General features: G+C 44.8%; 1 protein-coding gene across 6 annotated transcripts; it reads right to left on the minus strand.

The window, feature by feature from the left end:
- Positions 1-11002: 11002 nt before the first annotated feature.
- Positions 11003-58512, minus strand: LOC138663624 (oocyte zinc finger protein XlCOF8.4-like). 6 transcript variants are annotated; one of them, XM_069749902.1, is made up of 8 exons: positions 58461-58507; positions 37319-37429; positions 25123-25250; positions 24836-25015; positions 24639-24762; positions 24458-24555; positions 23932-24022; positions 11003-11975 (listed from the first exon to the last, which is right to left on the minus strand). In XM_069749902.1, the coding sequence occupies exons 3-8, from the start codon at positions 25192-25194 to the stop codon at positions 11056-11058; spliced, it is 1485 nt and encodes a 494-aa protein (XP_069606003.1). In that variant the 5' UTR covers positions 25195-25250; positions 37319-37429; positions 58461-58507; the 3' UTR covers positions 11003-11055. The 6 variants fall into 6 exon arrangements, with proteins under 6 accessions (XP_069606003.1, XP_069606005.1, XP_069606001.1 ...); XM_069749904.1 differs by having other exon boundaries at positions 11003-11972; positions 35394-37429; XM_069749900.1 differs by having other exon boundaries at positions 35394-37429.
- Positions 58513-67578: the final 9066 nt, after the last annotated feature.

Below are 67578 nucleotides of genomic sequence, written 5' to 3' on the forward strand. Positions count from 1 at the left end.
TACAAATATCTCGCTGAGGATCTGTTTATACCAAGGAAGGTGACGGGCACAAGGGGGCATTCTTTGCGTCTGGAGGAGAGAAGGTTTTTCCACCAACATAGAAGAGGATTCTTTACTGTTAGGGCAGTGAGAATCTGGAATTGCTTGCCTGAGGAGGTGGTGATGGCGAACTCAGTCGAGGGGTTCAAGAGAGGCCTGGATGTCTTCCTGGAGCAGAACAATATTGTATCATACAATTATTAGGTTCTGTAGAAGGACGTAGATCTGGGTATTTATTATGATGGAATATAGGCTGAACTGGATGGACAAATGTCTTTTTTCGGCCTTACTAACTATGTTACTATGTTACTATGCGTTTTTATTAAAAAAGCAGAACACACACTGATATGCCACCCCCCACCATAAAGGTGATAAAGGGATCCTAACCCTAAAGGGATCCTAACCCTAACCCTAAAGGGATCCTAATCCTAACCCTAAAGGGATCCTAACCCTATCCCTAACCCTAAAGGGATCCTAACCCTACCCCTAACCCTAAAGGGATCCTAACCCTAACCCTACCCCTAAAGGGATCCTAACCCTAACCCTACCCCTAACCCTAAAGGGATCCTAACCCTAACCTTTTAGGGTTAGGATCCCTTTAGGGTTAAGGGTAGGGTTAGAATCCCTTTAGGGTTAGGGGTAGGGTTAGGATCCCTTTAGGGTTAGGGTTATGATCCCTACCCCTAACTATTTCTGCTGATAGTGGGTTTTTTACTTTATTTTGATGATTGGCAGCTGTCACACATTTCTCAGCATGCGTTTAAAAAACGCAAACGCATGAAAAAACGCATGTAGACGCGTCAAAACACTGCTTTTTTTCACCACATGCAAAAACGCATGCGTCAAAAAAACACAGCGTTTGCACGCGTTTACATGCGTTTTTTCACCATGCATTTTTTTTTAAAAAAACGCATGCGTTTTGAAACGCAAGTGTGAAACCAGCCTAATTTCCCTTCCCCTATTAATTTTTCACATTCTAAATATTATAACTTCTCTTTGTGTGGGAATTTTGATGTTTAAAGGGATTGTCCACAACTTGGCCAGACCCTTCTCATTCCACATGTTTGGTACTGTTAAAATAAAAACACTTGTATGGAGGGGGCGTGGCCTGACTGAGGAAGGGAACAGTCGCATTAGCAAAGAGCTCCTGCACTCAGGATGAAATTCCTTTGATTTCTACCCCACCAGAAGCAATATACCACACAGTGTGGATCTACCTTCAGCAGCTGATCCTGGGAGAAGTGGGGAGCCCTTCATTTACATCACGGGACTTGATCTTCAGCCTGGTGGAAGAAGAAGCGACGTGGAGAGGCTCCATCTTTCAGCCTGCATACAACTGCACTTTGCGGCTGATGTGAGGTACCGCCCGCTATCTATTTGGCCACAATCCCCCAACCCTCCATACCACTCACTGCTCGCTCGAACCGGCACCCTGCCGCTACGACAGACTTTAGTGCGGCAGTCGCTGTAGCACCTTGCCGCTGCGGCGTGAGGTCGCTTCTTCCACCGGCCTGAAGCGTGCATGATGTGGGTCCAGAAAAGGACAGAGGATCGCTCACAAGTGCATGGCAGACTCTGGTGATCCAGCCACTTCGGCGCTCTGTGCCTCATCTGGCCTGGTGGTGCCCCCTCATTTTACCAAGAACTGCAGGGGATATAATGTCTACGAAAATTTTCCCGACAATTCTGGCGCCATTTTTAGCTCCTGCCTGTCAGCAGAGGGATAGATTTACTCCTGGCTACTGAAGGGATACAGCTCAGACCCTAGCCTCCCTTACTGCATACCTACTCCACACCCGGATCTCTTGGGCATAAAGATCATAAATTTGCTCCTCCGGAGATAGCATTTACGGGCCCACATTAAGAACTAACAAACTGCTCAGCATCCGGCTGTATTCTGTCTATAGACTGACCTTTACAAATTTCATAAAAGTATAAGGTTTTCTCATTGTATTGTGGCTATTTTTCAGATCTGTGGTTAAATTGTGCCACCTGTTGGCCATTTCAAACATATACTGTATTTCGTCTAACGAACAGTTTTGTGGCTACTATTGTTTTTTGAGAACGGTGCGTCACCTGCTGGACATCTTTAGTATCTTAAATAAATAACAGCTACTCCACAAATATGCCTATTTAAACATATTTGCTAACCCAATCGGCGATCTCAGCACGCCCGTATTTTCTTGATATCAAAATGGTACGCTCCAGCAAAGAACGGGCAAAAAGTTTAACCAGAAGTTCCTCTGCAAGCCTGAAGTCTACCCCACGTGGGGAACTAGATAAATTTCTAATGAAAAAAATCAGAGGACAGACGGTCGGTAGACAAATCACAAGGACGGGACTATGACTATCCTGTATTGCCTGAACATTCAGTCGTCAGCCCAGATGAGTCAGAATGTGAATCTACAACAGATGACCAGGTCCCTATTTCACGAAACTTCATGAAAAAACTGTTAGCCACCAGTATGAAACCCCTAATTGATGAGGTTGCGGGTTTAAGGTCTGACGTGAAGCATATCGGCCACAGAGTCGAAGCTCTGGAAAACTCCCAATCTGATATAACTGAATCCTCTAATGCGATGAGAGAACACTTACTGGCCCACCAGCAACATATTTAATCTTGTATCTCTGGCCATAGAAGATCAAGAGAACAGAAGTAGGAGGAAAAATATTACTTAGGGGTATTCCAGAGTCCTTTGCTCCAGAAACTCTTAATAAAATCAGTAAAGAGATCTTCTCCACCATCTTGAGCCAGGACCGAGCGGATACTATAATAATTGAAAGAGTCCATAGAGTACTCAGACCGAACCTAAAGTCTCTGAACCACCCAGGGACATAATCTGCGGTCTCTTTAGTTATCTTGACTGTTGTGAATTCTGTGGCAGAGCTCCCTCCTGTGGTCACAAGTGGTACTTCGGCTGATTCTCTCTGTGAGCTTCTGTTGGTGGAGGGAAGTGGTACTGCGGCTTCTGAGTTTCCTCCCTCAGGTGATCTGGTGAGGTCGTTAGGTGCTTCTCTACTTAACTCCACCTAATGCTTTGATCCTGACTTCCTGTCAATGTTCCAGTGTTGGACTTGCTTTTCCCTGGATCATTCCTGTGGCCTGCTGCTCTGCATAGCTAAGTTCTTCTTTGCTATTTTTTCTGTCCAGCTTGTCTAATTTGTTGCTGGAAGCTCTGGGACGCAAAGGGTGTACCTCCGTGCCGTTAGTTCGGTACGGAGGGTCTTTTTGCCCCCTTTGCGTGGTTTTCTTTAGGGTTTTGTGTAGACCGCAAAGTTACCTTTTCTATCCTCGCTCTGTTAAGAAAGTCGGGCCTCACTTTGCTGAATCTATTTCATCTCTACGTTTGTCTTTTCATCTTAACTCACAGTCATTATATGTGGGGGGCTGCCTTTTCCTTTGGGGTATTTCTCTGAGGCAAGGTAGGCTTATTTTCTATCTTCAGGCTAGTTAGTTTCTCAGGCTGTGCCGAGTTGCATAGGCAGAGTTAGGCGCAATCCACGGCTGCCTCTAGTGTTGTTTGGAGAGGATTAGGGATTGCGGTCTGCAGAGTTCCCACGTCTCAGAGCTCGTTCTATGATTTTGGGTTATTGTCAGATCACTGTATGTGCTCTGACCGCTATGTCCATTGTGGTACTGAATTGCCTTTCATAACACTTGACACTGCAGCAATCTTGGCAGGAGCCAGAGAAAAATCTCCTCTGACGTATGGGGACACGAACTTTCAAATCTTTCAAGACATTTCTCCCTCTACTCTATCCAAGAGAAGAATCCTGAAACCGCTGACAGAGCTATTGGTAGCTAAGGGCTTAAGATTTAAATGGCTCTTTCCATTTGGTATAGGAATTACCAAAGATGGCCGCCAGATTACCATTCGAACCCCGGAAGATTTGGAAAACTCTTGGGACTTAATGCATATTGACCCGATTCCTGTCCCTTCCTGGATGCTTATGGATATTGGGCTCGACATTCCGAAACTTGACAAGCAACAAGACTGGTCCACACTCCTTCCCCAAGGGTCAAGAAGAACTCCATCAAAAGACATCTAACTTCGAGTTGCTCAATGTTTTTTTCTTTCTATTTAGTCAGATCTGAACTCGTCATAGAGTTCTACTGGTAGTAGAGCAATTATTGTAGTTCCTTGGATCTAAACAGGGCTCCTGGGTCCTTTCATCTTTATATTCACCCCATTAACTCTTGTATTGCTTATTAATGTTGATATCTTTCGTGGGTGTAGGTGGAAAAGTTCAAGCTTTATTGAGTCCAAATTTTCGTGAGAAGTTTCTTCTTTCAGGTTATTTACCCTGTTTCATCTTATTTGATCACTGACTGGGTCAATTATGTCTCATCTTTAATGATGGGGTTTTTAATCCCCCCCTGCCAAAGATGAGAATGTTCTTGTATATAGTTCCATGTTATTTAATTTGTTTTTATTTCTCCAGGTGTACACTTCTGGCGATAAGACCATCTGTTTCTTATACCAATGGCTGAGTTGAATCAGCGAGACTCTGTCACTGTGGCTTCATTCAATGTAAAAGGTATTAACATTCCTGCAAAGCATAGCCAAATACTCACAATACTTCGGAAAAGTGGTGCCCAGATCCTTCTCCTCCTAGAAACACATTTTAAGTCAGGCAGAGCCCCAAGCACCTCATTTTCTCACTACCCTATCTGGTTCAACAGCTGCTCCTCCTCAACAATGAAGGGAGTTAGTATCGCATTCAAAAAAAGAGTTACCCTTCACTTTAAAAGACTCCCTAGCAGATGCAGAGGGAAGATACATTTTTGTGAAAGGTTTTCTAGTCAATACAATGATCACATTTGGGAATCTATATGCCCCCAACAAGGGATAGGCGCGTTGGTTTTCGGCAACCTTAGACACTCTAAAAAAAAAAACTCTTGGTTTTGGGGAGAGATCTTAAATTAACATTAAATCCACATCTTGATTCATCAAACGGCAAGTCCTCCATACCATTAAACAAAAGGAAAAATATTTCACATAACCTACCTAAACTCATTAAATCTGATTGATCCATGGAGACTTCTGCACCCTACTACAAAGGACTTAACCTTTTACTCAAAGCCACATAATTCCTACCAAAGACTAAACTACTTATTGATACAATCCTCTTGAATTTCACTAATTGAAGACACATCAATAGGTTCTATCACAATATCAGACCATGCACCTATCTTTCTCAAATTGCATATTTCCTCCCTTTCACGAACGGTCCCAATGTGGAGACTAAACGACTCCCTTTTGGACAATAGGAACCATGTATCCCAACTAAAAGCCTCTATTACTAGATTCTTTAGAGAAAATATATTAGAAAATGGCACCACTCCCATTATTTGGGAAACTCCCAAGGCAGTCCTTAGGGGGGAACTAATAGCATTGAGCGCCCACACTAAACGAGAGAGAGATAAGGAAATCTCTTCTCTATTACATCAAATCAGTCTCATGGAAAGGCTTCATAGAAAAAGATAGATCTGAACGTTCTTTAGCTGAACTTAGTTCTCTGCCCTGCTGACTTAAGGATCTACTAAACATCTCTACTGGTAAAATGTTCGCTCGTTTTTAACAAAAAATTTATATGCATGGCAACAAAGGTAGTAAATTTACTTCTAGGTTGCTCAAGAAACAAAAGGAAACATACTTTATAAAACAGATTCTCTTAAACGGTATCGTTAGAACTAATGACTCAAAGGATATAGCTCAAGCCTTTCAAAATTACTACCACTCGCTGTATAACTTAGACACACCCGCTTCCATGTTAGATCCCCTCCAGGCTTCACAGAACATACATAACTTCCTTACTGCACTCTCTCTACCTGGGATTTCCCCTTTGGGTTAAGCTTTATTCATGAAAGAAGTCACAACCCAAGAGGTGTCAGATATATTAGCGGCTAACCCGAACGGGAAATCCCCTGGTCAAGACGGCTTTCCTATAGTTTACTACTAAAAATTTGCAGATGTTTTAATCCCACGCATGGTTGAACTCTTTAACTCCTTTCTACGAGGCATGACACCTCCCCCCAGACCCTAGAAGCTTATATCACAATAATTCCTAAAGAGGGGAGAGATGACACCCTGTGTAGTAGTTATCGCCCTGTATCATTGCTTAATATAGATGTCAAATTATGGGCCAAACTCTTGGCAACTAGGATCAATTTGTTTCTGGCAGACTTGATCCACCCCGATCAAGCCGGGTTTGTAAGAAGCAGAGAAGGTAAAGACAATTCCACCAGGATTCTGCAAGCCATCTCATACGCTAAACATACTCACCAGCCACTCGCGATTCTTTCTATTGACGGTGAGAAGGCTTTTGATCGTATTAGTTAGCGCTTTCTGGTGTGTTTTGCAGAAATTTGCCTTCCCCGCTCCCCTCATAGATGCTATAATGTTTTTGTATGCTCAACCTTTGGCTAAAGTCAAAGTTAATGGAATCCTATCAGATTCCTTTAAGATAAGCAATGGTACCAGGCTGGGCTGTCCCCTCTCCCCTTCCGTATTTATTCTGGTGATGGAGACACTTATACAACATATTAGACAAGATATGGAAATAAAAGGAGTAAGAATAAACCGATTAGAAGTAAAAGCCTTTGCAGATGATCTCTTACTTCTGATTTCCAACCCGAAAACCGCTTTTCCAAAGCTGTTAGAAACCTTCTCATTATTCGGGGATCTTTCTAACTTTAAGATCAACCTCGATAAATCTGAAGCCCCTATTATCTCAGCAAATAAGTCAGATATTTACTTTCTGGAAAATACTTTGCCCTTTAAATGGCCTAAGGATAAAATTAAATATCTAGGCATCTTTACCTCCACTCATCCAAAATCCCTTTTCCGTCATAACTTTTCTCCTATCCTAGAGAATACTGGAAGACTTCTCTCCTCAATGACTTAGCCTACCTGTCCTGGATAGGTAGAGTTAACATTTTTAAGTCATACATTCACCCAAAATTCTCTATGTCATGAACATGCTCCCCAGCCAATTTGTATGTTATGCTCTCTGCGGTATTTGCGTATGTATATATTTTTTCATTTATAGACCCTTGCTTTCATATGTGGGGGGTTGAGGGTAGGTCTGTCTAGTTTTTAGATGTTTTTAAATGTATGTTCCTTCCTGTTTTGCCTTTATGTGTGGTGAGGTGTTATTCTAAAATAAAATTTATTATATCAGGTTGATCCCACTGTGTGCATATTCTTTTCTTTTGTGTTGAGTGGGTATATTATATATGCACGTGGCTGATCCCTGTAGCTTACATATCTTTTTGCGGTGCCCGCCTTTCTTTGCTTTTTAGCTCCCCATATCACTCCCGAGTTCTTTCTTCAACACACTATATAAAATTATCTCAAAATTTATCTGGAAAGCTAAAAAAGCTAGACTACCTTTTAAGACACTTATCTTACCGAAAACATCTGGGGGTCTGCGTCTTACGGATCTCCTATCGTACTATCACACCATTCATATAGCCAGATGGTTGAAATTAATACATTCGGTAGATAGAGATGCACAAGCAAACTTTGAAAAGCATTTATTAGGTCAGGATTTGGGAAAATTGCTATGGACCAATTACCCTACTTCAAACATTAGCTTTAATGAAATTCTTTCTACGACCATCCTAATTAAATGTTCCCTGATACCAAATCATCCACCTACTGGTCTTTTCCTGGACAAAATTCTAATTGGTTTGATACCATACGTCTTCGATCCGGAATTGACAGACCCTTATAATTTATGGCCCTCCCTCCCGAACAGTCCAATCTCCCACTTATTAAACAACAAGATTCCATGTCATAACTCATGGCCCTTAGAGGCCTCAAAGCGTCCACATAATTTCATACAACAAGCTCATGTGACATATTTTATGACACAAGTCAAAACATTATCCACTTCATCCTCTGAATGGCTCTGGTTGGACTTACTGACCAAATTTAAACCACCTCTCCCGAGAGTATTATCTAAAGTCTACGCTAACCTCTTGAACTCCAAAATCAATACTAAACCCATGTTCCTTCATTCCTGGGAGGTTTAACTAGGCATCTCACTATCATCTCAGAACATACAGAATATTTGTTAGAATTCCCATGGCTTTTCTAGATGCGTCCTACTTCAAGAATCTGCTTATAAAATACTATCACGATGGTATTATACCCCTGAGAGGCTCTTTCACCTAGGCCTTACTGACTCTCCAATGTGTTGGAGATGTAAGTCTTCTAGGGGTACATTAACCCACATTTTTTGGTCTTGTCAGAAACTTCAACTCTTCTGGCATCAAGTCAATCTATGAAGGCCATGGGAGTTTTGAAATCAGACCTCACTGCCCCAGAAGTCTTTTTGTTTCTTCCCACACCAAATTTTAAACCCAAGAAACACGGCCTTCCACCTCTACTGTTGGGAGCAGCAAAACATCTGATTGCCTTGAAATGGAAGCAAACAACCCTGTCATCCTTGGGGAATTGGATTGAGAAGGTCAGGGATATTTTTAGGTTGGAAGAATTGACAAGGTGGGAAATGCTTTCTCATGACCGTTTCCAAAAGATATGGTCCCCTTGGTCCAACTGGACTGGAAAAACTTAGTTCACTATCTGTCTTATATTTTTCTCTTGTATTCTTCGGTGTACCAGAGTGCCTTAGATACAATACTTATCTTTGCTAATGTGACAGAGTCTCCTCTCCCATATTTCAGCCTTAGTAAACAAACTCATTATTTCTATTTTGATGTTCAAAAGGCTTCTTTTATTTTGAAGCTGTTAATTGGTACGCATATGCTGGTCTTCTGTCAACATGTGACACCTGTTCGGTCGTTCCATTTCGTTTGGTTTTTCTTGTTATATGTTTTCTATAATCGAATAACCTCATTTGCTTCTTTTAAGACATTTTGTGACGAGTGTTATTTGTTTCTTTTGTTAAAATTATAAATAAAGAATTGAAAAAAAAAAAAAACACTTACCGTATATACTCGAGTATAAGCCAACCCGAGTATAAGCCGACCCCCCCTAATTTTGCCACAAAAAACTGGGAAAACTTATTGACTCGAGTATAAGCCTAGGGTGGAAATGCAGCATTTACCGGTGAATTTCAAAAATAAAAATAGATCATTATTTCCCCATAGCTGTGCCATATAGTGCTCTGCACCGTTCATATTTCCCCATAGGTGTGAACCATATAGTGCTCTGCACCGTTCATTGTGCCCCCTAGCTATGCCATATACGGTGCTCTGCACCGTTCATTGTGCCCCATAGATGTGCCATATACGGTGCTCTGCACCGTTCACTGTGCCCCATAGCTGTGCCATATACGGTGCTCTGCACCGTTCACTGTGCCCCATAGCTGTGCTGTGCCATATACGGTGCTCTGCACCGTTCACTGTGCCCCATAGCTGTGCTGTGCCATATACGGTGCTCTGCACCGTTCACTGTGCCCCATAGCTGTGCTGTGCCATATACGGTGCTCTGCACCGTTCACTGTGCCCCATAGCTGTGCTGTGCCATATACGGTGCTCTGCACCGTTCACTGTGCCCCATAGCTGTGCTGTGCCATATACGGTGCTCTGCACCGTTCACTGTGCCCCATAGCTGTGCCATATACGGTGCTCTGCACCGTTCACTGTGCCCCATAGATGTTCCACATAAATTTGTGACGCCGCTGCCGCAATAAAGAAAAAAAAACACATACTCACCTCCCTTGATTGCAGCTCCCGGCGTCTCGTTCCGGCGCCTCCATCTTCCCGGCGTCTCTGCTCTGACTGATCAGGCAGAGGGCGCCGCGCACACTATATGCGTCATCGCGCCCTCTGCCTGAACAGTCAGAGAGCAGAGACGCCGGGAAGATGGAGGCGCCGGCCGGGAAGATGGATCGGCGCCCGGCGGCTGGAACGAGGACAGGTGAATATGCTATACTCACCTAGTCCTGGCGATCCTCGCGCTGTCCCCTCCTGTCTTCGGTGCCGCAGCTTCTTTCTCTATCAGCGGTCACCGGCACCGCTGATTAGAGAAATGAATAAGCGGCTCCGCCCCTATGGGAGGTGGAGCCGCTTATTCATTTCTGTAATGAGCGGTCCCACGTGACCGCTGAAGAGAGGAAGAAACTGCAGCGCCGAAGCCCGTGGGACGGCAGGGACAGCGCGAGGATCGCTGGGACTAGGTAAGTATACCTCAGCGCCCTCACCCCCTCACCCGCCGACCCCACCGCTACCGTGACTCGAGTATAAGCCGAGGGGGGCACTTTCAGCCCAAAAATTTGGGCTGAAAATCTCGGCTTATACTCGAGTATATACGGTATATGACCGGTCCATGCTGATGCCGTTCCAGCGGTATCAGCACTTGCGTTCCTGGGGCTCATCTGAGATTGTTAGTATTGATGAGAGAATGTGCTCGCATAAGAAGTTATCCAACTATGCTTGTGTGCTAACCGAGTGTTTTTGGCATCTTTGAAAAATAGCTTTCAGTCGCAGTGTATGCATGTCTTGCAGCAGTTTGACAACTGCAACACATGCATAGAGTGTCTGTTTCTTAGTCAATCCATACAAGTGTTGCGGCTGTTAAGCCTATTTTTTAAGCATTATCGCCTTATCCGAGCACCCTTGCTCATCATTAGTTGCCTAATCAGCTCTGGCGTAAACCTTCGGACAAATTGAACAATAAGAAGTCATAGAGCCGTCGCAGCACCCTGTCTTCCTGATCATGTTAAATACATCTGAAAGCGGGAAGAGTGAAGCTGGGGCTAATTGGGCTCAGTGCTCGTTTTATGTAACAACCTCACATGAGCGTGAGTGCAGACACAGCTAGAACATTGCTGGCATGGCAGGAGAGTATGAGTGTTTTTATTTTAACGATGCCAAACATGAGGAATGACACGGGGTTGCCCTAGTAATGGGCAAACCCTTTAAGTAAATACAATTTTTTCGGTTAAAACATTCCAACATTTTAAACATGAAAAAGGCTTCTCCCCTGTGTGAGTTCTATGATGTTTATTAAGAGTTGATTTCTGTGTAAAACATTTCCCACATTAATAACATGAAAAAGGCTTCTCTCCTTTGTGGTTTCTCTGATGGCTATTAAGCTGCGATTTCTGGTTAAAACATTTCCCACATTCTGAACAAAAAAAAGGCTTCTCCCCTGTGTGAGTTCTCTGGTGACTAAGAAGATATGATTTTTTCACAAAACATTTCTCACATTCTGAACATGAAAAAGGCTTCTCCCCTGTGTGAGTTCTCTGATGTATAACAAAATCTGATTTATGCTTAAAACATTTCCCACATTCTGAACAGGAAAAAGGCTTCTCCCCTGTGTGGGTTCTCTGGTGGACATAAAGATGCTCTTTCCGGTTAAAACATTTCCCACATTCTGAACATGAAGCAGGCTTCTCCCCTGTGTGAGTTCTTTGGTGTATAACAAGATTCCATTTCTGGCTAAAACATTTCCCACATTCCGAACAGGAAAAAGGCTTCTCCCCTGTGTGAGTTCTCTGATGCTTAACAAAATGTGATTTCCGTGTAAAATATTTACCACATTCTGAACATGAAAATGGTTTCTCTGTGTGACTACTCTGATGACGAAGAAAAGATGATTTCTGATTAAAACATTTCCCACACTTGGAACAAGAAAATCTATTCTCTTCTGAGGGAATTTTTTGCTGTTTAAGAAAAATATTTCCATATTCTGAGAGTGAAAATGGCTTCTTTTCTTCAGGAACAGTTAGTTTTTTAATGCATATTTTGTGACTTTGATTTTCCTTAGTAGTTGGTAATGAATCATAAGAAACAACCTGTTTCAAAAGATCAAATGATAGGTCTTTCCTGTAAAGGGATGATGGCATATCAGGAGTTATGGCATTCATTTCAATTGCATCCCATGAGCTCTCAAGATCATCTGATTTAAAGATTGAAGATCTCAGCTGTCCCTCTGATCTCCGGATACAGTCTTCTGCTGAGAGAAAAAAATATTTTTGAATAAAATATCTTTCAATTTTATTTTTTTTAACATTTCTACTTAAATTGTCTGCAAAAATATTATGTAAAAATATTGAATTATTCACCAAGACAATGACAGTTCAAAGTCTAGTAGAAAACCTCATAGCATGAACCAGTAGTGTAGTGTTGAACTGTTTGTTCATTCTGCCTCGCAAATATGGAATAAAAAGCTGCCAAACAATGTTATGTAGGTGAAAATGATACCAATAAATACATATACTCATCTCACAAAAAATACAGTCTCCACTCAGGTCCATCATTTGCCAATGGAAAAACAGAGGTTTCCACATTATTAGTGGATCAAAGGCTCTTGAAAAGCAACATGGTATCCATAAACCAATCCAGCAATATCCACATTCCCAAAGTCAAATCTACCCTCACTTCTGAGCCTTGCAATGTGCCCAAACTACACGTGGCATCCATGTATTTGGCATTAGTATAGTGAGAAGAACCCACTTAATTTACGATGTGTGTGTTTCCTGGGGAACACTCTATACACTATGTGTTGGACAATAAAATGGCAAATGTGCAATTTTCACTCTCCAACATTCAATGTGTGCAAATGTCCGAAAAGCACCATTGGAGTAAAAATATTCACTACTCTTAATAGATCTAATAGTGATCAAAATAAATAAACAGTAAATCAAACCCCCCTTTATCACCCCCTTAGTTAGGTATAAATAATAAAATAAAAAAAAGTATTTATTTCCATTAGGGTTAGGGTTGGGCTTACAGTTAGGATTGGGGCTAGGGTTAGGGTTGTAGCCAGGGTTAGGGTTGGGGTTATGGTTAGGGTTGGGGCTAGGGTTAGAGTTGGAGCTAGAGTTAGGGATGGGGCTAGAGTTAGGGTTGGGGCTGGAGTTAGGGTTGGGGCTGGAGTTAGGGTTGGGATTAGGTTTAGTGGTGTGTTATGGTTAGGTTTGTGATTAGAGTTAAGGGTGTGTTGGGGTTAGGGTCAAGGTTAGAGTTGAGATTAGGGTTAGGACTGAGTTGTGGTTAGGGTTCGACTTAGAATTGAGGGGTTTCCACTGTTTAGGTACATCAGGGGGTCTCCAAACGCGACGTTGCACTATCATTGATTCTAGCTAATTTTAGGTTCAAAAAGTCAAAACGGTGCTCCCTCCCTTCTGAGCTCAAACAGTGCATTTCCCCCACATAGGGGGTATTGGCGTACTCAGGCGAAATTGCACAACAAGTTTTGTGGTCCATTTTCTCCTGATACCCTTGTAAAAATAAAAAAAAAATTGGTTCCAAAGTAACTGTTTTGTGAAAAAAGTGTTCATTTTTTCCTTCCACATTGCTTTAGTTCTCATGAAGCACCTGAAGGGTTAATAAACTTCTTGAATGTAACATAGTAACATAGTAAGGCCGAAAAAAGACATTTGTCCATCCAGTTCAGCCTATATTTCATAATAAATCCCCAGATCTACGTCCTTCTACAGAACCTAATAATTGTATGATACAATATTGTTCTGCTCCAGGAAGACATCCAGGCCTCTCTTGAACCCCTCGACTGAGTTCGCCATCGATAGCCAGATGGATCCGATCTGCTATCCAGGAGTCCTATCGGGTCAGGGGCAGTCCTATCCGGGCGGGGATTAGAGCACACTCCACTCAGTCGATGGAAGACATCCAGGCCTCTCTTGAACCCCTCGACTGAGTTCGCCATCACCACCTCCTCAGGCAAGCAATTCCAGATTCTCACTGCCCTAACAGTAAAGAATCCTCTTCTATGTTGGTGGAAAAACCTTCTCTCCTCCAGACGCAAAGAATGCCCCCTTGTGCCCGTCACCTTCCTTGGTATAAATGGATCCTCAGCGAGATATTTGTATTGTCCCCTTATATACTTATACATGGTTATTAGATCACCCCTCAGTCGTCTTTTTTCTAGACTAAATAATCCTAATTTCGCTAATCTATCTAGGTATTGAAGTTCTCGCATCCCCTTTATTAATTTTGTTGCCCTCCTTTGTACTCTCTCTGGTTCCATTATATCCTTCCTGAGCACCGGTGCCCAAAACTGGACACAGTACTCCATGTGCGGTCTAACTAGGGATTTGTACAGAGGCAGTATAATGCTCTCATCATGTGTATCCAGACCTCTTTTAATGCACCCCATGATCCTGTTTGCCTTGGCAGCTGCTGCCTGGCACTGGCTGCTCCAGGTAAGTTTATCTTTAACTAGGATCCCCAAGTCCTTCTCCCTGTCAGATTTACCCAGTGGTTTCCCGTTCAGTGTGTAATGGTGATATTGATTCCTTCTTCCCATGTGTATAACCTTACATTTATCATTGTTAAACCTCATCTGCCACCTTTCAGCCCAAGTTTCCAACTTATCCAGATCCATCTGTAGCAGAATACTATCTTCTCTTGTATTAACTGCTTTACATAGTTTTGTATCATCTGCAAATATCGATATTTTACTGTGTAAACCTTCTACCAGATCATTAATGAATATGTTGAAGAGAACAGGTCCCAATACCGACCCCTGCGGTACCCCACTGGTCACAGCGACCCAGTTAGAGACTATACCGTTTATAACCACCCTCTGCTTTCTATCACTAAGCCATTTACTAACCCATTTACACACATTTTCCCCCAGACCAAGCATTCTCATTTTGTGTACCAACCTCTTGTGCGGCACGGTATCAAACGCTTTGGAAAAATCGAGATATACCACGTCCAATGACTCACTGTGGTCCAGCCTATAGCTTACCTCTTCATAAAAACTGATTAGATTGGTTTGACAGGAGCGATTTCTCATAAATCCATGCTGATATGGAGTTAAACAGTTATTCTCATTGAGATAATCCAGAATAACATCCCTCAGAAACCCTTCAAATATTTTACCAACAATAGAGGTTAGACTTACTGGCCTAAAATTTCCAGGTTAACTTTTAGAGCCCTTTTTGAATATTGGTACCACATTTGCTATGCGCCAGTCCTGCGGAACAGACCCCGTCGCTATAGAATCCCTAAAAATAAGAAATAATGGTTTATCTATTACATTACTTAGTTCTCTTAGTACTCGTGGGTGTATGCCATCCGGACCCGGAGATTTATCTATTTTAATCTTATTTAGCCGGTTTCGCACCTCTTCTTGGGTTAGATTGGTGATCCTTAATATAGGGTTTTCATCGTTTCTTGGGATTTCACCTAGCATTTCATTTTCCACCGTCAATACCGTGGAGAAGAAGGTGTTTAATATGTTAGCTTTTTCCTCGTCATCTACAACCATTCTTTCCTCACTATTTTTTAAGGGGCCTACATTTTCAGTTTTTATTCTTTTACTATTGATATAGTTGAAGAACAGTTTGGGATTAGTTTTACTCTCCTCTCCAAGGTTTTGTGCACCTTGAAGGGTGCAGTTATTAACCCTCTGTCACATACAACTGATCTGACAGGCGCTTCTCTTTTACTTTCATTTCTCCTTCCTCACCAGATTGTGAGGAAACCCCCTCCCTCCAGGTAGTCTCCTGTCTCTTGAAGGTCTGTGAAACCTGATATCACAGTTGGATTTCAGAGCTTCAGGGGAGAGGATATAGCTGCACAGATCTCTCAGGCTCATTGTATGTGAATACGTCACATTCAGTAAGGTTGGTATTTTATGTTTTTATTCATCACAATAGTTTATTTAGCTTGTTTTATGAATGTATAGCACAAAATGTGAGGATATTTCATAGAAATAAGGGAGATTTTATAAAAGAAAGTGTGCTGCTCAGGCATATACAGTAGTTCCCTAACATATTCCTTCTCTTGCTTCAGATTATCTGCTGAAATGGAGAGGAAAATGTACAATTTATCCAAACAACTTGATGTTGAGGAAGTAACAAACATGCTGTTAGATGATAGAGACCTCACACTGAATGAGGATTTAGGAGAGGAAAGTGAGATTGATTCTCATGATGAGGTGGAAGAATGTGTCCTGGATTCTGAAACAGAGCAAGATGGTGACAGTGGTGAGGATGAAGAAGTTGGATCATATTATATTGGAAAATATAAAAATACTAAATGGAACAAGAAGCCATTCCAGAAAAAACGTAGGGAACCTTTAAACATTATTACTCACCTTCCTGCAGTAATAGGAACTGCACGTAATGCAAAAACTGCAGTTGAATGCTGGAACAGTATATTTACAGATGACATTCTGGACTCTATTGTCACATATACCAACCAATATATAGACATTATAAAGGACAAGTACATCTGCAACAGAACCATCAAGCCCACAGATGAAATAGAACTGCGTGCTTTTTTTGGATTACTGTACCTTGCAGGAGCTTATAGGGCAAATAGACAAAGTTTGGAGGAACTTTGGGGTAAAGATGGGGATGGAGTTGAAAAATTTAGCCTTGTTATGTCCATAAACAGATTCAAGATTCTAATTCGCTGCCTTCGGTTTGACGACAGAACTACCCGAACCGAACGCAAAACACATGACCGACTTGCTCCAATTCGTGATATATTTCAAAGATTTGTTGTAAACTGTAAACAAAGTTATTACCCTGGAGAGAATCTCACTATTGACGAAATGCTCCCTGGTTTTCGTGGTAGATGTGCCTTTCGTCAATATATTCCATCAAAGCCAAACAAATATGGAATAAAAATGTATGCCCTTGTTGATGCCAGTAAGACCTACACTTACAACCTGGAAGTTTATGCAGGAAAACAATCAGAAGGTCCTTACTGTGTGAGCAACAAACCCATTGATGTTGTAAAAAGACTGGCTGAACCCTTATTTGGATCGGGTCGCAATATTACAGCTGACAATTGGTTTACAAGTTGTGATCTGATTATCTGAAAATTCAGAAGCTGTCATATGTGGGAACTGTAAGAAAAAACAAAAGGGAATTGCCGCCACAGTTTGTAAGTGTGAAAGAGAGACAACAGTACAGCAGTATGTTTGCATTCCATAATGGAAAGGCTTTAGTTTCCTATGTACCACATGCCAAAAAAATCGTACTTCTTCTATCAACACTTCATGATGATGCTGCCATCGATCCTGGGACTGGGGCAGAAAAAAACCCGGAGATAATTACATTTTACAATGCCACCAAAGGGGGTGTGGATACAGCAGATCAGATGTGCTCCACTTTCAACGTCAGCAGAAACATCAAACGCTGGCCAATGGTCATATTTTTTGCTATGTTGAATTTGGGTGGTATAAATTCACAAGTAATTTTTCTTGAAAACAAGCTTGAACCACTCCGTAGACGATTGTATCTGAAAAAATTGGCCCATGAACTAGTACTTGGAGAGCTACGCAGGAGAAGCGTGAAAACAATCGGTATCCCCTCTCGCCTTCAAGTTCAGCTCAAAAGGTTCCGCCCAGAAGATGATGGTGAAAAGTCACCATCTGCACCACCTCACAAAAGAAGGAGATGCACCACCTGCCAAACGGAAAGCGGAACCAGAAGGCTTTCAAATTATGAATGTCTCAAATGTCATAAAGCAATTTGCCTGACACATGCAAAAATGGTGTGTAATTCTTGCTATTTGCTCTGCAAGTGTGACTTTTCTGGGGAAACCTCAGCATCTACTTCTGATTGAATATGTTTTTAATAGTACTTAAGGTACCTTAAAATTAAGTTTGTGTTCAAAAATTTTCTTTGTACATTTTTTTGAGAGAGTCGAACTGGGGACTATTTGTCGGGAGTTTTGAAAAGTTTGTATTTCATAGTTATTAGTTTTATGTTAAGTAAATGTTTTTTTTTGCAACTGATTATGTGTAGTCTCTTTTATTACATCCCTATGAAGGTCACTGATCACTTTTAGAGCACTGAAATTGCAAACATTAGATATTATAGGTATTTTTCCAGCAGGCGCCTGACAGGCACATTGTATGTGAACTCGTTAGTCCGAATATTGTATGTGACGGAGGGTTAAAACAGTGTCACTTTTGGGTATTTTCTGTTAAATTGACCCCCCAAACTCACTTCAAATGTGAGGTGGTTCCTAAAAAATGGTTTTGTAAGTTTTGTTGGAAAAATGAGAAATCGCTAGTCAACTTTTAACCCTGATAACATCCTAACGAAAAAATATGTTTCCAAAATTGTGCCGCTGTAAGGTTGACATGTGGGAAATGTTATTTATTAACTATTTTGTGTGACACCACTCTCTGATTTAAGGGTATAAAAATTAAAAGTCTGAAAATTGCAAATTTTTTTACATTTTTGCCAAATTTCCGTTTTTTTCATTAAAAAAAAAAAACGTAAGTCATATCAAAGAAATTTTACCACTAACATGAAGTACAATATGTCACAAAAAACAGTCTCAGAATCAGTGGGATACATTGAAGCGTCCAGAGTTATTACTTCATAAAGTGACAGTGGTCAGAATGGTAAAAATTGGCCCGATCATTAAGTACCAAATTGTCTCTGTCTCTAAGGGGTTAGGGCTTCTGCAAATGGCGTGTCCTATCTCCTCTGGAACATGCTCCTACAACACCTGCTTCTATCACCCGTGTATTGATTCTGCAGGCGGCACTGGTAATGGCGGAGATGTCGGAACCAGAAGCTCTGGGCAGCATAGGCTCTGTCCAGCCACTAAGATTAGGGTACCTGGGACCAGTAGTACTATCCAGTGTGGTTGGATGTGCAGTTCAGCTGCAGTAATCTACTCCCTGCTTCAGCCAATTGCAAAGCACCACACCCTACTAAAGCTCGAAGCATATTGCCGGAAGCTTTCAGATACAGCCATGTTCTCCTCTGGTTCAATCCTCTGTGTATTTGTTTCCTGTTGTGACCCTGGCCCGTTTACTGACTACTCTTGTGTTTTCTAATTTTGTATTTTCTCTGCCCTCCTGGTTCTGGCCTAGCTACCTGACTATTTTTCCATCTCACTACACAGGATAGAAGTCCAGATCCATGTTGTTGGGTTAAATAACTGTTATTATATAGATAATAACACATCTACTGAAATAATCAAGCTGAACAGTCTTCTTAAGTAAGAAAAAAAAGTGAGGTGAATAAAAAGTGGTGAAACCTCTCTGGAGTAAATAGATTGCCAAGAGCCACAAACTCTAAATTATCGTAAAGGCCAATATTTACGTCAGATGCACTTCAAAAAGAAATATTAGACATATAAAGATAACTTTTTACATTAGTGCATGTGTCTTAAGTTTAGATCTCAGGCATTTGGAAGAGGCAATAGAGACCTTTTTTTAAAGTGAGGCAGGCCGATCCCACAACAAATCAAACAAAATTAAAAACTGTAAACCAGTAGACAGTGTTACATCCCCACCCAACAAGAACGTATGTATGAGAGGAGACTGCAAACAATAAACTGGACTTGCACTCCATGGGCGGACATACCGCCTGTTCAACCTGTGCAACCGCACAGGGGCCCAGTGCGGAAGGGGGCCCCCGACGGGCGTACAAAGCAATGAATGTGAATGACAGCCGGCGGTAGTATTACTGCTAACAGGAAAAGCAGAGGGGCCCGCTCTGCTGCATGCATGTGATATGACAGATAAACGGGCCCCCCTCCTCACCTGCTAGCATATATTATGCTGCTGTCACTGCTGCGGTCTGCGGTGAGGTGACGGGTAGCAGACACTGGACCAGGAAGAGAGGAGGGAGGGGGAGGGCCTCTGTCACAGTGAGTCACTGAAGCTTGCTCAGAGCTGCATCCCTCCACCCGCAGAGAGACGCACATCACATGTATGGCTGCCGCTGCTCTGTGCGCACAGGACCTGTGATGAGGTCACAGGAGGGGAGGAGTCAGGAGTCACATGATCAGGGGCTTACTAGCTTATGTGTGGGGTCAGGAGTTGTTTACAATGTGGATGTAGCTGAGCCATGTGTGTGCGTATGAGGTGTACAGAGCGGAGCCGTGTGTGTGTATGAGGTGTATGGAGCGGAGCCGTGTGTGTATGAGGTGTACAGAGCGAAGCCGTGTGTGTGTATGAGGTGTACGAAGCGGAGCCGTGTGTGTGTATGAGGTGTACGGAGCAGAGCCGTGTGTGTGTATGAGGTGTACGGAGCGGAACCGTGTGTGTATGAGGTGTACAGAGTGGAGCCGTGTATGCAAGGTGTACGGAGCGGAGCCCCGTGTGTAGGAGTAACTATGCGTGGCCATTATACTGTACGCAGTATCATGTGTGGCCATTATACAGTATGTAGTATCATGTGGGGCCATTATACAGTATGGAGCACTGTGTGGCCATCATACAGTATGTAGCATCATGTGTGGCCATTATACAGTATGGAGCATCATGTGTGGTCATTATACAGTATGGAGCACTGTGTGGCCATCATACAGTATGTAGCATCATGTGTGGCCATTATACAGTATGGAGTACTATGTGGCCATCACACAGTATGTAGCATTATGTGTGGCTATTATATAGTATGTAGCATTATGTGTGGCCATTATACAGTATGGAGCATCATGTGTGGCAATTATACAGTATGGAGCATCATGTGTGGCCATTATACAGTATGGAGCACTGTGTGGCAATTATACAGTATGGAGCATCATGTGTGGCCATTATACAGTATGGAGCATCATGTGTGGCCATTATACAGTATGGAGCACTGTGTGGCCATATTTTATTGTTTATGAAACAGTGTGATCAGCAATGCTAAATGGCTGTGGTTGGGATGTGGATATGGGTGTGACTAATTGTGAAATGGGTGTGGTCAGAGGCGTGGCTTAAAATGTGCCACGGCACGCTGCGCGCACCTCAAACTTTATCCCTCTTTCCCCTCTTCAAAAGTTGGGAGGTATGGTTTAACTGCACCCTACTTGTATATGTTTGAGGAAAAGGTGTGTGTAAATGGGTGTGGCTTAAAAAATGTGTGTGGTTTTCCGACAAACACAGAACCTGTTGTTAAAAATTTGAATCCCACCTCTGCCTATATGTTTACATAACTTTGTTGCACTATGGAGGGGGGGGCCGGGAAGATTTCTTGCACACGGGCCCTCTGCAGTCTGTGTCCGCCCCTGTTGCACTCATTTATGATCGACCACTGGAGCTACTATGAGTCCTGACCAGAAGAGTAGACAAAGTATTAGCGACCCAATTTCAGGAGAGATTGTGCAGTAATCTGAGTTCATTAGGTTTAAAAACATAAATCCATGAAACCAGGGCTTGAGCCATGCCAACACATCTCCTGCAGGTGTGAATAAATGTATATTACAGCCATCAGCCCCGCACAGCTTAAAGATATATCATGGCACAGGTGTAATGTTTTTCATGTAGTTTATAACAATCATCCTTGAAGTTAGTTTCTTTTTAAAAGAAATGGAAAAGTCAGGATAAAGGGAAACTCTTGTTAATGTACAGAAATTTGCTGCACATTTAATGTTGTCGATCATAAAAGTGAAGTTTGGCCAGAAAGACTGGACCTGGTCTTGTAGGGACCATATGAGCACATTCAGCAGCACAGAAGGGAGAGAAGGTAGATTCATCCAATAAGACATCAGGGTTCTAGGAAGCCAACAGCATAATTAACCTCCACTTTCTCTTACAGGCCCATCATATCAGTGATTTTAAAACTTATCAGCGCATTCTATCTATGCTGTCATTTGGTTTTGTAGTTTGCAGATCTGGGCAGGTAATGGTCATCTCCTAAACCCAGTTGGTAGGTGGATTCTCCAGGTCGTAAGTTCTATAGAAAAGGGCTTTCAATGCCCAAAGTCATTTGAGCAGTTTTTGGTGGAGGAGAATATTGTGGTCTAGAGGCAAAATAATTATCACACAATTGTGATACTACCGGACTACACCACCGATAAAGCAGCCACAGCCGAATGCAAAGAATCTGTGACTTTAGTGGTTAATAATAGAGATGAGCGAATATTTCAATGTTCGGTTTGGATTACGATCGCCAAATTTGTAATATTCGCCGACTAATTCGTCGAATATTTGCCGAACATAACCTGAACACCATTCATGTTAATGGGAGGCAAAACCAAACGCATGCACAACACCTTATAACTGCCTGAAATGCTGCTAAAACACATCAAATAAGGGTCAGACACCAGGAAAGTGGCCTCAATTCACCCACAGTACAAACTGTAAAATGGTACTGCAGCAATCAACCAGGCATGAAGTATCTGGGTCTGGGACAGCATTTACAGCTTTCTATTGAACGTCACAGTAAGATGAGGTCTGTGAGGAATTGTGTAGGCCTCCTGTGTTTGGAGCCCTGATACCACATGCACCAACTCAACCTGCTTTTATGCTCAGCCACACTCAGGTGACACAAATGTCATATAAATTTTGTAGACTACCATTGTCAGAAAAATCTAAGGATAGTAATACGGGTAGTTGACTCCAAGGAAGTGGAGGCCTGACAGTCTTGGAGGCCTACTGATAAAGGCAATACGCATGAAGGAGATCCAACCAGGAGTCTACACATATACAAAAAATTGTGGCAGACACCAACAAAGTGGCATCCATTGCAATAGAGTAGAAATAGTATAGAGAGGACCGACACTTCTTCCACTACAGCCAACACAGCAGATGGAGACGGTAACGGGCAAGATGGTGGAACCACTGTGCCGCATCTCTCTGAAAGCCTGAAGGGGCGTAACTAGGTGGCCTACCAAATCCCAACTCAAGAAAGTGGCAGCAGTTGAAAACTGCCACTCAAGGAGGGACAAAGAAATGGCACCAGATGCTACTCCATGGCTGACCTACAGAAGGTGGCAGCTGACCCCCTACAGTGGGTAAGCTGCTATGGCCCGAAGGAGGGATGAAGAATGCAGGCAGGTACTGTAGGTACTCTGGAACCACGGGTGCAGATGGGACTAGCTGAAGAACAGAAAATCACCACGACAAAATGACAACGTAGGATACGGCAGGATGTATCACATTCTGCAACAGAAAAAAATATATTTTTTTTTATGTGCATTAGTTCTGCAGACAGCTTCATATGACTGCTACAAAATGACAATGTGGGCTACTGTGGTCTGTATCACATTTATATAGTAAATAAATAACTTGGCACTCAACTTGGTGGATAGTGATAATAGAGAAAATCAAAATTTATTACTTTGAGTAGCAGTCCAGCAAAATAAACGTTTCGGTCAAACATAAAGACCTTCTTCAGTAAACCGACTGCAGTTGTGGTGGAGTATATAGAGCACTTGTGTATGTATGAGTGGTCCTGTGATGGAGTTTTGTAGGACCTCAATGGTGGAGGCAAAATCCGAACAAAAGGATATGTATTCCCATCCACAGTAGCGATATTGAAAAGGAATAATGAAGACGGAGGAGCTAGTATGAATGTCTGAAGAGGTAAGGGGCATAAAGATGATGCCAGGGAAACGGGTTACAGACTGGTATCCGATAAATAGCATGAAATAAAGTAATCCTGACCGAAATTCAGAGTAAAGAATGGGAGCAGCGGTAGTCTAATGTACAAAGTATCTGGAAGAAAGCTCCAAAGAAGAATAGCGGTGCAGGTCAGCTCCGGTATGGAGTAGGCAGTAGGAGTACATCAACGCGGTATCCACCAAGTTATTTATTTACTATATGACTACTGGTGTGGGAAACCTCTCTTGAGCACCGACACAGCTGTGCCACGATATACTTCACTACTGTATCACATTTATCAACAGAAAAAAATGATATATATTTTTTAATGTGCACGAGCTATGCACACTGTTGAATTTCACCACAACTAAATAAAAAGGTGAGATATGGCATTGTGAATCATGCTAGCAACTGCCCCCCAAAAATATTTCTTCATACACAACAGCTCAAATCACAGAACAATGTCACACAGCACTAAATGACAAAATGGTATATAGCATGCTGTTTCACATTTAGCTAGTAAAAAATTAAAATTTAGAACACTATACTCGTGTTTCCGATCACAAATCCGAATGTGCCATATTCGTGCTGAATTTATGCTTGACGATCGTTTTCCGAATAAATTCGCTCATCACTACTTACTACTCACCTGGGTAGCCATATGTAGGAATCTCCTCTTTACACCGCTCATCACCCCTCACATATGTCTCTGTAGTATTAATGTGGGTCAGATCTTCACCCTGAAACAAATATTGTAAAAGTCAAAGAAGGAGAAGTCAAATCTATGATCTAAAACGTTCTCATTACACAAGTATAAAACATATAATGCTGGTGGATAAAACAAGACTGAGCACAAGACCTTCACAGGAGTCTACTAGCGATGAGTATTTGTAAGTGCTCGGAGATTTAGTTTTTGTTGATGCAGCTGCATGATTTTCATCTGCTAGCCAGCATAAGTACATGTGGGGGTTGCTAGGGAATCCCCACATGTAATCAAGCTGGCTAACAGATGTAAATCATTCAGCTGCGGTGATTAAAACTATATTGCCGAACACTAAAAAATACTCGGAGGACACCCGAACGTGCTCGGGAAATCTCGAGTGACGAGTATACTCGCTCATCACTAGAGTCTACACATGATAGAAGAAATCTCATGACACATTCTCTCCATCTACCTGCTGATCTTGAAGAACATTGGGATATTCTTCTTTACAGTCCTGTGGAAAAAGAGGATGGGGACATCTCTCTTGTTTTGTCCTACTACTGGATAGACCTGGAGGAAACACATACAGGGACTGAATTCATGCTTTACATACAGATAATTATAGGCCGTGTGTATTTAGTCCTGTCTATTACCTCGTGATGTGAGGGGCTGGGGAACCTCCATCATGACATCATTGTATACATCTTTGTGTCCTTCTAAGTACTCCCACTCATCCATGGAGAAATAGACCGAAACATCCTGACACCTTATAGAAACCTGACACATACAATGATACAATCATCCCCCGATCAATTCATAGCATTACTGTATAATGTCCCAGCATTCCCACCTCTCCAGTCAGCAGCTCAGTCATCTTGTAGGTGAGTTCTAGAATTTTCTGGTAATTGATGTCCTCATGTATCAAGGGGTGAGGTGGAGGCCCTGTGATTGGGCTCAGGGGTCTTCCCCATCCCTCTGACACAGGGTCCTGATAGCGTCCACTAGAGGTCTTCTTCACTACTATGTAATCCTGGTTATGGAGAAACACATTAATAAATCTCACGCATCTCCAGTTTTGTCCATCTGTTATTCCCATAGATAAGAATAATGTAACATGTCGTTGTCAGAATCTCTCACCTCTCCAGTAAGCCGGAAGAGGATCTCTAAGGTGAGGTGTAAAATCCTCTCTGCCATCTTGTCTCTGTCCATATCTATCCTTGATGGGCAGTTAGATGTTCACTGAGAGGATCTGATATTGTAGAGACCTGAAAAACAAGAGGATGAGCAGATAGATCATTATAAAGAATTCAGTGTAATAATACAATTATAGGAGATAATAAGGGGAAACATATCAGGAGTCAGAAGGTGTAGAGGTTGTATTCTCTAGTCTTCTATAGACTGGAAGAAAAATTTAATTGTTGACTGTTTTGTAACAGATTCAAAGGATTGTGATGAATAAGAAATTCTCACACAAGAATTGAGTAAACAAAACTGAATTTGCTTAATTATAAGAAATAAACAGTCACTAAAAGCAATAAAGTAAAATAAATACAAGTGCATCAAAACAAGCATTTTTCATACATTACAGTGTAGAAGTACATGAGCCTCTGTCTCTGTATGTGACATCTCTCCTCCCTCTGAATCTCTGTGTGCCTGTGTCCCTCTCTTATATGTTAAAACTGTCTATTGAAACTAATCTAAAGGCTTTGATCTACAGTGCCTTGCGGAAGTATTCGGCTCCCTGGAACTTTTCAGCCTTTTCCCATATATCATGCTTCAAACATAAAGATGCCAAATGTAAATTTTTGGTGAAGAATCAACAAGTGGAACATCAAGAGACTGAAATTTTTGCCCATTCTTCCTTGGCAAACAGCTCAAGCTCAGTGAGGTTTGATGGAGATCGTTTGTTAACAGCAGTTTTCAGCTCTTTCCACAGATTCTCGATTGGATTGAGGTCTGGACTTTGACTTAGCCATTCTAGCACCTGGACACATTTATTTGTGAACCAATTCCATTGTAGATTTTGCTTTATGTTTGGGATAATTGTCTTGTTGGAAGACAAATCTCTGTCTCAGTCTCAGGTCTTTTGCAGACTCCAACAGGTGTTCTTCACGAATGGTCCTGTATTTGGCTCCATCCATCTTCCCATCAATTTTAACCATCTTCCCTGTCCCTGCTAAAGAAAAGCAGGCCCAAACCATGATGCTGCCACCACCATGTGTGACAGTGTGGATGGTGTTTTCAGGGTGATGAGCTGTGTTGCCTTTACTATTTTCTATCTAGCTAAAAGTGGCCTCCTGTGCTAAATCTTGTTTCATACTACGTATGCCATTTCCTTCTCCTCTCACAGTCATTATTTGTGGGGGGCTAATCTATCCTTTGGGGATTTTCTCTGAGGCAAGATAGTTTTCCTGCTTCTATCTTTAGGGGTAGTTAGCTCTTAGGCTGTGACGAGATGTGTTGTGAATTCTGTGGCAGAGCTCCCTCCTGTGGTCACAAGTGGTACTTCGGCTGATTCTGTCTGTGAGCTTCTGTTGGTGGAGGAGAGTGGTACTGCGGCTTCTGAGTTTCCTTCCTCAGGTGATGTGGTGAAGTCGTTAGGTGCTGCTCTATTTAACTCCACCTGGTGCTCTGATCCTGGCTTCCAGTCAATGTTCTAGTATTGGACTTGCTTCCTCCTGGATCGTTCCTGTGGCCTGCTGCTCTGCATAGCTAAGTTTCGCTTGAGTTATTTTTTGTTTGCTGTTTTTTCTGTCCAGCTTGCTTATTTGGTTTTTTCTTGCTTGCTGGAAGCTCTGGGACGCAGAGGGTGTACCTCCGTGCCGTTAGTCGGTACGGAGGGTCTTTTTGCCCCCTTTGCGTGGTTGTTTGTAGGGTTTTGTGTTGACCGCAAAGTTACCTTTCCTATCCTCGCTCTGTTCAGAAAGTCGGGCCTCACTTTGCTAAACCTATTTCATCTCTACGTTTGTCTTTTCATCTTACTCACAGTCATTATATGTGGGGGGCTGCCTTTTCCTTTGGGGTATTTCTCTGAGGCAAGGTAGGCTTATTTTCTATCTTCAGGCTAGCTAGTTTCTCAGGCTGTGCCGAGTTGTATAGGGAGCGTTAGGCGCAATCCACAGCTGCCTCTAGTGTGGTTGGAGAGGATTAGGGATTGCGGTCAGCAGAGTTCCCACGTCTCAGAGCTCGTTCTATGTTTTTGGGTTATTGTCAGATCACTGTATGTGCTCTGACTACTATGTCCATTGTGGTACTGAATTACCTAATCATAACAGAGATGCCTAGGCCGAGTTAGGAGCATTCCACGGCTGCTTCTGCTGTTGTGTTGAGCTTAGGGACTGCGGTCAGTATAGTTGCCACCTGCTCAGAGCTAGACGCATGTCGCTCCTTAATCACCAGATCATAACAGTACAACTGGCCCCAAAAATGAGCTGAATGCCTCTCAAAAGAAGGAAGAGAAAAAGAGTTCTGAGCCATTTTTTTTTCTTTAGTTTGTTTTGTCTTTTTCCTTCCTCTTGATCTCTGGGTGATTCGGGATTTGGATGCAGGCATGGATGTTCAGGGTTTGTTTTCTCGTGTGGATCAGCTTGCTGCAAGAGTACAGAGTATTCAAGATTATGTGGTTCAGACTCCGGCCTTAGAGCCCAGAATTCCTACTCCGGATTTGTTTTACGGGGATAGATCTAAGTTTTTGAACTTTAAAAATAATTGCAAATTGTTTTTTGCTCTGAAACCCCGTTCCTCTGGTGACCCCATTCAGCAAGTAAAGATAGTTATTTCTCTTCTGCGTGGCGACCCTCAGGACTGGGCATTCTCACTTGAGTCAGGGAATCCGGCATTGCTTAATGTAGATGCATTTTTTTCAATCGCTCGGATAATTGTATGACGAACCTAACTCTGTAGAGCATGCTGAGAAAACACTGTTGGCCCTGTTTCAGGGTCAGGAAGCGGCAGAATTATACTGCCAGAAATTTAGAAAATGGTCTGTGCTCACTAAATGGAATGAGGAAGCTCTGGCAGCAATTTTCAGAAAGGGTCTTTCTGAAGCCCTTAAAGATGTTATGGTGAGGTTTCCCACGCCTGTTGGTTTGAGCGCATCTATGTCTCTGGCCATTCAGATTGATCGGCGCCTGCGCGAACGCAAAGTGGTGCACCATATGGCAGTGTCCTCTGAGCAAAGTCCTGAGCCCATGCAATGTGATAGGATTTTGACTAGAGCGAAACAGAGGGGATACAGACGTCAGAATGGGCTGTGTTTTTACTGTGGTGATTCTGCTCATACTATTTCTGATTGCCCTAAGCGTATTAAGAGGGTCGCTAGATCTGTTACCATTAGTACTGTGCAGCCTAAGTTTCTCCTGTCTGTGACCCTGATTTGCTCATTGTCATCTTTTTCTGCCATGGCATTCGTGGATTCAGGCGCTGCTATGAACTTAATGGACTTAGAATTCGCTAGGCGCTGTGGTTTTTCTTTGCAGCCTTTGCAGAGTCCCATACCCTTGAGGGGTATTGATGCTACACCATTGGCCAAGAATAAACCTCAGTACTGGACGCAGATGACTATGTACACGGCTCCTGCACATCAGGAAGATTGCCGTTTTCTGATGTTGCATAATTTACATGATGTTGTTGTACTGGGTTTTCCATGGTTACAAGTACACAATCCAGTGCTGGATTGGAAATCAATGTCTGTGACTAGTTGGGGTTGTCAAGGGGTACATAGTGACGTTCCTTTGATGTCAATTTCCTCTTCCCCCTCTTCTGATGTTCCTGAATTTTTGTTAGATTTCGAGGATATATTTGATGAGCCCAAGTCCAGTTCCCTTACTCCACATAGGGACTGTGATTGTGCTATTGAATTGATTCCTGGCTGTAAGTTCCCTAAGGGCCGACTTTTCAACCTGTCTGTGCCAGAGCATGCCGCCATGTGGAGCTATGTTAAGGAGTCTTTAGAGAAGGGGCATATTCGGCCGTCTTCGTCACCATTGGGAGCGGATTCTTTTTTATTGCCAAGAAGGATGGCTCCTTAAGACCCTGTATTGATTATCGCCTTCTTAATAAGATCATGGTCAAATTCCAATACCCTTTACCTTTGCTCTCTGATTTGTTTGCTAGGATTAAGGGGGCTAGTTGGTTTACCAAGATTGACCTTCGAGGGGCATATAATCTTGTTCGTATTAAACAGGGTGACGAATGGAAGACTGCATTTAATACGCCCGAAGGCCATTTTGAATATCTTGTGATGCCATTTGGGCTCTCTAATGCTCCATCTGTGTTCCAGTCTTTCATGCATGATATTTTCCACAATTATCTTGACAAATTCTTGATTGTGTATTTGGATGATATTTTGATTTTTTCCGATGATTGGGAGTCTTATGTGAAGCAGGTCAGGATGGTATTCCAGATCCTTCGTGATAATGCTCTATTTGTGAAGGGGTCTAAGTGCCTATTTGGAGTTCAGAAGGTCTCTCTTTTGGGGTTTATTTTTTCTCCTTCGTCTATAGAAATGGATCCTGTTAAGGTCCAAGCCATTCATGACTGGATTCAACCCACATCTGTGAAGAGCCTTCAGAAATTTTTGGGCTTTGCTAATTTTTATCGCCGTTTCATTGCCAACTTCTCTAGTGTGGTTAAATCCCTGACCGATTTGACGAAGAAAGGCGCTGATGTAATGAATTGGTCCTCTGAGGCTGTTGAGGCCTTTCAGGAGCTTAAACGCCGATTTACTTCTGCCCCTGTGTTGCGTCAACCGGATGTTTCTCTTCCTTTTCAGGTTGAGGTTGACGCTTCTGAGATTGGTGCAGGGGCCGTTTTGTCACAGAGGAATTCTGATGGTTCCTTGATGAAGCCATGTGCCTTCTTTTCCCGAAAGTTTTCGCCTGCGGAACGCAATTATGATGTCGGCAATCGGGAGTTGTTGGCTATGAAGTGGGCATTTGAGGAGTGGCGACATTGGCTTGAGGGAGCCAAGCACCGCATTGTGGTCTTGACCGATCATAAGAATTTGATTTACCTTGAGTCGGCCAAGCGGCTGAACCCTAGACAGGCTCGGTGGTCCCTGTTTTTCTCCCGTTTTGATTTTGTGGTCTTGTATCTTCCATGATCTAAGAATGTTAAGGCAGATGCCCTCTCTAGGAGTTTTTTGCCGGATTCTCCTGGAGTCCTTGAGGCGGTTGGCATTCTTAAGGAAGGGGTGATTCTTTCTGCCATCTCCCCTGATTTGCGGCGGGTGCTTCAGGAATTTCAGGCTTATAGGCCTGACCGCTGTCCTGTGGGGAAGCTGTTTGTTCCTGATAGATGGACGAGTAAGGTGATTTCTGAGGTCCATTGTTCAGTGTTGGCTGGTCATCCTAGGATTTTTGGTACCAGAGATTTGGTTGCTAGGTCCTTTTGGTGGCCTTCCTTATCGCGCGATGTCCGTGCTTTTGTGCAGTCCTGTGGGACTTGCACCCGAGCCAAGCCTTGCTGTTCCCGCGCTAGTGGGTTGCTTTTGCCTTTGCCCGTCCCGGAGAGGCCTTGGACGCATATTTCCATGGATTTTATTTCGGATCTTCCTGTGTCCCAGAGGATGTCTGTTATCTGGGTGGTTTGTGACCGGTTCTCTAAAATGGTCCATTTGGTACCTTTGCCTAAATTGCCTTCCTCCTCTGATTTGGTTCCATCAGAATATTGAGTCTGACAGAGGTTCCCAGTTTGTTTCCAGGTTTTGGCGGGCCTTTTGTGCTAGGATGGGTATTGATTTGTCTTTTTCGTCGGCGTTCCATCCTCAGACCAATGGCCAAACTGAGCGAACTAATCAGACCTTGGAAACCTATTTGAGATGCTTTGTGTCTGCTGATCAGGATGATTGGGTGACTTTCTTGCCGTTGGCCGAGTTTGCCCTTAATAATAGGGCTAGTTCGGCTACTTTGGTTTCGCATTTCTTTTGTAATTTTGGTTTCCATCCTCGTTTTTCTTCAGGGCAGGTTGAGCCTTCCGATTGTCCTGGTGTTGATTCTGTGATGGACAGGCTGCAGCAGATTTAGACTCATGTGGTGGACAATTTGACGTTGTCTCAGGAAAGGGCTCAACGTTTTGCTAACCGCCGTCGGTGTGTTGGTCCCCGGCTTCGTGTGGGGGATTTGGTTTGGTTGTCCTCTCGTCATGTTCCTATGAAGGTTTCTTCCCCTAAGTTCAAGCCTCGGTTTATTGGTCCTTATAAGATTTCTGAGATTATCAATCTGGTGTCTTTTCGTTTGGCCCTTCCAGCCTCTTTTGCCATCCACAATGTTTTCCATAGATCTTTGTTGCGGAGATATGTGGTACCCGTTGTTCCATCTGTTAATCCTCCTGCCCCGGTGTTGGTTGAGGGGGAGTTGGAATATGTGGTTGAGAAAATTTTGGATTTTCGTTTTTCGAGGCGGAAGCTTCAGTATCTTGTCAAGTGGAAGGGTTATGGCCAGGAGGATAATTCTTGGGTTGTTGCCTCCGATGTTCATGCCGCCGATTTGGTTTGTGCTTTTCATTTGGCTCATCCTGATCGGCCTGGGGGCTCTGTTGAGGGTTCGGTGACCCCTCCTTAAGGGGGGGGGTACTGTTGTGAATTCCGCTCTTGGGCTCCCTCCGGTGGTTGTAAGTAGCATTTTTGTGAGTTCTGCTCTTTGGCTCCCTCCTGTGGTTTTGAGTGGTATGGCTGCTTCTTGGATTAGCTTCAGCAGCTGTTTTCACTGATCGTCTTTCTGGCTCGGCTTTATTAGTCTGGCCTTATCCCTTATTCAATGCCAGTTGTCAATTGTTCCTGCCTGGAGTCATTGCTCTTAGGACTTTCCTGACACTCTGACCAGTTCATCTAAGCTAAGTCCTTGCTTGTCCTTTTGTGGTTCTTTTGTTGTGGACTTGTTGTTCAGCACTTTCTTTGTTTTTGTTCATTTGTCCATCTTTTCAGTATGGATCTATTCAGCTAAGCTGGAAGCTCTGGGCAGCAGAGTTTCCCCCCACACCTTTAGTCAGGTGTGGAGATTTTTGCATTTCTCTGCGTTGGACTTTTTCTAGTTTTTATTACTGACCGCACAGCATTCTGTCCTGTACTATTTTCTATCTAGCTAGAAGTGGCCTCCTGTGCTAAATCTTGTTTCATACTACGTATGTCATTTCCTTCTCCTCTCACAGTCATTATTTGTGGGGGGCTAATCTATCCTTTGGAGATTTTCTCTGAGGCAAGATAGATTAAAGATAGAAGCAGGAAAACTATCTTAATGCCGTAAGATTTTTCCTTGATACTTCATCATTATCTGTGGGTATGAGAGCGCTTCTGCTGGAGCTTCTAGAGTTCACCCTCACCCACAATTTTTTTGTGTTTAAGGGGTCCTTCTACCTTCAGCTCCAGGGGACCGCCATGGGGGCGGCCTTTGCGCCCTCCTATGCCGGTCTCTTTTTGGGGCTGTGGGAGAGGGACCTCCTCCTGTCGGATGAACAGGGATCAATAGATCGTGTCCCATTGTGGACACGTTATATTGATGACATCTTCTTTATCTGGCAGGGCACATCCGTCGACCTTGGTCAATATATGTCTCGTCTGAACAGCAACGACATGAATATTCACCTCACATTTATGGCCGATGCTGTATCTGTCGATTTTTTGGATGTCACTATTAAGAGGGGCCCTATGGGAGAAATAAATACTGATATTTTCCGCAAAGAAACATCCACGAACACTCTTCTGCACGCCTCCTCCGGGCATCCGGCCCATATGATTAGATCCATACCGGTGGGGCAGTTTCTCCGTCTTAGACGCATCTGCTCCACCGACTGTGACTTTGAGAAGAGGGCGGAGGAACTGAGGGGACGTTTCAGAGAGCGCGGTTATAGCGGTAGGTCGATCAAAAGGGCCTATCTAAGGGCTAAACATACTAGACGTGACAATTTAATTTATGGTTCTTCAGACCGAGTGACTATGGGTGGCAGTGATAAGTTGAGGTTTATTACCACCTACAGTACCAAATCTCATCAGGTACACCAGATATTACAAAAAGCCTGGCCAATATTAATGGTTGATTCCACTATTAAGAAGTTCCTCCCGGATCGGCCTTCTCTGACATTCCGACGTGCGAGGAACCTTAGGGACCATTTAGTTCAGAGCCACTATAGTGGTCAGCAAACCAGGACGTTTTTGGACAATTTTCCACCCAAACTTGGTTGTAGTCCGTGTGGCCATTGTGTCGCCTGCCCCAACGTAGAAAGGAGTGTCTCTTTCCTTAACTCGAAGGGCACCAAATCCTTTCAAATTAGACAGCATATCACTTGTACGACAAGGTATGTTGTCTATTACGCTACATGCCCCTGCGGGCTAATATATGTTGGCCTTACCACCCGCCAACTTAAAGTCCGCATTAGAGAGCATGTACTGGGGATACAGGCGGCCTCTGGCCACACGGATGGATCTACATTGAAAACTATACCAAGACATTTTTGGGAACATCATGAATGTAATGCGACACTATTAAGAGTGAGAGGCATTGAAGCCTTAAAAATTAATATCAGGGGTGGACAATTGTCCAAAAGGCTAGCGAAATTGGAGACCCAATGGATATGGCGTCTCCAAACTGTCCATCCTGATGGACTTAATGAGAACCTGTCTTTTGCCCCGTTTCTGTAGTCCGCCGCCTGCTGTTTCTCTCCTCCTTGTGCACATCATCCGCATATGTGTGTTTTTATTTTGATTTTAATTGTTTTTATTTCTCTTTATAGTGTTACGGACCATGACACATAATATTTGATGACCTCTGTGGTTGAATAAGTAAAACCGAAAACGCCTTGTGGATTCCCATTGAGAGCCTTTGGAGAGGATATGTTAGACGTCTCTAGTACGACATACAGGAAGATGATGAATTGCCCTTTCAATATACATGTGGTGTTCTGTCCCGTGTGATATGTTGGCTATATGTGTGGGGCGGACATATGTGTGTGTATTTGCAGCATATGCTAGACTGTTATACTATTACATTGTTATTTTGTTCCATCAAGTATACTTCTTAGATGATATGTTTGGTATGTTACTCGCACGTATGTGCTCCTTGCATTTGCACATGGGCGAGTTGGAGGGACATGTGTATATGCATGTGCCATGTGTGTATGCATATACATGTGTTATCATTTGGGACACTCCATCAATATAGACATTTTTATATTTTTTTTTTTTCATTTTTATTTTCTCTTTTTTGTCCCCTCTTCTTATTTGTTTGTTATTATGGGTGATATATCCTTGAAATTATATGGACATTTTAAGGATAGTCCGCTATTTTGCTGGAGGTGTCTGCTTTAGGTGGTCTTTGTGTTTACATCATTAACATACAACACCTTGTTTTCATCCTCATTAAGATGGCTGCTATGGGTTTCTTGTAGTGGCGGCTGTTGGTCTCCAATAATATGGCCGCGGTGGGCTCTTTGCGCATGCGCATTGGTACTTCTAGCTCTTTGTCCCTGTGGTTGCATTTGCGCATGTCCGCCTTTTTCTATACTTAGACGGCGGCTCGGTTTATCTATTCCAGCAACATACACGTCATCTCCGGCTCCTGTCACCGCGGTGCCGCTGCCCTGTGATCACATGGGGCCCCTGTGTTTCCGGGTTATGCGGCCGTGCGGGACAGCTGCCGGTAATCATGGGTACCGCTATACTTCCGGGTTCGTGAGTATATATTTTAACCTTATTTACACACCAGTTACCCCCTGAGAAAGGCACCTTGCCGAAACGCGCGTTGGGGGGGACGGGTCCTGGATGCACATACACACCCACTCTTAAACTGCTGGTATGTATATACTTGGATATTGCAATTGTTTGCTATGACATATTTATCAGTGTCTTATACATACTCTGCATATATATGGTGATGATACGGATGATATGGGTTAATGTGCATTAGTTCCTGTCCATCTGTATGTGCTGTTGTTTGCACGGGTGGTTGTCCCACTTTTACTGTACACCTATTATGTAGTATTTAATAAAGTTTGTATATTTATATTTATTTGGACTTTTGACTGCGTTTCTTTGGTTTGTGCGTTCGTTATGAATATGCAGTTTGTCCAGGAGGTCCTAGTCAGTCATATACTACTGTTATTTTAATTAGTGATATGTTGTTGGAGACTGACATGTTTCCCACTAAGTGTTTTCTTCTATCTTTAGGGGTAGTTAGCTCTTAGGCTGTGACGAGATGCCTAGGCCGAGTTAAGAGCATTCCACGGCTGCTTCTAGTGTTGCGTTGAGCTTAGGGACTGCGGTCAGTATAGTTGCCACCTGCTCATAGCTAGACGCATGTCGCTCCTTAATCACCAGATCATAACAGTCCTGCCAAAGTTTAGGTCAGAAGTTGATGAAAGATCAAGCCTATAGTGGTTATAGAAGGTAGAAGAAGACAACCATGTTGCCGCCTTACATATGTCCTCAATTGGAAGGTTTCCCCTTTCGGCCCAGGAAGATGCCATAGCTCTGGTGGAATGTGCTTTAATGCCCTCCGGAGGTTCCTTATTTTTCACAGAGTAGGCCAGCCGGATAGCGTCTCTAATCCATCGGGACAAGGTGCCCCTCGTGACTCCATATCCCTTCTTTTTGCCCTGGAAGGATAAGAACAGAGCCCTACACTGCCCCCAACTTCTAGTTCTTTCAATATACTGTAAAACTACTCTCCTGACGTCTAAAGTGTGAAACTTTTCTCTTCAGGAGTGGAGGGGTCTTTAAAGAAAGTAGGGAGATGTATTTCTTGGGACCTATGGAATTTTCCCGCTACCTTAGGGAGGTATAAGGAGTCTGGTTTTAAAACTAACCTAACCTGAAATGTCAGAAGCAAGGGTGGATCTATTGATAGGGCCTGAATGTCGCTGACTCTCCTAGCCGATGTTAGTGCTACTAAATGGGCCGTTTTTAGTTCAGGTGTTTTAGGGATGCTGTATCTATGGGCTCAAATGGAGGTTCTGTTAAAGAGTCTAGGACTAGGTTTAGATCCCAGGGGGATATTCTAGGTATGTGGACAGGACTAACTTGTTCACAGGCCATGATGAAACGGGACACCCATTTATTTCCTGCCACATTAAGGCCATAGAGAGCGCCTAGAGCAGACACGTGAACCTTTAGTGTATTTACAGAAAGACCTAACTCTTTTCCCTTTTGTAAGAATTCTAAGAGAGGTCCTATTGGGATTTCCGAGGAGTCGGAATTAGTATGGAATTGCAGAAATTTTTTCCATATTTTAGTATAAATCTTTGTAGTAGACTGTTTTCTGCTGTATAGGAGTGTATCGATTAGGCCCTTTGAGAAACCCCTAGGGTTTAGCATCTACCTTTCAAATTCCAGGCCGTCAAGTGGAGGTTGTCCACTTGGGGGTGAAAGAAAGGTTCCTGAGAGAGTAGGTCAGGGATTGAGGGAAGGACCCATGGATCTGTCACTGACATTGTTTGTAGTCATGAGAACCACGGTCTCTTGGGCCAAAATTGTGCTATTAATATTATCCTGGCCTGCTCTTCTCTGATTTTCCGTATGACTTGAGGAAGTAGAATTATCGGAGGGAAGGCATATGCTAGATTGAATTGCCAAGGTATCTGAAGAGTGTCTAGAATGTCCGGGTGATCCGCACGGGATCGAGATGCAAACTTCTGTACTTGTCTGTTCTGTCTTGTGGCAAACAGGTCTATCTGAGGATGTCCCCATAGTGATGAGTGTGTCGACTTAGGAAGTCCGCCTCTTGATTGTTCTCTCCCTTGATGTGAAGGGCAGAGAGAGACAGCAGATATTTTTTGGCCAAGTTCAAGATCATTTCTGCAGAAGACATTAGAGTGTCTGATCGAGTACCCTTGTTTGTTTAGGTATGCTACTGTCGTAGTATTGTCTGAAAAAGCTCTGACGTATTTTCCTCGAAGCTGTGGAAGAAATTGACGTAATGCATAGTTTACTGCATTTAGTTCTTTTAGGTTAGATGAATATTGGATTTCCTCTTTGTTCCATATCCCCTGGCAGAAACCATGTCCTATATGTGCGCCCCATCCGTGGGGACTAGCATCAGTAGTTAAAGTATGGGATGGTGTTATTACCCAAGGGACATCCCCCCGCCAAATGTTTACTATCTAACCACCATATTAAAGAAGCCAGGACTTCCTGGGATAAGTTTATCTTTGTTTTGAGGTGACCCAGAAGTTGTTTCTCCTCCCTTAGAATTTGATTTTGCAGTGTCCGGGTATGGTATTGTGCCCACTGGACAGCTGGGGTACAGGAAGAAAGGGATCCTAACAAGGACATTTCCTCTCTTAGAGACATTCAAGGTTTTTTAATCGCAGCAGTTACTTTATTTCTTATTAGCGATATTTTTACCTGAGGGAGTAGACATCTTTGTTTTGTAGAATCTAGATGAAACCCTAAAAACGTCTGGAGGGAAAGTGGGATAAGTCTGGATTTTTTGAAGTTGATGATCCAGCCCAGAACCTGTAAAGATGAAACAGTGTAAGCTAATCGTTTAGCACACTGAACAGTTGAATTTCCATCAACTAAAAAGTCATCCAAGTAGGGGATGATTAAGGTGTCTTTTTGACGAAGGTAGGCCATCACCTCTAACATCACTTTGGTGAAGATCCTTGGTGCCGTAGATAGGCCAAAGGGCATGGCCGTGTACTGGAAATGATGATTTCCCCCTCGAGTGTTACTGCGACCCTGAAGTATCTTTGGTATCGGTTATGGATAGGAAGATGGTAATATGCATCTTTTAAATCAATACCCCCCATCTTACAGTTTGGAAAAAGGAGCTTAATGGTGGATCTAATGGATTCCATTTTAAATTTATGGTTTCGAATAAATGTATTAAGTTTTTTAGGTTTATAATTGCTCTAAATGAACCATCGGGCTCCTTTGGAACTTTAACTAAGACTTTTTTATCTACTAGGCTTTGAATTTCAAGTTCAAGGGCTCTTTGTTGTATCGGTGAGCTGAGGTTTTTTATAATGAGTCATGGGGAATTTGGAGAAATTCTATTTTAATTCCTTCTTTGATGATATTCAAAGTCCACGAACTTGATGTTATTTTTTCCCATTGTGGGAAGAATAATTTTAGTCTTCCACCTACTGGGGCGACCGGTGTTTCAATATTTATTATCTCTGCGGAAGGTGGGTCCCTTAAACATAGTACCCCCCTGCTTTTCTTCTTGTGTGGCCCACCGCGTTGGTTTTTCACTCTGTCTCCTTTTTCCAAATGGTCTCCTTCTGAAAGTCTTCCTATAGAAAGGAATTGAGGGATCAGGGAACGCTTTTTTCCTTTCTTTTGCCTTTTTGGGACTATCATCTAGGGCTTTCCCAAAGAGAAACTCACCCTCACATGGGATAGCGCAGATCTTTGTTTTCGACTGCGTGTCCCCTTTCCAACTCTTCATCTATAAAGCTCGTCTAGCATTATTCACTAGACCCGCTGATCTTGCTGCGAGGCGTAGTGTATCAGCTGATGCGTCAGCCATAAAAGCTGCTGCCCCTCTAATTAATGGTATAGCATCCCGCAATTTTTGTCTAGAGATCCTTTGCTCAATTTGTTGATCTAATTGATCAATCCAGATGAGCATGGATCTAGCGGTGCATATACTGGCAATTGCCGGCTTAAATATACCTGTAGAAGCTGGTCAGGAGGATCAGAAAGTAGGCCTGCATCCTCAACCGGTAAGGTGGATTGTTTTGAAGCGGAAGCGACCGCTGCGTCCACTTTAGGGATTTTAGTCCAGGTTATTAGTTCATCATCACTAAAAGGGTATTTTCTCTTGGAGGCTGATGGGAGAAAACTTCTCTGGTCCTACTTTTCCCATTCTCTCTTTATTAATGCCTTAACAGCTGAGGTTACTGGGAAAGCTCTCCTTTTTCTCTCCGCTAACCCCGCGAACATTATGTCTTGCGTGGTCTGATCATCTCTTGTTTCTTCACAACCTATTGTGCTTCTGATTGATTTTACCAAATTACCTACTCCTTAAAGAGGAAAACATGATCGACCTTCAATATCTGACTGTGATGAAGATGAGGATGATGCGTGTGAGGACTCAGAACAGGACACTACATTTCCTTTGCTACTTTTTTTAAGGGGTGCGCTGATCCCAGAAGCATACTTCCACCTTATGTTTTTGGTGCACACCCACATGTATTCATTCACACACAGGCACGGCCCTGAACGTTTAGTTCCACGCATGCCTGTCACAGAATGGTGAACTCTTTGAGGAACTGACAGCAGAAGCGTCCCCCTGTGTCACCAAACTCTTACCCTCAGTACATACAGAGGGAACCACCACACTCCCCTGACCCCTCCCTTGAGATGACTCCGAGTTTACATGTGGTTAGGGTTAAGTCTTGCCCATACTCCCTGGCAGCACCTCTGTTGCCTCCACCAGAGAAGGAGTAGGTTTAAGAAGGATGGCAGAGATTGCAGCTCCCAGGCAGCCATCCTTCCACAACTGATCCCAGCTGACTACTTCCCTGGACCACCAATTTATGACTGGGTTGTGTTTCTTCAACCAAGGGAGGTCTAAGACGATGGGAATTGGCATACCCTTCAAGTTGTAGCACAACAGGGACTCTTTGTGGCGAGTCCTTATACTCAGGTTAATATCATCTACGACTTGGGTCACTCTCCCCTGGCTGAGTGGGAAAGAGTCAATTACCTGAACAATTAGGGGTCTCACCAGCATCCTACCCATCAGACCATGTGTCTGGACAAAGCGAGAATCCACCAAATTGACTCTCACTCCATTATCCACAACCACCGGAACTGTCTCCGTAAAACCGCCAACCACCACTTCAGCAGGAATGGCACACAAACATAAAGATGGATGAAATATACACACTCTGGTCGCCTCCCTCCACACGACAGGGTGACGCGAGTTTTGACATGGTGAACATACTTTAGCGTGAGCTGGGAAGACATTGATGTAATGACCCGTAAGTCCACAGTAGAAACATGCCCCCATACCACGGAGAACAGCAGGCAACCCAGTTTGTGAAGAGACTCCTCCCACCTTGATAGGTTCGTCCGTCTGCACCAGTCTGTCCTCCCCAGAAAGAACAACAGGGGACAGATTCAGTGTATTTCTCTCCCTGAGGCGTCTATCCACCAGGATAGCAAGAGCCATGGAGGCCTCCAATGACCCAGGACTGGCATACTGCACCAGAGTATCCTGCAGCCTAGGTGACAGACCCTGACAAAAATGATGTCAGTGACCCACCTCCTAAACTCTGAGCGGTACTCCTCAGCCTGCCAGCCCCCTTGCTTGATCTTACAAAGTCTAGACTCAGCCAGGGAGACGCCATCAGGATTCCCATACACCAGCGCTAATGCCGCAAAAAACTCTTCCACTGACCGTAAAGATGGTGAATCAGTCATCAGGGAGAAGGCCCAGGATTGGAGATCACCCTTGAGAAGGGAGACTATAATCTCCACATGCTGTTCCTCACTGCCCGAAGAATGAGGGCGGAGTCTGAAACATAACTTACAGGCCTCCTGAAAAAACAAAAATGTATCTCTCCCTCCAGAGAACCTGTCAAGGAGAGATATCTTGAGTTCCAGTTGAGCTTACACATGAACTGAGACCCAGAACTCTGACACCTGCTGAAGCTGCTGCACGATATATATAGTGACTAATGATGAGCGAACATACTCGATAATGCTCGTTAGTTGACCGAGCATTGCTGTACTTGTGGTACTCGGCGAGCACCGAGCATTTCCGGGTTTGCTCGGTGGGATCTCGGGTCCCCGCCCTGCATGTTTGGCACTCTTTAGAGAGCCAATTAACATGCAGGGATTGTCTGCCACACACTGTAATGCCGTAGCCATTTTGGTTGTGGCATTACAGTGATTGGCTGGCCGCATAGCATCATCAGGTATATAAGAGACCTGGCGCCGCCCTGCTTGTCGCATTCAGCTCCTGATTCAGACAGTGTAGAAGAGTTGCTGCCGAGATAGGGTCAGATTTGGAGGTTTGTCAGTTAGTGTGGGTATACCAGCAAATTGTACAGAAATCCAGCTAAACCAACAGTCCTTCTAAGTGCTAATTACGGAGTATACATGCAGCGCCCCAGAGTCCTGGTCGTTGCAGTAATGTCGCTCTGCCGCTAAGGGGAGTGATGTTATGTCTGATTGCACTAGAGGAGTTCACCTAACCAGGTATCACAGCACACATTACACTTCACACTCCGGCCACTAGGGGGAGCAAAAGGCACTATGTATTAGGCCACTCCTCACACTGGTAAAACTAGGGGTTGGATAGGAAGTTAGATCAGAACGCAGCCTGGGAGAGATCTAGGGAGGACCTGTCAGGGGTCGGTTCCTGACAGGGGCCAAGCAGAACGAATAGAAAGCAACGGAACCGCACCTGCACTACCTTGCGGCAGTATCCTAAGAAAGGACAAGAAGAGAAGGATATTGTGGAAAGTGAGAAACGAGGTTAAGCGCAAAGGAGAGCCAGTAGGAGTCGTGCCTCGAGAACGGCAACTTCCTACTGAGGCACGTAGCCGGTGACCGGAACACAGAGGAAGTAACTGACTCTATGCCTTACTTCAAATACCGCAGGACAGTAAATTATAGGTTGGCTGTCTACCATACATCACCTAAGCAGACATAGGGGGCAAGCGTGGAGAGGGGCGTCTCTAGGGTCCCAGAATAGCTCCGAGCCTTCCCATCAAACGGGTGCGTCCTATCCAGATAAACTTGGGGGACGAAGAGAGAGAGAGAAAGAGAAAGAACGAGAAAAGAAGTTGTGAGGACTATCCCTGTTGTGAATTCTGTGGCAGAGCTCCCTCCTGTGGTCACAAGTGGTACTTCGGCTGATTCTCTCTGGGAGCTTCCGTTTGTGGAGGAAAGTGGTACTGCGGCTTCTGAGTTTCCTCCCTCAGGTGATCTGGTGAGGTCGTTAGGTGCTTCTCTACTTAACTCCACCTAATGCTTTGATCCATGCTTCCTGTCAATGTTCCAGTGTTGGACTTGTTTTTCCCTGGATCATTCCTGTGGCCTGCTGCTCTGCATAGCTAAGTTCTTCTTTGCTATTTGTTTGCTATTTTTTCTGTCCAGCTTGTCTATTGTTTTGCTGGAAGCTCTGGGACGCAAAGGGTGTACCTCCGTGCCGTTAGTTCGGTACGGAGGGTCATTTTGCCCCCTTTGCGTGGTTTTCTTTAGGGTTTTGTGTAGACCGCAAAGTTATCTTTCCTATCCTCGCTCTGTTAAGAAAGTCGGGCCTCACTTTGCTGAATCTATTTCATCCCTACGTTTGTCTTTTCATCTTAACTCACAGTCATTATATGTGGGGGGCTGCCTTTTCCTTTGGGGTATTTCTCTGAGGCAAGGTAGGCTTATTTTCTATCTTCAGGCTAGTTAGTTTCTCAGGCTGTGCCGAGTTGCATAGGCAGAGTTAGGCGCAATCCACGGCTGCCTCTAGTGTTGTTTGGAGAGGATTAGGGATTGCGGTCTGCAGAGTTCCCACGTCTCAGAGCTCGTTCTATTATTTTGGGTTATTGTCAGATCACTGTATGTGCTCTGACCACTATGTCCATTGTGATACTGAATTGCCTATCACAACATATCCCGAATGCTCAGCAGGGAAGAACTACAACACACAGGCGCTAGTGGTAGACACTGATTTCCACCTGCAAAGGGAACTCTGGATGTGCCTTCGGACCGGCCGGTCTCAGACAGCCCTGTTAACTGTGTTCTGGATTGAGGGTCCTGAAGTCTTCAGTAAGAGGTAAAGAGACTGCAACCCTGTGTCCTCATTATTAACTGCACCTCACACCATCGCCACCTACACTACTGGGAAGCCCTGGGGATATACTTCACCTGTGGGAAGGTATTCCATCTAGCTGCCATTCCATCACCCCAGCGGACCCCTAAGCAGCGTCGGTCACCCAGACCGAACACCACAGGTGGCGTCACGAACCCTTGACAAACTACCATCACTCCTTTTATTGGACGCCCCTTAGCAGGGTCACGGACCGGGTCCAGCCACCGTGACAACCCCAGAACTGAGACAGAGAGGACCGGTACTGAGAACCTGTGGCCCTGTGTCTGAGGGCGCTCCATATACAGTACAGACCAAAAGTTTGGACACACCTTCTCATTTAAAGATTTTTCTGCATTTTCATGAATATGAAAAATGTAAATTCACACTGAAGGCATCAAAACTATGAATTAACACATGTGGAATTATATACTTAACAAAAAAGTGTGAAACAACTGAAAATATGTCTTATGTTCTAGGCTCTTCAAAGTAGCCACCTTTTGCTTTGATGACTGCTTTGCACACTCTTGGCATTCTCCCGATGAGCTTCAAGAGGTAGTCACCGGAAATTGTCTTCCAACCTTCTTGAAGGAGTTCCCAGAGATGTTTAGCACTCGTTGGCCCTTTTTCCTTCACTCTGAGGTCCAGCTCACCCCAAACCATCTCGATTGGGTTCAGGTCTGGCGACCTTGGAGGCCAGGTCATCTGGCGTAGCACCCCATCACTCTCCTTCTTGGTCAAATAGCCCTTACACAGCCTGGAGGTGTGTTTGGGGTCATTGTCCTGTTGAAAAATAAATGATGGTCCAACTAAACGCAAACCGGATTGGATAGCATGCTGCTGCAAGATACTGTGGTAGCTATGCTGGTTCAGTATGCCTTAAATTTTGAATAAATCCCCAACAGTGTCACCAGCAAAGCACCCCCACACCTCCTCCTCCATGCTTCACAGTGGAAACCAGGCATGTAGAGTCCATCAGTTCACCTTTTCTGCGTCGCACAAAGACACGGTGGTTGGAACCAAAGATCTCAAATTTGGACTCATCAGACCAAAGCACAGATTTCCACTGGTCTAATGTCCATTCCTTGTGTTCTTTAGCCCAAACAAGTCTCTTCTGCTTGTTGCCTATCCCTAGGAGTGGTTTGCTAGCAGCTATTTTACCATGAAGGCCTGATGCACAAAGTCTCCTCTTAAGAGTTGTTGTAGAGATGTGTCTGCTGCTAGAACTCTGTGTGGCATTGACCTGGTCTCTAATCTGAGCTGCTGTTAACCTGCGATTTCTGAGGCTGGTGGCTCGGATAATCTTATCCTCAGAAGCAGAGGTGACTCTTGGTCTTCCTTTCCTGGGGCGGTCCTCATGTGAGCCAGTTTCTTTGTAGCGCTTGATGGTTTTTGCAACTGCACTTGGGGACACTTTCAAAGTTTTCCCAATTTTTCGGACTGACTGACCTTCATTTCTTAAAGTAATGATGGCCACTCATTTTTCTTTACTTAGCTGCTTTTTTCTTGCCATGATACAAATTCTAACAGTCTATTCAGTAGGACTATCAGCTGTGTATCCACCAGACTTCTGCTCAACACAACTGATGGTCCCAACTATATTTATAAGGTAAGAAATCCCACTTATTAAACCTGACGGGGCACACCTGTGTAGTGAAAACCATTTCCAGTGACTACCTCTTGAAGCTCATCAAGAGAACGCCAAGAGTGTGCAAAGTAGTCATCAAAGCAAAAGGTGGCTACTTTGAAGAACCTAGAATATAAGACATATTTTCAGTTGTTTCACACTTTTTTGTTAAGTATATAATTCCACATGTGTTAATTCATAGTTTTGATGCCTTCAGTGTGAATTTACAATTTTCATAGTCATGAAAATACAGAAAAATCTTTAAATGAGAAGGTGTGTCCAAACTTTTGGTCTGTACTGTAGATTGCAGTGCTAGGTAGGCAGGGGAGTGTATGTGGCTCTATATATATCAGTGCTAGGCATGCAGGCACTGTATGTGGGTATATAGACATCATTGCATACATCAAGAGGGTCCATTCCATTACTGTCTGCTGCTGCCTATTACATATATACCTAGCCCCAGGTATCAGTGGCTAAAATTGTGGCATTTGAGGGCTCCATTCAACTATTTTGCTGTGTCTTACCCTAGTCATTAACAACAATTGCCAAAAAAAAGAATTGTTACCCACAGTCCAGATATTTTAAACTGTGGTTTTTACACACACTGATCACATATACGGTAAGTTTGCTCCAAATTCAACCATTTGTACTGAACGTGGAAAATATTGTAGTCCATTTAAAATGGGCTAGGAGCGTGGCAAGGGACAGGGAAGTGGATGTGATGCTGATGGTCCATGCAGAAGACGAGGCCGTGTGCAAGCTGAAATTGGGCCACAACAAACACCCACATCTTCTCGCTCGACCTTCCTGTCCCAATTACTAGGGGTCCGCAGCATACCACTAATGAACCCAGAGCAGTGTCAAAAGGTTGTTGGTTGGATAGCGGATAATGCTTTCAGTCACTTTGCCACCACCACGTCCTCCAAATGGTCAAGTCTGAGTAGCCATGAGTCTGGACCGCATATTACTCACACTGATCCTTCCGCACACCATGCCGAGTGCCCGGAGACAACTGATCCCACACTTGGACACTACGAAGAGCTAGCTGTTCACTTTTCCATTTATAGATTCAGGCCTATCACCCGGTAAACTTGAAGCGAGGCAAGATGAGATCAAATGTACCGATGCCCAAATAATTGAGCAGCCACGGTCACACAAAGGCGATGGTGGGAAAGTGTCACAAGAGGTGGACAATGATGAGACACAATTGCCAGAAAGTCAGGAGGAGGACCAAGGTGCGGATGTGGAAGACGAGGTGGTGGATGATATAGTAACTGACCCAACCTGGCAGGAGGACATGAAAAGCAAGGACAGCAGCACACATGGGGAAGGAGGCGTAGCACTCCAACAGGCAGGAAGAAGCTGTGTGGTGGCCGCAGACAGAAGGCGGGCAACCGTTCCTCGTAACACTAACATGACGGAAGTTGCCAGTCCAACTGTTAGGACTTCCTGAGTCTGGTTGTTTTTTAAAGACTCTGCCAATAACCCCAAACAGGCCACTTACACCATCTGCCATGCCCGCATCAGTGGGGGTAGCAAGACTACCAGCCTGGCCATCACCAGTATGATCAGGCACATGGCAGCAAAGCACCCGACTTTGTGGGCCGAACCCCAGGCCCCAGGAACAGCGTTTGTGGGTGACACCACTGCTTCTTCCAATGTTGTGTGTGCAAGCCAATCCCCTGTCCACGGTGCATGTGAAGCAGCCTCCTGCCCTGCACCTGTCATTTCCCACAGTCATCTAGCACCATCATCAGGCATGTCCACATCCTTGTCCCAGCACAGCCTTCAGTTGCCCATACCCCAATTATTGGAACGCAAGCGGAAATACGCAGCCAATGCCCAACAGGCCATAGTACTAAATTCACACATTTCTCATCTGATTGCGCTCGAAATGTTACCTTTTAAGCTCGTGGAGATGGAAGCTTTCTGCAACCTGATGGAGGCGGCCATCCAAAGGTACTCAGTCCCCAGCTGCCACTATTTCTCCCAGTGAGCCATCCCGGCATTACACAAGCACATTTCCCACAACATTACCCGTGCCCTCAACAATGCTGCTACTAGGAAAGTCCACCTAACCACAGACACATGGACAAGTGCTTGTGGGTAGGGACGGTACATCGCAGGGACGGTACATCTCTCTGACGGCACACTGGGTTAACATAGTGGAAGCCAGAACCCAGTCAGACCTTGGGATGGAACACGTCCTCCCGACTCCGAGGATTGCGGGCCCTACGTTAATCAAGGTTGTCCCCACAGTCTACAGCTCTGGCACCTCCTTCTCCTCATTCTCTTCAGCCTCCATCTCCGAAATGAGCACATCAGTCCAAGATGGAAGCACTGCAGCACTGCCTCAGCCAAGCAGCAACAGGCTGTGCTGAAGCTAATATGCTTAGGTGACAAACCGCACAAGGCTGAAGAGTTGTGCACAGCTCTGAAAGAGCAGTCAGATTTGTGGCTGACACTGTTGAACCTTCAGTGAGGCATGGTCGTGTGTGACAATGGCCGGAACCTGGTGGCGGCTCTGAGGCGAGGTGAGCTCACACACGTACCATGCCTGGTCCATGTGCTTAAGCTCATGATTCAACAGTTTCTCAAAAGCTATCTGGAGCTGCCGGATCTGCTTGTGAAAGTACGCCGCCTGTCTGCCCATTTTAGAAAGTCAGCTACAGCTTCAGCCTCCCTTGCCATGCTTCAGCAGCGTTTGCAGTTTCTGCCTCACTGACGGGTGTGTGATGTCCCCACGTGTTCGAATTCTACACTGCATATAATGGAAAGAATTTGTGAGCAGAAGAGGGCAGTTGTTGACTACCATCATCAACAAGGTCATTGTAATTCAGTTCAGACTCCACACATAAGACCTCAGGACTGGACATGGATGTCAGACATATGTACCACCCTACAAAACTTTTAGGACTCCACCAAGATGGTGAGGGGCGATGATGCCATAATTAGCGTCACCATCTCGGTTCTCTGCATTCTAAAAAGCTCTCTTCTCACAATGAAATAGGATGCATTGCAGACGGAACACGAGGATATGGAGCAAGGAACCATACAGGGTGATTACACACAGCCGAGCCTTATGTCGTCCCAACGTGGATTGGTAGATAATGAGGAAGAACAGGAGCTACTTTTATGCGCTATAGATGTTACTACGAGCACAACTGTCATACCATCTGTTCAGCGTGGATGGCCTGAGGACAGGGAGAAAGAGGACAGCATGGTCAGTCGTCCTGTTGGTGAGGACACGGAAGTCTTGCCTGTTAGCAGTCTGACACGCATGGCTGACTTTATGTTGCGCTGCCTTTCCCCTGACTCTTGCATTATCAAAATTTTCGGTGACTCTCCTTACTGGTTGGTGACACTTTGAGACACACACTACAAGGAGAACTTTCAATCTCTTCTTCCAGAGGCAGACAGGTGTACTAAAATGGTGCAATAGCAGAGGGCTTTTGTTGCGGAATTATAAAAAAAAACTTCCCATCTGAAAACGCAGCAGACGTCACAATTCGTTGGACAACCAAGGAGTACAGGCAAGAGAGACACAACTCCAATCTAGCAGAGGCAGGGGAACACTGGCAAAGATCTGGGAGAGTTTGCTCAGACCCTCCCAACGCCTGGGTCACAAGGAGTGCAATGTTTGGGAGGATGCTGAGGGAGTACCTTGCTGACCATACCAATGTCCCCGTGATTCCTCTGTGCCTTTTAATTATTGGGTCTCAAAGCTGGATACGTGGCATGAACTGGATCTCTACACTTTTGAGGTCCTGGCTTGCCCTGCCGCTAGTGTTTTGTCAGAGAGTTTTTAGTGCCGCTGGTGGAATTATAACTAATAAGCGCATCCATCTGACAACTGAAAATGCCGGCAGGCTGACTCTTCTAAAAATGAACAAGGACTGGATTGGGCCAGACTTTTGTACACTACCGCATTATAGCAGTGAAACCTAACCTCAAATCCAGAGTCTTTTTTTAGGAAGTATATTCCCATGCACCTCTTCACACCCACAGTTGGTGCTTCCTGATTTTGGCTATTTGCTGTTATCCTCCTCCTTCTCCTCATCCTCATCATCCACCACCACTAGATCACTAGGGTGAATGTGTTCCGTGATGCAACAGCCACGTTACTGTTGGCAAGGGTGTTAATGATGCCCTTAAAATAAATGTTGACACAGTATGTTGATGCGTACCCCCCAGGGTAAAATGTTTGTCAGCTTATAAACTTAGTGTATTGGCATTACAAGTAGAGGAGACCCGCTCCTTTAAACTGGAAAAACATTTTTCGGAGGCCATCCTCCACATTTCTTCCTTGGGTGATTGGAATGCGTGCAAATTTGTGGCAGGCCTTGAATTCACTTCGTGGGCAATCTTTATGTGACTTGACTTAAAAAAATAGTAATAATGGGAACTTTGGTTTCATGTGGCCATCCAGGACATCTGTTCCAAGGGTTATTGGGGTGTGTGTAACTTTGAGGTGTTAGAATATTTTTTGTTTTGACTATATGCCATCTTGTTGTGGTTTTCAGGCTGCTGGTCTTTTTCCTCTGGTGCTGGGTTTGTCCTAGGTCAGGTGATTGCATCACCCTTTATTACCCAGCACCTGCCTCCCAGTCCTTGCTGGACAACAGTGTTAATCCGCTAGTGTACTGGCTTGGTGCCTTGTTAGCTTTCTGTGCTTGATATTGTGCAGTTCTGAGATCTCTAGTTCTGCCAGTTTTGTTTTTAGTTTTCCATTCGTTTCTGCAGCTTCCTCTATTTTCCTACTAGGAGGTTACCTGTTTTTGTTCCCAGTCCCTAGATCGTTCAGGGACACCGTTCCCCTCTACCTGTAGGCCTTCATTTGAGTTTAGCCTAGGAAACGTTGGTGGGTCTATTCACAAGGAATAGGTCTCCCACTCCATCGTAAGGTTTCAGCCTAGTCCTAGTACAGGGTCAGCTGTTCCCCCTCTTCTACTCTAGTCCTAAGCTGCAGATCCGTAACATGAGGAAGGTCAGGTCTTGCATTCAATGCATGGGCTAACAGTATGGCAGTACCAAATGAAAAAAGTGATCTTGGTTTTCCTGTGGCCATCCAGTACATGGGTTCAAAGGCTTATTGGGGTGCTTGTGAATTTAGAGCAGGCCTTATATTAATGCATAAGCAAAGAGTATGGCAGTACCAAACGAATAATGTGAACTTGGTTTTCCTGTGGCCATCCAGTACGTGGGTTCAAAGGTTTATTGGGATGTGTGTGAATTTGGTGCAGAGCAGGCCTTGCATTCAATGCATAAGCAAACAGTATGAGAGTACCAAATGAATAATGTGAACTTGGTTTCATGTGGCTATCCAAGACGTCTGTTCCAAGGGTTATTGGGGTGCGTGTAACTTTGGGGAAGGGCAGGCCTTGCATTCACTGCATAGCCAAACAGTATGGGAGTCCCAGTTCCTAATAATGGGAACTGTAGGGAATTGTCAGCTGCTTCAACAATGCAATTCTCCACTTTTGGTTCTTCATCCTCAACACTGCAATTTTCCAATGCTAGGTATTCTTTAGACTCAACACTGCAATTCTCCACTGCCAGGTATTTTTTATCCTCAACACTGCAATTCTCTACTATAGGTTCTTCAGCCTCAACACTGCAATTTTCCACTGCCAGGTGCTTTTTAGCCTCAACACTGCAGTTCTCCACAATAGGTTCTTCAGCCTCAACACTGCAATTCACCAATCCAGGTTCTTCAGCCTCAACACTGTAATTCTCCACTCTGCCAGGTGTTTTTTAGCCTCAACACTGCAATTCTCCACTACAGATTCCTCAGCCTCAACACTGCAATTCTCCACTCCAGGTTCTTCAGGCTCACCACTGCAAATTCAAAAATGCAGGTTCTTCAGGCTTAATACTGCAATTCACTGCATAGTCAAACAGTATGGAAGTACCAACTTCCTAATAATGGGAACTTTGGTTTCATGTGGCCATCCAGGACGTCTGTTCAATTGGTTGTTGGGGTGCATGTAACTTTGGTGCAGGGCAGGCCTTGCATTAAATGCAAAGGCTAGCATTATGGCAGTACCGAATGAAAAATAATGGGAACTTTAGTTTCATGCGGCCATCCAGGACGTCTGTTCCAAGGGTTATTGAGGTGTGTGAAACTTTGTTGCATTCAATGGATAGGCAAACACTATGGGAGACCCACTTTCTTATAAAGATAATATTTTTTTCAGGAGGCCCTCCTGTATGTCTTGGGAAAGGGGTATTGGGGTGCGTCCTAATTTTTGGCAGCTCAGCCACTCACTGCATAGGCAATAACAGTATAGGAGACCCACTGTTTAATAATGGCCCTTTAAGAATATTAATGCCGCCTGATGCCCTTATTAACATAGGCTTTGTGACTTTAAGAGTCCCTCCTTCACAAATGAAACAAGATGTGTCTGATGATGTGTCACACACCACATGACCATCTAAAGTTGTTAAATGTTAAAATGACATTTCCCAGTGAATGCATTTGTATTGGTTGAAAGGAATGCTAAAGTTGAAAAACATCAAAAACACTACGTGTGAATGTAGCCCAAGTGGTTGAGGTACATTTTTTTTTGGGGGGGGGCTCATTATTTTTCCTTACATACATTTTATTACCCTCAAAAGGATGTTCCATAACATATTTCCCAGAAAAATCCATTTTGGTTTTGTATGTTTTAGTGTGCGCCTGTAAAACTGGGCCCACACTCTGAAAACATTGGTCACAGCTGTGACCTAGGAGTCAGCAATGCTTCCAGGGGTCTTCCCCATGATGTTCCCGTGACATTTGAGTTCCCATCGATTTCAGATGTTTTTAGACCCTAAAAAGACCAACGGGAAGGGGGGGAAACATGAGGATTTGTTATCTAGTCGTTAGAAAAGTGATTAGATTATTAAATTTTGTATGAAATTCACCTTCAGTTTCGGGTCAACCTTTAATTCTGCATAATATTAATTTCAGCACTTTATAAAAAGCAGTTGCTTATGTGAAATGTTTACATGAGCGTTTTAAAAAAAAGTCATGATTTTCATCCAGAAAAAGATGATTTTCCATCTGTATTGTCACCCGTATAGCATTCATTTTTATACATCAAAAGTGAATAAAATTTACAAAATACAGTGTCCATTGTTAGTAATGGGAATGTATTCGGAAAAATCGATGCTATACGGATGATTCATATGGCATCCAATTTTTTTTTTTTGCACACCCATAGACTTCAACAAGCGAGTCTCATTCGAAATACAGAAGAAACCGATGCGTGCCGTAACATTTCTCACGCAGACATTTCCACACTAATCTGGATAGCCCAATTCCATGACACTGCTCCTAGTGCTCTGATTGAGGTCGGGTTTATTTTCTATCACGGACGGCCCTTGGACAAATATTACAGTAGTGTGAGCATAGCCTGACAATACTTGTTACAATAAAGATTATTGCAACAAGTAATAGTAGTTGCTCAAGCAATAAATTGGAAACATTGGAAAAATGTTGTTCCCCACATGCATAGATCCACATGACATATGGGGCCGGAGGTGACAGGCAGGGGGTGAGAAAGCCTTACTGCAATCTATGGAGTGGATGTTGGGAGCACTATGGGGGACTTAACCCTTACAGCTATGTGCACACGTATAATGGTGCACTGCTGATTTTTCCGCAGCGGATTTGATAAATCTGCGGATTTACCACGGTTTTTCTGCGGATTTCACTGCGGTTTAATAACTGCGGTTTTCTATCGGACCAGCTGTAAAACCTCTGCGGAATCCGCAGAAAGAAGTGACATGCTGCGGAATGTAAACCGCTGCGTTTCCGCGCGTTTTTTCCCGCAGCATGTGCACAGCGTTTTTTGTTTCCCGGATCCGCAGCAAAATCCGCAGCGTGTGAACATAGCCTACCTCTCCTGCACAGGACATACAACAGTACAAGCTGGGAGCAAAGAAGACGTAAGGGTTAACCCTCACATACAAAGGTGAGGAGGCAGTAGAGTACATGGTGGGGCAGCAGAGCAGTTTGGGGAGCACATAGGATATCCCATCTGCAGGCTGGATGAAGCGGAGGTGAGGGGGCACTTCCTTCTGGACCCCATATTGAGTGGGAATACTCAGCCCCAGTGCATACCTCCCAACTTTTAAGGCTGGGAAAGAGGGACAAAGTTTGCGGCGCACGATGCGCGCCGTGGCAAATTTTAGGCCATGCCTCTGAGCACATCCATTCACTAGCCACACCCATATTCACGTCCCAACCACACCCATTAAGCACTGCTGATCACACTGTTCATAAAAAATAATTATAAAAAAAAAAATATGGCGGGCCTTTTGTGCTACGATGGGCATTGATTTGTCTTTTTCTTCGGCGTTTCATCCTCAGACTAATGGCCAAACTGAGCGAACTAATCAGACTTTGGAGACCTATTTGAGATGCTTTGTGTCTGCTGATCAGGATGACTGGGTGGCTTTCTTGCCGTTGGCCGAGTTTGCCCTTAATAATCGGGCTAGTTCGGCTACTTTGGTTTCACCTTTCTTTTGTAATTTGGGTTTTCATCCTCGTTTTTCTTCTGGGCAGGTTGAGCCTTCTGATTGTCCTGGTGTTGATTCTGTGGTGGATAGGCTGCAGCAGATTTGGACTCATGTGGTGGACAATTTGACGTTGTCTCAGGAAAGGGCTCAACGTTTTGCTAACCGCCGTCGGTGTGTTGGTCCCCGGCTTCGTGTGGGGGATTTGGTTTGGTTGTCTTCACGTCATGTTCCTATGAAGGCTTCCTCCCCTAAGTTTAAGCCTCGGTTTATTGGTCCTTATAAAATTTCTGAAATTATTAATCCGGTGTCTTTTCGTTTGGCTCTTCCAGCCTCTTTTGCCATTCATAATGTTTTCCATAGATCTTTGTTACGGAGATATGTGGTGCCCGTTGTTCCCTCGGTTGACCCTCCTGCCCCGATGTTGGTTGAGGGGGAGTTGGAATATGAGGTTGAGAAGATTTTGGATTCTCGTTTTTCGAGGCGGAGGCTTCAGTATCTTGTCAAGTGGAAGGGGTATGGCCAGGAGGATAATTCTTGGGTTGTTGCCTCCGATGTCCATGCCGCCGATTTGGTTCGTGCTTTTCATTTGGCTCGTCCTGATCGCCTGGGGGCTCTGGTGAGGGTTTGGTGACCCCTCCTCAAGGGGGGGGTACTGTTGTGAATTCTGCTCCTGGGCTCCCTCCGGTGGTTGTAAGTGGCACTTTTGTGAGTTCTGTTCTTGGGCTCCCTCTTGTGGTTTCAAGTGGTATGGCTGCTCCTTGGAGTTAGCTGTGGTCAGCTGCCTCCACTTATCATCTCCTCTCTCGCCTATTTAAGCCTGGCTGTTCCTTCAGCTAGTGCCACTTGTAAATGGTTCCTGGTTGGATTCACATCTCTTTGGAGTTCCCTGTTATCCTGACCAGTTCTGCAAAGCTAAGTTTTTGCTTACTTTTTCCGTCCATAGTTTGTGGTCTTATCCATTCTGTGCTTTCTTGGTTTGTCCAGCATTTTCAGTTTGAAGTATTTTCTGTCTTGCTGGAAGCTCTGGGAAGCAGAGTTACCCTCCACACCTTTAGTCAGGTGTGGAGATTTTTTGTATACTCTGCGTGGATTTTTGTAGTGTTTTATACTGACCGCACAGTATTCCATCCTGCCCTATCTATCAAGCTAGACTGGCCTCCTGTGCTCATCCTGGTTTCATTCTGTGTATGTCTTTTTCCTCTCCACTCACAGTCATTATTTGTGGGGGGGCTAATCTATCCTTTGGGGATTTTCTCTGAGGCAAGATAGTTTTCCTGCTACTGTCTTCAGGGGTAGTTAGCTCTTAGGCTGTGACGAGATGCCTAGGGAGAGTTAGGAGCATTCCACTGCTGCTTCTAGGTTTGTGTTGAGCTTAGGGTCTGCGGTCAGTACAGTTACCACTTCCCTCAGAGCTCGTTCCATGTTGCTCCTAGACCACCGCATCATAACAGTGTGCTGCTGTGCCGGCCGGGTGCAGGGACTCAGGGAGCTCTCAGCTGACTGGCTGATACACATACCTCCCAACCAGTGCGGGACAACTAATGTCCCGCCGGGGATCGCGGGGCTGACTGTCAAAATCAGGACAGTCCCGCTGGATCCGGGACGGTTGGGAGGTATGCCAGTGTTTTATCTCCTATCAGCTGCCAGTCAGATTCAGGGAGATCCAGGGGCTACTAATAAGCTGCTCTTCCTGAACATAAACTACAGCCCCACAACTTTCATTCCACCGTGTGAAAGGAGACAATGCAGGTGCTGTGACCTCCTCAGCACAGCGGACACATGATGCTGCCTCCCAGGTGGTATCTGTGCTCCTCTTAGAAGCTACTCCCCCATTATCTGCAGCAGATGGGTGTTGTACTACTGCTTCCCTCCTCCTGTCCTGACCACTCTGCCTCCTGCACAGGTTTCAGCAGCTCTGCAAGCCAGGAACTGAGCAGCCCCGCATCCACCAATGAGAAGACGGGAGCTCGGCCATAATCTTAAGGTACCTTCACACATAACGATTTAGTTAACGATATCGTTGCTTTTTGTGACGTAGCAACGATATCGTTAACGAAATCGTTATGTGTGACAGCGACCAACGATCAGGCCCCTGCTGGGAGATCGTTGGTCGCTGGGAATGATCAGGACCTTTTATTTGGTCGCTGATCACCCGCTGACATCGCTGAATCGGCGTGTGTGACGCCGATCCAGCGATGTGTTCACTGGTAACCAGGGTAAACATCGGGTTACTAAGCGCGGCCCTGTGCTTAGTAACCCGATGTTAACCTGGTTACCCGGGGACTTCGGCATCGTTGGTCGCTGGAGAGCTGTCTGTGTGACAGCTCTCCAGCGACCACACAACGACGAAACAGCGACGCTGCAGCGATCGGCATCGCTGTCTATTTCGCTGCAGCGTCGCTAAATGTGATGGTACCCTTAATGAGGATTCTGAGAAAGATCAGAATCATAATAATAATAATAATAATAATCTTTATTTTTATATAGCGCTTTACAGTTTGCACACTTTATATTCCGCAGCGCTTTACAGTTTGCACACTTATCATCACTGTCCCCGATTGGGCTCACAATCTAAAATTCCTATCAGTATGTCTTTGGAATGTGGGAGGAAACCGGAGTGCCCGGAGGAAACCCACGCAAACACGGAGAGAACATACAAACTCTTTTGCAGATGTTGTCCTGGGTGGGATTAGAACCCAGGACCCCAGCGCTGCAAGGCTGCTGTGCTAACCACTGCGCCACCGTGCTGCTGTCTTCTCCAGCTGTCTGGCTGTGTCAGCAGGCCAGATAGAAGCAGTCAGGGGGCCAGATATGGCCTGCGGGCAGCAGTTTGCCCAGGCCTGGTATGGAGAATATTGGTACTGGGGGAACATTATACAGTGTCTGAGGGATGGCGGTACTGTGGGAACATTATACTGCGTGGAGGTCAATAAAGGGGCCACGTACTATGAGAGTAATACATGTTTCCTTGGTTCCCATCTTTCATAGTTGGGTCGTTTGTATCTATCAGCGGAAAAGGAACAAAACCATTGTGATTCTTATAGCAATAATAATAATCATTATTATTATATAGCGCTGACATATTCCACAACGCTTTACAGTTTTGCACACATTAACATCGCTATCCCCGATGGGGCTCACAATCTAGAATCCCTATCAGTATGTTTTTGAAATGTGGGAGGAAACCTGAGAACCCGAAGGAAACCCACGCAAATATGGGGAGAACATTTAAACTCCTTGCGGATGTTGTCCTTGGTGGGGTTTGAAGCCAGGACTCCAGCGCTGCAGTGCTGCCCATATATAACACAAACCCCCCTAAATATAACATTTTATAACACCCCCACAATCTGTGACTCTTCAGGGTAAATCGCTCTCTCCCCATTGGATTAGAGCTGATACTATGAAGCTAAAGTGACTAAACAGACTTTCTGTCACCTCCATAAAGGGGCACTTTTCCGTGTTTGTCAGAACTGCCCGAGGATTATCAGAGGTGATAGTTTCCCCCAATTAGAAGGGACACCTGTGGATATTGGGGTCTTTACCTGCTACAGTTCTGGTGGGATTTACTCAGTAAAGTGCTGGAATCACTGTCTCCCAAAGGGTTAAATGGTGTCTGTAACTTCAATGTCTTTCTCTGAAGCTTCTTCTCTGAACTTTCTTCCTCTGTTTTCTGCCGTATTTCTATTACTCTCCGGAATCAGGAATGTATTAAAGGGAACCTGTCACCCCGTTTTTTGAGATTGAGCTATAAATACTGTTAAATAGGGCCTGCGCTGTGTGTTCCTATAGTGTATGTAGTGTACCCCGATTCCCTATGTATGCTGAGAAATAACTTACCAAAGTCGCCGTTTTCGCCTGTCAATCAGGCTGGTCAGGTCGGGAGGGCGGGGTGACATCGGTGGTTCTTCCTCAGCTTTACGTTGGTGGCGTAGTGGTGTAGTGGTGAAGACACAGCGCGCGATCTGCGCTGTAATCCCTTGCATCGGTGGGGGCGGCCATCTTCCTGGGGCCGCGCGTGCGCAGATCGAGTGCTCTGCTGCACGGGGCTTCAGGAAAATGGCCGCGGGATGCCGCGCGTGCGCATTAGAGATCGCGGCGGCCATTTTCCCAAAGCCGAGTTTGCATCTCGGCTTTGGGAAAATGGCCGCCGCGATCTCTAATGCGCACGCGCGGCATCCCGCGGCCATTTTCCTGAAGCCCCGTGCAGCAGAGCACTCGATCTGCGCACGCGCGGCCCCAGGAAGATGGCCGCCCCCACCGATGCAAGGGATTACAGCGCAGATCGCGCGCTGTGTCTTCACCACTACACCACTACGCCACCAACGTAAAGCTGAGGAAGAACCACCGATGTCACCACGCCCTCCCGACCTGACCAGCCTGATTGACAGGCGAAAACGGCGACTTTGGTAAGTTATTTCTCAGCATACATAGGGAATCGGGGTACACTACATACACTATAGGAACACACAGCGCAGGCCCTATTTAACAGTATTTATAGCTCAATCTCAAAAAACGGGGTGACAGGTTCCGTTTAAGTCCTATAGAAACTGCGGAGAAAGAATCATTTCTAATTCTGTGTTTCCAGGGAATTGGCTGCGATATCCCCTGTGCAATATATTCCTAGTATTAATGCACCAGTAATGGGGAATCTCCACATGTGTGATTGGATCCATCTGAATTTTCCATGTTTTGTTCTCCAATATTTCCTCTCTATTATTCCCATCTGTGTATTATCGTCCTGTGTCTTTTTCTTTCTCACTAATATTATACTTTGCTCCGCACAGGGCGTCTTGCTAGAGACCATGGACTACAAAGCCCAGGAACGGTCTTGGCTCAGACATGTAAATCCGTTTTTTAATAATCAAGCACCAACAACTGGCGGCTCTGGGGCTCAGAGTATGAAGGATTTTAACGTTTTGATAAAACAATTTACTTTTTAATCGAACCAAAACCTGGAGGAACAAAGCTTTCCTGGAAATGATCTTCTCAATAATGAAGCTCGAGAGGACGATGGCGGATACGTGTGAGACCTTCTTCTCTTATTGAGGACCAGGAGTTCATCAATAACTGGGAAATATTTCCAATAACAGCTCAAAGAAATTCATGAAACTTTCATCAAGTTTTATAGCAAGACCCTATTAAATATTGAACACAAACTGGATGAAGCATTTACAGTGGCATGTAAAAGTTTGGTCAAAATTACTGTTAGTGTGAACAGTTAAGCAAGTTGAAGATGAAAAGATCTCTAAAAGGCCTAACGTTAAAGATGACACATTTCTATTGTATTTTAAGCAAATATATATATCATTTTTTACATTTTAAAAATTACAAAAAAGAAAACGGGGTGATGCAAAATTTTGTCCTAAGCAGCTGTCGAGCACACTGAAAATGAAAATGGTGAAGGCCCACAAAGCAGGAGAAGGCTGTAAGAAGACAGCAAAGCGTTTTCTTCAAGTTGCCCTTTCCTCAGTTCGAAATGTAATTATGAAATGGCAGATAACAGGAACAGTGGAGGTCAAGATAAGGTCTGGAAGACCAAGCAATATATTTCTAATTAATTAATGTGCCTGTAATAGAGAATCTCCAGCACTTACCTCCACCTGCAGAGCCGCCGCCACATATATGGCTGCTCTGTGGACACAGGACCTGTGATGAGGTCACAGGAGGGGAGGAGTCAGGGGTCACATGATCAGGGACCTCAGTGTATGCAGGACTCTGCTGTGCTGGTTGTCATGGTGCTGGATGAGGGGAAGTTTCTGTGTGGGGTCAGGAGGGGTTTACAGTGTGGATGTAGCAGAGCCGTGTGTGTACGAGGTGTATGGAGCGGAGCCGCGTGTGTACGAGGTGTATGGAGCAGAGCCATATGTGTACGAGGTGTATGGAGCAGAGCCATATGTGTACGAGGTGTACGGAGCAGAGCCACGTGTGTACGAGGTGTACGGAGCAGAGCTGTGTGTGTATGAGGTGTATGGAGCAGAGCCACGTGTGTACGAGGTGTATGGAGCAGAGCCATGTGTGTACGAGGTGTACGGGCAGTGAGAATCTGGAATTGCTTGCCTGAGGAGGTGGTGATGGCGAACTCAGTCGAGGGGTTCAAGAGAGGCCTGGATGTCTTCCTGGAGCAGAACAATATTGTATCATACAATTATTAGGTTCTGTAGAAGGACGTAGATCTGGGGATTTATTATGATGGAATATAGGCTGAACTGGATGGACAAATGTCTTTTTTCGGCCTTACTAACTATGTTACTATGTTACGGAGCAGAGCCGTGTGTGTACGAGGTGTATGGAGCAGAGCCGTGTGTGTACGAGGTATACGGAGCAGAGCCGTGTGTGTACGAGGTGTACGGAGCGGAGCCGTGTGTGTACGAGGTGTACGGAGCAGAGCCGTGTGTGTACGAGGTGTACGGAGCAGAGCCGTGTGTGTACGAGGTGTATGGAGCAGAGCCGTGTGTGTACGAGGTGTACGGAGCAGAGCCACGTGTGTACGAGGTGTACGGAGCAGAGCTGTGTGTGTACGAGGTGTATGGAGCAGAGCCACGTGTGTACGAGGTGTATGGAGCAGAGCCATGTGTGTACGAGGTGTACGGGCAGTGAGAATCTGGAATTGCTTGCCTGAGGAGGTGGTGATGGCGAACTCAGTCGAGGGGTTCAAGAGAGGCCTGCATGTCTTCCTGGAGCAGAACAATATTGTATCATACAATTATTAGGTTCTGTAGAAGGACGTAGATCTGGGGATTTATTATGATGGAATATAGGCTGAACTGGATGGACAAATGTCTTTTTTCGGCCTTACTAACTATGTTACTATGTTACGGAGCAGAGCCGTGTGTGTACGAGGTGTATGGAGCAGAGCCGTGTGTGTACGAGGTATACGGAGCAGAGCCGTGTGTGTACGAGGTGTACGGAGCGGAGCCGTGTGTGTACGAGGTGTACGGAGCAGAGCCGTGTGTGTACGAGGTGTACGGAGCAGAGCCGTGTGTGTACGAGGTGTATGGAGCAGAGCCGTGTGTGTACGAGGTGTACGGAGCAGAGCCGTGTGTGTACGAGGTGTACGGAGCGGAAGCCGTGTGTGTACGAGGTGTACGGAGCGGAGCCGTTTGTGTACGAGGTGTATGGAGCAGAGCCGTGTGTGTACGAGGTGTATGGAGCAGAGCCGTGTGTGTACGAGGTGTATGGAGCAGAGCCATGTGTGTACGAGGTGTATGGAGCAGAGCCATGTGTGTACAAGGTGTATGGAGCAGAGCCATGTGTGTACGAGGTGTATGGAGCAGAGCCATGTGTGTACGAGGTGTACGGAGCGGAGCCGTGTGTATGAATTGTACAGACCTGAGTTGCATGTGTTCGATGTGTTCGGAGCAGAGCAGTGTTTGTACTGAGTGGAGTCGTGTGTGTATGAGATGTACGGAGTAGAGCCACATGTGCTTGAAGTTTACGGAGCGGAGCTATGTGTATACGAGGTGTACAGAGCGGAGCCACGTGAGTACGAGATGTACAGACCAGAGCCACATGTTTGCAGGGTGTATGGAACAGAACGGAGTGTGTACAATGTGTGAGGAGCTGAGCTATGCATGTACAAAGCGGAGCCATGTGTTTACAAGGTGTATGGAGCAGAGCCGTGTGTACAAGGTGTACGGAGCGGAGCCGTGTGTACAAGGTGTACGGAGTGGAGCCGCGTGTGCTCGAGGTGTACGGAGTGGAGACTTGTTTGTACGAGGTGTACAGAGTGGAGACTTGTTTGTACGAGGTGTACGGAGCGGAGCCGCGTCTGCTCGAGGTGTTCAGAGCAGAGCCATGTGAGTACGAGATGTACGGACCACAGCTACATGTTTGCAAGGTGTACGGAGCAGAGCCACATGTGTATGAGGTGTACGGAGAGGAGCAGTGTGTGTACGAGGTGTACGGAGAGGAGTCGTGTGTGTACGAGGTGTACGGAGAGGAGTCGTGTGTGTACGAGGTGTACGGAGAGGAGTCGTGTGTGTACAAGGTGTACGGAGAGGAGTCGTGTGTGTACAAGGTGTACGGAGAGGAGTCGTGTGTGTACGAGGTGTACGGAGTGGAGCCACGTGTGTATGAGGTGTACAGACCAGAGCTGCGTGTTTGCAACATGTATGGAGCGGAGCCGCGTGTGTATGATGTGTGAGAAGCAGATCTGTGGTTGTATGACATTTTGTTCCAAAAAACAATGATTGGATCCATCTGAATATTCCATGTTTTGTTCTCCAATATTTCCTCTCTATTATTCCCATCTGTGTATTATCGTCTTGTGTTTTTTTTCCTTCTCCTTAATATTAGGGCCCGCCCGCTCAGGGCGTCTTGTTAAAGACTAGAGATGAGCGAACTTGTTCTGAAAATGTTTTCAAATCTCAAATTTTCATGAACGTAGCACATTTGGATTCGTGTTCATTTTCATAAGCATTTTTACTCAAAGCCAGCAAAATTTGGTCACAGATCGGTAAATCAATACGTTTTTACCCCTCGCCACGACAGCACCCTACAGGAGAGAGGGATCCGCCCCACAGGAACAGGAAACCTACAGAAAGATAAAAGGGGGCGGTCCGCCTTTCCTCCTCAGTTTAGGTTTCCTGTTCCTGTGGGAACGACAGGACGCTAAAAAGCTACAGACATACCTAGGCATGTACGCCGCCTGTGCAGTGTCTTCGGAACGGCAGGGGCTGCAGCCTGGAAGCAGCGTCGGGGGAGTTCCGCTAGACGGCTCCCTCCTTGTCTGGGAGGCATACAGATGGCCGGGTCCGGAGAAAGCCGCCTGGCATCTGCATTATGCGGCGGCTCCAGCGTGATCCTCGCCCGGTGGAAGGGTGAGTGGCAGGAGTTCCCTGCATGGCGGTCCGGAGAAGGCCGCACCGCGAGCGCTGTCCGCTATTAGTAAGTTCACCCCGGAAGTAGATGCTAAACTTCCGGGGTAAGCAGGCCGAGATCAGCGGTGGGGGTGGCGCGAGTTCGCGCATGCGCAGTACCGCTACAAAAAAAAAAAAAAATTGGCACTCTACCAGAGCTATGGCATCCTCCTGGGCCGAAAGAGGAGACGTCCCAATAGAAACTATATGTAAGGCGGCAACTTGGTCAGATCCTTCTACTTTCTATAACCACTATAGGCTTGACCTATCGTCAACTTCTGACCTAGACTTTGGCAGGACTGTCCTCAGCACTGTGGTCCCCCCCCTAGGTGATGGTCTCTGAAAGATCTCCTGTAGGGTGCTGTCGTGGCGAGGGGTAAAAAGCCGGATTACTCACCGGTAATACTCTTTTAGTGAGTCCACGACAGCACCCTCTTACATCCCTCCCTAGGTTAATATAGTACTAACTATTGAGTAAAATTCTTTTAATCATACATGAGCAAATGAGTTTGAAAATGAAATAAATTATATTTGCCTAATACTGGCGGTCCTCCGGGTACTCTGAAATCAAAACTGAGGAGGAAAGGCGGACCGCCCCCTTTTATCTTTCTGTAGGTTTCCTGTTCCTGTGGGGCGGATCCCTCTCTCCTGTAGGGTGCTGTCGTGGACTCACTAAAAGAGTATTACCGGTGAGTAATCCGGCTTTTCATTAATGCTTTTATCCACGGCCGATTTTAGACAAAGTGAGTCCCTGGGCAAAAGGTTAAAGTGGGGTCCCAAATGCTCACATATTGCACAATCACACAGAGACATTCTGTTGTATTTACAGGCGCTAAGTTCAGGCCGCTAAACAAGCGTGATCGACAATATTCAAATCGTTCGACACTTGTTTCCCAGCCTCCATTGGGTCTGTGCACCCGTTCAGGAATTGGCAGCGCTTTGGACGCAGCGTATGTCCGCTGTCGGCTATTGAACACAGGTTAAAGGGACTCTGTCACCTGAATTTGGAGGGAACAATCTTCAGCCATAGGGGCGGGGTTTTCGGGTGTTTGATTCACCCTTTCCTTACCCGCTGGCTGCATGCTGGCCGCCGGTAAGGAAAGGGTGAATCAAACACCCAAAAACCCCGCCCCTATGGCTGAAGATTGTTCCCTCCAAATTCAGGTGACAGAGTCCCTTTAATCCACACGTGTTCATTGAACCGTGCGAAATCACCACGTCCAGTACATTGTATGCGAGTCTTTGCAAGATAAATTGACATGCTGCGTTCTGGAAAGATGCTACATGTCCATCTCTGCGGGTGAGCCGTGGGCGTCTGTGCACACATAGTATAATATAACATGAAATCCACCGCACTCCCTATGTGGAATATCTTGGAACAGAAATGTAATTTTTTTGAAATTTGCTAATTTATTCAAACAAAGAAATAACAACGGATCAAAACACAAGGCAATTGATACAAATTGTGTATGCGACTCAGAATGGTAGAATGGTGACGTTTCGACCCTCCCGGGTCTTACTCTAGGGTCGCACTAAATCCAGGTTTAAGTAGAAAATAATAGAAAGGGCGTTGTCCCTGTGGTATCCAGGGGCAGGTATTACTTCCTAATGAATGTAGCCTAGTGACTGGTACGTCTTTCGGTGCAACCTTAAAGAAAAAAGACAGCGGCACGACAGCGTTTTGTTGATAAACTGGTGATGAATACGGCCCACAGGATAAATTGTTAATGGATATAGCCTTAATATGAAATACTAACGGCGCATCTGCGTCTTGTTGGTGGTGGGACCATGCAGATAACCTAGAGGGGGATCCGTATATGGAAATAGCCTTAGTTGTGAAAAACGGCAGTGCGTCTGCGTCTTGTAGGTGTTTGGACAGAAAATACGGCCAAAAGGGAAATCCGATGTAGGGTAAAGCCTTGATGGGGAAAAACAGCGGCGCACCTGCGTCTTGCTGATGATAAAGGCGTGAAGCCCTGGGAGGAGAGAGCGGCGCTTCTACGTCCTGTGTGAGGCCAGCACACAGGACGTAGGAGCGCCGCTCTCTCCTCCCAGGGCTTCACGCCTTTATCATCAGCAAGACGCATGTGCGCCGCTGTTTTTCCCCATCAAGGCTTTACCCTACATCGGATTTCCGTTTTGCCCGTATTTTCTGTCCAAACACCTACAAGACGCAGACGCACTGCCGTTTTTCACAACTAAAGCTATTTCCATATACGGATCCCCCTCTAGGTTATCTGCATGGTCCCACCACCAACAAGACGCAGATGCGCCGTTAGCATTTCATATTAAGGCTATATCCATTAACAATTTATCCTGTGGGCCGTATTCACCACCAGTTTATCAACAAAACGCTGTCGTGCCGCTGTCTTTTTTCTTTAAGGTTGCACCGAAAGACGTACCAGTCACTAGGCTACATTCATTAGGAAGTAATACCTGCCCCTGGATACCACAGGGACAACGCCCTTTCTATTATTTTCTACTTAAACCTGGATTTAGTGCGACCCTAGAGTAAGACCCGGGAGGGTCGAAACGTCACCATTCTACCATTCTGAGTCGCATACACAATTTGTATCAATTGCCTTGTGTTTTGATCCGTTGTTATTTCTTTGTTTGAATAAATTAGCAAATTTCAAAAAAATTACATTTCTGTTCCAAGATATTCCACATAGGGAGTGCGGTGGATTTCATGTTATATTGACATTAGACCCTATAGTCTGTCGCACCAGCACCCCGACTCAATATAGAGTGCAGGCCAATACCTATATTTATGTGCACACATAGTAGGCATGGGATTTCTTGAAATCCCATCCACTATGCTGTCGCATTTGGATGCTGCTCAAGTACGCAGCGTTCCACCTGCATTGTTTACTGACCGTGTGCACCTACCCTTACTAGCTTACTCAAGAACATTGATTGGTACAGATAGTCATAAAAAGCTCAAAATTTTTAATGATTCTAAATTTAAAATGCCACCAACCTGTGGCTACACCAAAAAAACAACAACAAAACACACCGTGAAAGACTAGTGTAGGGGGAAGGAATATACCCTAGATAATGCCTATACTGGTGGCTGCCTATCAGCGGGGGTTGGCGCCCTAGGGGGAACGTTGTGGCGCCCCCGCTCCACGTAGGCTTACCCTGGGGTCCCTAGTAGGCCCTGATAACACCCGCGGGTCCCCCTACCCACACGATAAATAGACTAAGGGTACCCCTCAACAGCTAAACAGATATCACACCTATATATAGGGGATTCCTAGACCCCCAGCACCGTGAATATAAAAACAAATGAGACCATGTGGTAGGCGTTAGTGGCGGGCATAAACTGTGTAGATCAAGCACCTAGTTGCAAAATCTTAAACCAGGTTTTCATATATGCTGATAGTTACACTTCAAAGGCACCTAGGCAGTGGAAAAAAGGGTTGCTGTACACCCCATGGGCTAATTGATGAGCCCCACACTGGGTATCTGCCCGATAGACAGTCACCTGTGGTTCAAAAATCAATGTCACAATCCACTGCCACAATCAATAGAACATATAGACATCTATGCCATTGGTACTCATCGTCCGATGCCGTGCCACGCCATCAGCCCACTATCATAAGTCGCCTCGACGCGTTTCGCCCCTCTGGCTCATCAGGAGGCTAGGTAGAACTGTCATGTGTCTCGATGATGCAGAAGGTAAATGGCATCATAACTCACTTTTATCTTGCATCGAGACACATGACAGTTCTACCTAGCCTCCTGATGAGCCAGAGGGGCGAAACACGTCGAGGCGACTTATGATAGTGGGCTGATGGCGTGGCACGGCATAGGACGATGAGTACCAATGGCATAGATGTCTATATGTTCTATTGATTGTGGCAGTGGATTGTGACATTGATTTTTGAACCACAGGTGACTGTCTATCGGGCAGATACCCAGTGTGGGGCTCATCAATTAGCCCATGGGGTGTACAGCAACCTTTTTTTCCACTGCCTAGGTGCCTTTGAAGTGGAACTATCAGCATATATGAAAACCTGGTTTAAGATTTTGCAACTAGGTGCTTGATCTACACAGTTTATGCCCGCCACTAATGCCTACCACATGGTCTCATTTGTTTTTATATTCACGGTGCTGGGGGTCTAGGAATTCCCTATATATAGGTGTGATATCTGTTTAGCTGTTGAGGGGTACCCTTAGTCTATTTATCGTGTGGGTAGAGGGACCCGCGGGTGTTATCAGGGCCTACTAGGGACCCCAGGGTAAGCCTACGTGGAGCGGGGTGTTGTGAATTCTGTGGTCACAAGTGGTATTGCAGTCTCTGGGCGTCCTCCCTCAGGTGTTTTGGTGAGCTCGTTGGCTGCCTTGCTATTTAGCTCCACCTGAGTCTGTCTTCCTTGCTCCTTGTCAATGTTCCAGTGTTGGATCTGAGCTACTGCATCTTTCCTTGGGCCTGCTGCTCTGCTAGATAAGTGCTTCTAGTTTGTTTTCTGTTTTTTCTGTCCAGCTTGTTATTATCTTTTGCTGGAAGCTCTGAGAAGCAAAGGGGTGCACCGCCGTGCTGTTAGTTCGGCACGGTGGGTCTTTTTGCCCCTTTGCGTGGTTATCGTTTTAGGGTTTTTTGTAGACTGCATAGTTCTCTTTGCTATCCTCGCTCTGTCTAGAATATCGGGCCTCACTTTGCTGAATCTATTTCATTCCTACGTTTGTCTTTTCATCTTGCTAACAGTCATTATATGTGGGGGCTGCCTATTCCTTTGGGGTATTTCTCTGAGGTAAGTCAGGCTTGTATTTCTATCTTCAGGCTAGTCAGCTCCTCAGGCAGTGCCGAGTTGCATAGGTAGTGATAGGCGCAATCCACTGCTGCTTCCAGTTGTGTGAGGACAGTTCAGGTACTGCAGTCTACAGAGATTCCACGTCTCAGAGCTCGTCCTATTGTTTTGGGTTTTTGCCAGATCTCTGTATGTGCGCTGATTACTGCACGCTGTGTTGCCTGATTGCCAGCCATAACAGTACAAGGAGCCTATTCAATGATTTCCAATAGAGGGAAAAAAGAAATCCTGACATCATTTTTTTTTCTTAGCTCTGTCTTCAGTCTTTTTTTTCCCCTAGACATTAGAGTGCTTCAGGACACAGCTGTGGACATGGATATTCAGGCTCTGTGCTCCTCAATGGATAATCTCGTTGTAAATGTACAAAAGATTCAAGATACTATTGATCAGAAATCGATGCTAGAACCAAGAATTCCGATTCCTGATTTGTTTTTTGGTGACAGAACTAAGTTCCTGAGCTTCAGAAATAATTGTAAGCTATTTTTGGCCTTGAAACCTCATTCTTCTGGTAATCCTATTCAACAGGTTTTGATTATTATTTCTTTTTTGCGCGGCGACCCACAGGACTGGGCGTTTTCTCTTGCACCAGGAGATTCTGCATTGAGTAATATTGATGCTTTTTTCCAGGCGCTGGGATTGCTTTACGATGAGCCTAATTCAGTGGATCAAGCTGAGAAAAATCTGCTGGCTTTATGCCAGGGTCAGGATGATGTAGAACTATATTGTCAGAAATTTAGAAAATGGTCAGTACTCACTCTGTGGAATGAATCTGCACTAGCGGCTTTGTTCAGAAAGGGTCTCTCTGAAGCTCTTAAGGATATAATGGTGGGATTTCCTATGCCTGCTGGTTTGAATGAGTCTATGTCCTTGGCCATTCAGATCGGTCGTCGCTTGCGCGAGCGTAAATCTGTGCACCATCTGGCGGTATTGTCTGAGAGTAAGCCTGAGCCTATGCAGTGCAACAGGACTATGACTAAAGTAGAACGGCACGAACACAGACGTCTGAACAGACTGTGTTTCTATTGTGGTGATTCTACTCA

This window comes from Ranitomeya imitator, chromosome 2 (assembly GCF_032444005.1).
Source record: "Ranitomeya imitator isolate aRanImi1 chromosome 2, aRanImi1.pri, whole genome shotgun sequence".
Lineage (NCBI taxonomy): Eukaryota > Metazoa > Chordata > Amphibia > Anura > Dendrobatidae > Ranitomeya > Ranitomeya imitator.

What these genes read in the sequence shown, in the direction of transcription:
- LOC138663624 (XM_069749903.1), bottom strand. Translation starts at nt 25,194, where the DNA reads ATGGACAGAGACAAGATGGCAGAGAGGATTTTACACCTCACCTTAGAG. An exon ending in CTGAGCTGCTGACTGGAGAG is followed by an intron (nt 24,763 to 24,835) that starts GTGGGAATGCTG and finishes TGTATGTGTCAG; the next exon opens with GTTTCTATAAGGTGTCAGGA. An exon ending in TCCTACATATGGCTACCCAG is followed by an intron (nt 11,976 to 23,931) that starts GTGAGTAGTAAG and finishes TTTTTCTCTCAG; the next exon opens with CAGAAGACTGTATCCGGAGA.